The 71,102-nt window shown below is 40.4% G+C and overlaps 4 protein-coding genes across 10 annotated transcripts in view; 3 read left to right on the forward strand and 1 right to left on the reverse strand.

Annotated features, from left to right (window-relative positions):
- Positions 1-4,025: 4,025 nt before the first annotated feature.
- LOC146636286 (protein mono-ADP-ribosyltransferase PARP14-like) lies at positions 4,026-21,190 on the forward strand. 3 transcript variants are annotated; one of them, XM_085350772.1, is made up of 14 exons: positions 4,026-4,197; positions 4,288-4,417; positions 7,572-9,084; positions 9,169-9,405; positions 9,655-9,879; positions 9,967-10,021; positions 10,189-10,335; positions 13,944-14,006; positions 14,091-14,267; positions 14,352-14,528; positions 14,641-15,270; positions 17,090-17,226; positions 18,136-18,316; positions 20,904-21,190. In XM_085350772.1, the coding sequence occupies exons 1-14, from the start codon at positions 4,026-4,028 to the stop codon at positions 21,188-21,190; spliced, it is 4,131 nt and encodes a 1,376-aa protein (XP_085206898.1). The 3 variants fall into 3 exon arrangements, with proteins under 3 accessions (XP_085206898.1, XP_085206899.1, XP_085206900.1); XM_085350773.1 differs by having other exon boundaries at positions 4,288-4,412; positions 7,570-9,084; XM_085350774.1 differs by having other exon boundaries at positions 4,288-4,412; positions 7,570-9,084; positions 14,650-15,270.
- A 2,847-nt stretch (positions 21,191-24,037) lies between these two features.
- LOC146636287 (protein mono-ADP-ribosyltransferase PARP14-like) lies at positions 24,038-39,513 on the forward strand. Of its 4 annotated transcripts, none has more exons than XM_085350776.1 (13): positions 24,038-24,209; positions 24,302-24,431; positions 28,666-30,178; positions 30,263-30,499; positions 30,870-31,094; positions 31,181-31,235; positions 31,397-31,543; positions 32,810-33,034; positions 33,119-33,295; positions 33,409-34,035; positions 34,900-35,036; positions 36,092-36,272; positions 39,227-39,513. In XM_085350776.1, exons 1-13 carry the CDS (start codon positions 24,038-24,040, stop codon positions 39,511-39,513), a joined length of 4,113 nt encoding a protein of 1,370 aa, XP_085206902.1. The 4 variants fall into 4 exon arrangements, with proteins under 4 accessions (XP_085206902.1, XP_085206903.1, XP_085206905.1 ...); XM_085350777.1 differs by having other exon boundaries at positions 24,302-24,426; positions 28,664-30,178; XM_085350779.1 differs by having other exon boundaries at positions 24,302-24,426; positions 28,664-30,178; positions 33,418-34,035.
- A 1,710-nt stretch (positions 39,514-41,223) lies between these two features.
- Positions 41,224-53,184, reverse strand: f13a1b (coagulation factor XIII, A1 polypeptide b). Its single transcript, XM_085350780.1, has 15 exons — positions 53,125-53,184; positions 49,099-49,323; positions 47,888-48,076; positions 46,017-46,265; positions 45,787-45,905; positions 45,601-45,708; positions 45,340-45,514; positions 44,659-44,797; positions 44,254-44,357; positions 43,992-44,080; positions 43,674-43,827; positions 42,765-43,040; positions 42,401-42,561; positions 41,577-41,713; positions 41,224-41,383 (listed from the first exon to the last, which is right to left on the reverse strand). The coding sequence occupies exons 2-15, from the start codon at positions 49,283-49,285 to the stop codon at positions 41,242-41,244; spliced, it is 2,229 nt and encodes a 742-aa protein (XP_085206906.1). The 5' UTR covers positions 49,286-49,323; positions 53,125-53,184; the 3' UTR covers positions 41,224-41,241.
- Positions 53,185-62,787: 9,603 nt separating this feature from the next.
- The window catches only part of LOC146636289 (uncharacterized), an 8,326-nt gene continuing 11 nt past the window's right edge, over positions 62,788-71,102 (forward strand). Inside the window, exons 1-3 of one of the 2 annotated variants that reach the window (XM_085350781.1) lie at positions 62,788-62,836; positions 63,144-63,965; positions 65,628-71,102. The exon at positions 65,628-71,102 is cut by the window's right edge and continues 11 nt beyond it. In XM_085350781.1, coding sequence (XP_085206907.1) covers positions 62,788-62,836; positions 63,144-63,965; positions 65,628-71,102 — 6,346 coding nt within the window. The remainder of the gene's footprint in view (positions 62,837-63,143; positions 63,966-65,627) is intronic. The other variant, XM_085350782.1, reaches the window with a different exon arrangement.

The following is a 71,102-nucleotide window of genomic DNA, read 5'->3' on the forward strand; positions in this document are numbered from 1 at the left end:
TAAACACAACACCATCGCATTAATCTAGCTAAGTGTAAACAGCAGTAAATACTAAATATTCAATGTTGTTGTGCAGCACGCAGGACAGATGTGCTTCGAAGTAGCAGCCAAGAAAGGTGTAATTTGGGTCTACGAGCAGTGAACACCCGTGTGCATACCTGTGTGGATCAGCGTGCTTGTATTCCAAAGGTTTCTCCATGTAACGATCTGCTAGGGAGTGTGGGGGGGCCACAGCCCCGTCCTCCAGGGTGTGAAGCAGGTATGGAGGAGATCAAAACTCCAGACATCCAGAGGCCCCCAGAACACAAGAGACCAAGGAAGACCAACAGAGGGGCAGCCGCGCCACTGTCCCAGTAAGAGCTGAGGAGAGTCCCAGATGAGGGGTCACTCAGCAGCCGCGGAGCAGAAGCCAGGGGGAGTTGCAGTGACGCGCCCGTGAGCTCCGCCGGCCGTCAGCTGCGCCTGAGTGACCGAGCCCCAGGCCGAGAGGCCGGGGGCACCCCATCCCCGAAGGGGCCCGAGCGAGCCCCAGGCTCCAGGCCCCGATAAGCGGCCGCCAAGGAGTGAGCCGGTGTGTACCTGGACGCCCATCCCCAGACACAAAGAACCACCAACACACCGACACCTGAGGGAGTCCGCCACCGGCAGGGGAAGTGGTGGTAAGTGGAGATAGGCCTCCAAACCTTGGAGGGCCTGAGGTGTCCCCAGAGAGGTGGCGTCTGATACCCAACCTGACATATAGACACAGACATACAGGCACACACATATACAAACATCCATTCCCCCCCTCATGCTCTCATATGCACTCACTCCACACTCAACCAACATGGAGACAGACATAAAGAGACGCTGTACACACGATCACACTCCCCAAGCGTACTCTACAAACCAGGTCTAGGTACCCTTGCCCCTGGAGGGGGGAACTGCACCCAGACCCAGGTGGTGTTACCCTTTTCCCTGCGGTGGGGAGAGGCAGACCACCCCGACTCCGTAGCAGCAGGGAGGCCCCACACTCCAGACCGCAGTCGGACGGCCAACTCCACCTAGCCCTCCCGCTCCAGCAGGTCGCAGAGAATGGGGGTGGGAGAAGACTCCAAACCTCCCTCAACCCGCTCATTGTAGTGTTGATGCATGTGTGTTCTAAGGTGCAGCTTTACTTTAATTCACCATAAAGTAGCTTTGAAGGTGCTTATTGTAAAGCCCTTGGTCTAAAAATATCTAAAAATCTTCCAAACTTAACTGAGATTATTAACAGATTGCAATAATGAGGTAGAACCAGAAACATGTTGAATTTTTTATGTAATACCACTTTGTACCCCTAGATGGTGCAGCGAATCAGTGAAAGCTTCATTTAAGAACACATTCTTACATTTTTATTTCTCACAGTGGCCTGGAAGAAATTTAAAGCCTGACAAGGAGACAAACAGATCAGGCTGGTTAAAAGGAAATATTAATATTTAAAGAGAAACACAGATTTGAAAATTTTGACACACAAATGCCGAAAATTCCAGGTAACAAAATCCAAAGAAGTGGATCTGATCTGGATCTGAATCAATTTTCTGAGATTGCAACAAATCCACATAGTAAAAGTCTGTCCCCTGCAGTAAAGTTTGTATTTAAATACTTTAAAGGGTAATTACATAAAGTACCTTTATGACCTGAGCTTTCTACTTTAAATACAAGAAGAAAGTGCTGGGAGAGAAAACTGAAAATTTATATTCATTTTCCAGCGAGCTGCTACTCTGTAGAGATCTTTGTACATCTACAGCACCTCCGTGGATTGAGAATACAAAGTCTACACGGCTACAGGAGTTTCTTTCTTTAGTTCAAACTTGTAACATACACCTGTTAGTTGGGGTTGGATCACGTCCACAGCATAAACAAACCGCTGTGGGGTTTTGGAACTGTACCGAGACCATCTGCCAGAGCCTGGCCATGCCAATCAAAGTAAGACCAAATAGGCATTGTTTTGGTCCACACCAAGTACAATTACTGTTCACACCTGGACAATTGAACCATACCAATGAGGAAAACTAACCCATGTTTGATTTAAATAGATTAAACGGCGCAGGTGTGAAAACACCCCAAGTCACAATTGGAGCAATGCAACCATGCAAGCAGATGAAGGTAGAAGTTTAACATTATGATTGAGCAGTGATTTCACAGTACTACCTCTGGTGCAAAAGGGTACTTGAGTATGTTGTATCCTGTGTAAATCTGGCTTTGGGGGTGGTTATAAAATGATTAATATTTGTATCGGTTCTGTTCAGGTTTATTGTATGGCTTCACTGTTGTATTTTAAGAGATATTGTAGTTTGTTTTTCTTTTCAAATTACTGTCACACTGTTAAAATATTTTCTATAAACTGATGTATTTTTCTTAGCTGCAGGGAGGCAGATGGCTGCCCCTCCCTGAGTCTGGTTCTGCTAAAAGGTTTCATCCTGTTAAAGGGAGTTTTTCCTTCCCACTCTCAGTCAACGCTGTCACTGTTTGCTGATCTAACTTACTATCAACTGAGCAGCCATAAAAATAATCACTCTGAAGGAAAAACTGCTGAAGCACCTTTGAATGGGAAGGACATATTTAAAGAAGCACAGATCACTGTTGATGTTGAGACAGTGCAACATATATACGTGGTCACTTCTGGTCTTTCTGACAATTTACACCAAAAATATGAGCATTTCAACAATGCTATTCAAACCATATTTTGAAAAACCATGTCATTATTTGTTAATGCATAATAAACAAAGCTTACTTCAATTGGACTCTAAAGATTGGGTTCTTAAATATTTGCAATTTCCTCAGAAGTGAATAATATGTGATTTTGAGTTTGTTTAGTAGCATTATGAAAAACAAAGTGTTTTTAAAATGTCTTACATCAACAATGATTTTTTTTTTCCCTCTGAATTTTTAGATATACTTTTTTAGCTCTTAAAATAAATTCTTTGAGAAAGAAAAATAAAGGATATAGGTACAAAAACTGTGACTGATTTCCAGATTTTAGGATTCATTCCCCTGACACTCACTGAGTCAGGGCCGTGTGTGTCTGAACATCCAAATTAAATTTGTTGTCTTTCTTAGCTAGATCATTCATTGCCTAACATCAATTTAAACTGTTTCATTAATGAATGAATGGATTAATTAATTAATGAACACACAGTGTAACACCTGCATAAATGTATTTTATCAGTACATCAATAATTGTGCTTTACTTCTTAAAACTGCTTCATAGTTTCTATAAACATTTTAAATAACATCTTTTCATTCATTGTATTAACGAATTAACATTTTAGAAATGACTCCATTGCTATTACATATGTTTTCTTTCACTCTGGAGGCCACATCATGAATTAAACCGAAATGTCACATGAAGCAAAACATGAATAAAAACAACTTGAATATCAAATTTCCCTGGATTACTATTACATCTCACTGCACCGACACAGTTTTGGGTCTATAATGACACCTAGTGGGTTGGTGTGGTAATACTGCAGGATATAAGGAAGGTTTTACACGAAGGGATTCCTGTATGTTCAGGGTGTGCCCCGCCTCTACAGACCTATGGTAGCTGGGATACGCTCCAGCTCCACTGCGTCCAGATAGGGATAAGCGCAAGAGGACGAATGGATGGATAGATGGGTTTATGTGAAATATATTTGTTGTTGTTTCAGATTTTCTCAAATGTTTCTATCGGATCAGATAAAACATAAAGTTCAAACCCTTATTTGCTGTCAGCATAATTACTGGTAAAATGTCTTTCTCAAAACCATATTAAGACATAAATATAATTTAGAGTTATACTCTGACAGCTGAAACACCTTTAAAGTACCTGCAGAACAGGTGAGCCGAGAAAAGCCCCTGAGAATTAAATGCGGACTTTTTCAATTGCTGTGTGTGGGAGTGTAAACACGAAGAGGCGATACCTAAAACAGTGAAAGTGAAACAAAAACGGGCACTCACAGAGTGGCTCAAACAAATGTTTGACGGGATTAAAGTTCTCATGTTAGTGTAGAATTGCAGATAAAATGGATGAATATCAGTATCCACTGTTTTTTGAAGCCACTGACTTTACAGACAGAGAGAAGGAGAAAGTGAGGAGATACTTTCAGAAAAGGCGAGACTCCGGGGGTGGCGACTGCGGAAATCTTGAAAAACTCGGAGGAAGAGTTTATAAAATCTGTTTCAAGTTAAAAGAGGGTAGGACAGTCGGTCATTTGTAAAATATTTTTTTAGCTTTCTGTTTAAATTCAGGCTGTTTCAGTGACTCTGTTTATGGATGTTTTCCAGATCAAGACAGAGTTTTGCAGAGGAAGTTTCACACCATCACTCTTCCGAGTGGAGAAGTGCGGCTGACCGTGAGCCGGACAAGTTCACCACAGACCTCTGACCAGCCATCGACAAGCCAATCACTGGTACAGTTTACTGCTCTTTCAAACACGACTTTTGGTCACAGTAAAAACTGAGCGCCAGAATAATGTGGCCAAACCAGTTTAAGAGGAGTGAGTTAGCCTCCAGGAAAAGTTGGACAGCTGAGGACAATATTGACAAAAACAATTTCTTTGTTATAGTTTTCATTTCATTGTGACTCAGTGTTTTCAGTGACTGACAGTTCTCAGGCTTCCTTCACTTCTGAGTCTCGCTGTTAATACAGAGTGTAAAATACATGTTCAGCATTGTTTAAATAAGAACACATTACCTGAAAAATACATCATGGCACACTGTGCAGATACAGATATAATATTTAGTATTAAAGCCTTTGTAGACAAGCAAGTAACCAATGCCATGTATGATACTCCACTTCCATATCATCAAAGATACTGTTTTAAAAAAAAACCAAAAAAACCAAAACACATAGGTCATAAAAGGCCAGATGGTAACACTCTCACTGGACACTTTATTAGGTACACCTTGAGAGTAACAGTGCTGCTTTAAATCTTTGCTGTTAAAATTTTATTATAATGTTGTGGTGTTATTTGAGTTACTGTTTCCTTCCTATCAAGTCAAAGCAGTCTGACCATCCTCTGACCCCTGACATCAAGAAGACGTTTTCATGCAGAGAATTGGATATTTTCTCTTTTTCATTCCATTCTCTGTAATCCCTGGAGATGGTTGTGTAGGAAAATCCCAGTAGATATATATATCTGAAATACAACAAAATATTAAATTCTTTGTGGAATCCATTGACACTGCATCCCGTTGGCACACAAATGAAATAATATTGTGTTCTAAATTATCACCAGTCATTGCATTCTACTTTCAGTTACATTGTGCACAATATCCTGTCCGTTTTAGAAACAGGGTTGTAGTATATTTCTGTTCTAACACAGTGTCAGAGTCAGATATAACAATCAAAAACAAAAACATATAAACAGATATTAATTTAATGTGTTTTTATCAACATAGGACTGTATGAATCTGTCCCGAATTCGACAAGTGGCACAAAAACAAACCAATGGAGGCCCCAGTAGAGTGCAATCAGATGAAGAGTTTATTAAGAACACACATAGTTTTGCAGGGATAGCTCAGTAGGTAGAGTGGTGGCCCCATGATCGGAAGGTCGGGGGTTCAACTCCACTGAACGGCTACCCTGAGGTACCGCTGAGCAAGGTACCGTCCCTACACACTGCTCCCCGGGCGCTGCACTGGCGGCTGCCCACTGCTTCACTGGGTGAATGGGTTAAATGCAGAGGAACTATTTCCCTATGGGGACTAACACGCACACTTTACACTTTACATGCGGGAAGAAGTACACAGCATCACATCAGCATATGTCTTCTGCCCAAAAATACACAGAGAATGGTTTATATATCATCAGGGTTTGACACCCCCTCTTGCATTGTATAACATATTTTTGTATTTCTAAGAACATCATTTGTATCTTGTCAGACAATGAGATGATTTTTAGAGCTACGGTCAGACACAGAAGTTCTTTTCCAAAATATGGCGATGATTTCAGGCCCTGGAGGTCCCCGTGGACTTGTCCTCCTGTTGACCCATCTTCTGTCACCTGTTACTAAGTAAACTCAAATGCCACAGGTTGTAACAAGAAGCTGAATACATTCAGGCCTTCACTCAAGCCTGTTTCTAGATTATATGTACTATATGTGTTTTGTAAGTGTGTATGCAGTTTTAACCTTCTGTTGCTCTTAAGTCACCTACACAATAGATTGCCTGGACATTTGTGCCAAACAAAGCTTGAGACCTTTAATTGACTGAGCTTTAACTCTTTACTGAGCACAAAATGCAATGTGTATAAAATGGTCTTAGCTGTACCTGTAATAAAAAGGTTAATATAAAGTCAGCAGGTTTTAATAAACATCTTAATGCAGTATCAATACTATAGATTATATCATTAATGATGCAGAATATATTGTAGCCACAAAATAATTTCTTTAATTCCACAGTGGCAACTGCTCAACAACTTTTTTTAGAACTGGTTTATTTAACCCTTTAAGACCTACCATAGAACCAAGTCCGCCAGAGCTTATATTATATTTTTACATGCTGTAGTGCCATTTCTGGGAGCATTTCAAGTTTCTATACATCAATACAACCCAAATTTTAATAATATGTATGCATTAAGTGCATAGTAATTACATAAATTGCAAAAAAGTGCAATAAACTACAAATTTTTTTTTTGTTTTTTTAACATATATTTCTAGTTAGAAAAATTTAAGAGGCTTATCCCTCAAAACTGTAAATACAAAAAAGTTGCACAAAATAGTTTCCCACCACAGGAAATTTATTTTAAGTGTCTTCATAGTTTTGTTTTTGAAATACACCAAATTTTATATACTGCAGGAAAAACGAAAATAAATCAACTTGCTGCAAGTGCTTTTTATGCAGTTTTTGCAAAGCTATATGTGGAAGGAAACTGTGACCTAGGACAAGCTGATGGCATAAGATGTAAGTACAACTCCTCCGGCTTCATATACAAAAAAATTATTGCGCTAGCTTACTTGGTTGCAGCGCTACCGGGATTTAAAAATAGCTATGCAAAACAGAGTGTGCCCACTCCGACCAGCTTTAAAGGGTTAAGAAACAAATACTAAGACATGTCTTTTTTCTCTTAAGAGTTGCTGATTAAAATGGTGTTTGAGTGTTGGACGTTGTGGAGCTAGGGCTGGACGGTTGGACGTTAAATCAAAATTGTGATTAATTAAACATTTTCCTCAGGTTCGAATAATGAATGATTATGATTGTAAAGTAAGCACACAAAAACTAGGTTTGTGCTGTAAATATACTGAACCACTAAAACTGAGATAGTTTTGGTATTTTCCCATAGTTGTCTTCTTTTTGTTTGATGTTGTCTTTACTATAGCCACATATATGTCCAAGCAATGGAAATGGTAATTATATTTGGCAGTGTTTTATGTTTCCTCCATGAAGGGGGTCATGCATGCCACAGACTGGACATATACTGGACATAGCAGAGATAGTACATAATGGATGAAGAATATGATTCATTTTTGACTTACTGCCCAACCCTATGTGGTAAATTGTTTACAATAAGTAGTTCATCTTTAAGCATCAACTGACAAATTTGTTTGATTTCTTTCCTTCTTTCAGAGCTCTAGAAACCCAAACATAAAAGGTCTTGAGAAGACTTTCAGGATAGATGTTTTCCTGCTGTTTTTCCTGAGAGACAACTGTAAAGCATACAAATTTTTGAAAAAACAACTGTCGTCAATCGGCTGCACAGTGGAGCTAAATTTTGATGAAGAGGAGGTTTTGGTTAGAGGGGAGGTTGACAAGGGTCCAGGAGGAGGATTTGGTGGTGCTGCAGAGAAATGGGAGTATCAGGTGGATCAGGTCTTCGTCCAGCTCACCGAAACCTACCTCTGCTATCATGTGCTTGAGCCAAAACAGATGAAAATGGTACTGCAGGACTCGGCCTTTAAGACAGATGATATCAAAGTTTACACAGAGAGTGGCTATGCTGTGGTTGTGGGAGAGGTTGATGCCATGAAGGAGAAGATTGCAATTCTGGAAAAAAGCCTACCCACCAAAAAGGAAGTGCCGATTGTGGAGAAGAACTTCAAGCTCATAGAAGAAGAGTTCAATCGAGAAATGCGTGCTAATTGTCCAGAGGTTACAATCATCAGAGGTAGTGCCATGATCACTTTGGAGGGCCCTGACAAAGAGGTGCAGTCAGGAGCTGCAAAACTGGTTGAACTGATTAAGAACATAAAGGAGAAGAGCGTTAAGTTCCCTACAGCTCTGCTAACCTTCATGAAGACCAGTGATGCCATCCCAAAATACCAAACTCGCTTCCAGCAGAGCCTCAGAAACCCTGTTTTCTTTGAGGTGGGTGCAGATCTGGTTCTGTCCAGTTTGTCCTCTGATGCTTTAAATATGGCCGAGGCAGCAGTAATGAGAGACTTTAAAGTGACCACTGTACAGCTGCAGGGTGCAATAGATCTCAACGGGTTGAAAGAAATTCTGACAAAAGCCAAGAACGAGGCAAACAGTAGAGAGTTCAGAGTGGACATCAGCTACATGCCAGGCGCCAGGGGAACCTCAACAACCAACGTCCAACTGGTGGGCTTCAGTGAAAATGTGGCCAAGCTCAATGAAGTTCTTCATGACTTCCAGTTGAATCAAGTTTCAACTCAAGAAACCATCAATCTGCTTCATCCTGAAATGGTCGACTGTTTTAATAAAATCTTAGACTTGATTGGCATGAAGCAGACCAAGGTGACCTTACAAGCCTCACATTTTCCAAATCCTTGTGTGTTTGTGTCTGGTCCTCGATGTCATGTTCAGGAGGCCAAGGAGGCCCTAACATCAACTCTAGACAGTGTTGTAGTAGACACTTTGACTCTAGATGGACCAGGGGCTCAGCAGTACTTCCAGGAAGAGGGTAAAGTGACTAAAGAGCTGATAGAGGGTTCCTGTCACGTCATTATCCGAGATAAACAAACTGCAGCCACCCCAAATGTGCAAAGACCACGAAACATCAGCAGACTCAGTGATACACCTAGATCTCTCAGCTACAGCAGCAGCATGTACAGCACAGTTGGAAACTCTGCAATCAACAGAACAAACCTGAAGATCAAACTCAGCAGTTTAGAAAATGAACAGGTTTGATTATTTCCATTCAATTCTATTTCCCATAATCCCAAAATAAAATATCAACATTCATGTTATTCAATATTATTTCTGCAGGCGGATGTTCTGGTGGTCCCCATGCTCAACAAGCAGCTGACTTCTACAAATATTGGCAACAGTTTGTTGGCCAAAGTTGGGAATGTATTAAAGTTAAAGTTTGATTCAGTCTTAGCCAGTTGTGCCCTCGCCCCTGGTGATGTTCAGATGGTTGATGCACCTCCATCTCTGGGCTGCTCCAAGATTTTCTTCATTGAGTGCTTGCCTTGGGACGGAGTAAGAGGAAAGAGCGTTCAGGTAAAATTAAGGACTTTCATTAACACTTCTGGTGATGGAAAACACAAAAGAAAAGATAATTAAAGATAATAAAATACTAAATTAATGCGAAAATATCAATGCACAAACCAGATAACTGCAAAGGAACATTTATGCAACCAAACTGAACTTTTTTGTGGATCCCACAGTTTTCCGTGCTCTGTTGCAGTGTGCAATACAAGAGTTAAGTTTGAAAGCATTGTTTAAAAATATGTAAATTTTGATTTGCAGGCTCTTGGTAACGGTCTAAAAAAGTGTCTGGAGCTTTGTGTACAGCAGAATTTGGGTTCAGTGGCCGTTCCAATCATTGGGCCAGGTGTTATTTTAAAATACCCGCTGAGAGAAGCCATTCAAGTGTTGACTGACATCATTCACCAGTTTGGATTATCTGCATCTTCTGGATCTCTTACAAACATCCACATTGTCATTAAACCTGGTTACCCTGATTCTGAGGAGGTCAGTGTCAGTTGATATGTCCTGTATGTGATCTGTAACATGCAGGAATCAATTATCTATCATGTTATTCTGTGTTTTTATCTGCAGTGCTATCATGATGTCTACAAACAGCTCAGCTTAAATATGAACCAGGGAGGCCAAGGTAAACTTGCACTACTCAGACTGTCTTCATTATGTGATATTAATGCATAGTGAGGAGATAAAAACATTCAATAAGCCAGTCCCATATTTTACCATCTTCATTAGTACCCTCAGTCATCAGATTAAATATATCAAACAATAGCTAATGTGTGGTCTTCTTCGTCTCAGCAATCTTCAGGTCCCTCACCAGCGACCTAGATGACATCATCATGACAGTGGGAAGTGGGGTTAAACTACATGTGGTGTTTGGTGACATCACTAATGAGACTACAGATGCTGTGGTGAACACAACCAACTTCAAAAGTTTTGACCTTGGTAGGTGAAACTGGGGAATACATGAAGGTGTAGTGAGCAGGACAACCCAGTTGCATCTGTAAAATATTTTTTTATCCACAATGGTAGCATAGCTCTTTACAGCTGTTCATTAATATCTGCACAGAAATGGGGATGCCCATATGAATATAATCTTTGAAGATCAAAGTTTTCATCTAGCATTATCAGTAGGTCACGTATATTAGCTAAAAACCATATAATTATATATACTCAGCAAAAATACAATAGATAGTCATGGTCCAGCAGCATAAGTAATTATGCCACTACTTTCTAATGCACACGGGCCAGCAAAACTAGATAACTTTTTGTATTTGAGATCTAGTACTGATCATGGTTATAGTTTCACATATTATATAATTCCCTCGAAGCACAGACCAACGCAATTGGTTTTCTGTCACTGGTTTATTTGAAGACTGCTCTCCAAAGCCACCGTGAAAACTACACAGCATTAACAACATAAAGGCTCAACATAAGACACAGCGCCTAAAATAACACTGTACAACAAAACAAAATAGACCAATAAATACCTCGTTGGCTGCAGAAAAGGAATTAGTCACCATTCTTCAGAGGTTTCCTTTTAAGCGTGTAGTTAAAGTTCATTGTACTTAACGTGACTTTCAATAAAGATCATTACGGGCTCATTCTTGCTCCACACTTACAGGTGTTTCCCCGACTTCCAGAAAGGAAAAAGCGAGACTTGTAAACAAGCTTGACTTTCACAATAAAAGCACCATAACTTTAACTACATAAAATAACATAACATAAATAATCTACATCTTAAACAATTTACAACAATGACACAGACCCTGACAAGATAAAAAAAAATGATCCAAATTATATAAAAAATGTCATCATCCCAGCAGCTACATATTATATGTGTGAAACTATATATGTGAAATCATAGTGCATTTTTTTTTTTTGTCAAAGATTTATTTTTTATTTATTGCTTTTCCAACAACATTTTAACCAACAGGAAGAGAGAATTTACATAAAATAGAGGAGGAAATTAATAAAAAAAAAATTTGAGTGTATAATAGTAATGTATGTACATCGTGTATGAACAGTGTTGGGGAAACACATAGATATAGTTATACATACTCTCCCATGTAGATCATTCAGATATTATTACAGAAAAAAAAATATATAGATAAGTAAAACAAAGCAAAACAAAACAACCCCCCCCCCCCCAAAAAAAACCAAAAAAACCAAAAAAACAAAAACAAAACACCCCCCCCCCCCAAAAAAAAATCAAGGGTTAACAGACAGTGCTCCAGAAAAAAACAGGTATAGCACAGTGAGACATTAGGTTTAAGTGCATTATTCCAGGGCTTCGGGCTGAAGTTTAGTCCAAGGGTGTCAAGTTAGTTAGAGAGGCATCCGACCTAACGGTTGCAATGATAAGCTGTGTCCTCTTCAGTTCCAGTCCATTTAATTTCACATCTCTTCTCCTGTCCTTCTATTGAACAGGCCCAGCACTCGCAGGCCCCCCAGGTTCTCTTTAACAGCTGCAACACTACTTCTCCCATACAGGTTAAATGGATATAGTCATTTCTGTTCACTATCGATCATCTCCTCACTTTCCAAAAATAACAAAAACTTTCCCCACATTTTTTTAAAGGAAGCATGTTTACCCTTTATCATAGACGTAAGTTTCTCCAAAGCAAGGGATTTTGACAGTGTCGACAACCAAGTTCTCAAGTGTGGTCTACTAATGGATCTCCATGATGTGGCTATACTATATTTAGCCTGTAACAGGCAGAAGATTGTGGTTAAAAAAACCCACAATCCCCGAATTTCAGCGGGGAAAATTCCTAGGATTCATATGGTAAATGGCCTGTATTTATATAGCGCTTTACACATTCAGTCATCCACACACTCGTGATGGCAAGCTACATTGTAGCCACAGCCACCCTGGGGCGCACTGACAGAGGCGAGGCTGCCGGACACTGGCGCCACCGGGCCCTCTGACCACCACCAGTAGGCAACGGGTGAAGTGTCTTGCCCAAGGACACAACGACCGAGACTGTCCAAGCCGGGGCTCGAACCGGCAACCTTCTGATTACAAGGCGAACTCCCAACTCTTGAGCCACGATCGCCCATAGTTTAGGACATAGATTCAGCTTGACACTTGTAATATGAGCAATTACATCTAAAACTTCTTTCCAAAACTTTTGGATTTCTGAGCATTCCCACAGGCAATGCATCAGTGTGCCTTTTTTCCCACATTTAACACATATGTCCAGAGTTTTGGGGTCAAATTTGTTTAATAATGTTGGGGTGATATATGTTCTCATTAGCCATTTATACCGGATTAGTTTAAATTGGGTGTTTATAGATTGTGTTTGGGCTTTCAAGCAGGCTTTTTGCCATTCCTCTGTAGTTATTCTATACTCTAAGTCTTGACACCATGCGAGTCTTTCTTTTTCTGAGGATGTTTGAGAGCCATCTCTGAGGTTGCTGTAAAAACGGGATATTAAACCTTTCTTCAGCTGATGGTTTATTGCTATGTCCTCTAATGAGTTTAGAGTGGGCAATGTTAGGGATTTTTGAGTTTTTGATATGAAGCTTCTGATTTGAAGAAATGTTTGGTTGGAATGCCAAATTTCTGTGTCAAGCCATTAAAACATAGTAGGGTGTCCTTGTCAAATAGGTCTCCAACTTTGGCCACAGGCCTCTGACGGCCCACATTTTAAAGCCCATAGTGCATATTAGGCATATTCAGCAGGAACAGGCTTAGTGGATGACAAAATGCAAAACTCTGAGGCACAGGTGCTGGAAAGCAATCAGGACTGAGATTATCAAACAGTAAAAAAAATAAGTGACTCAGTGACAGTCCGGCAGGGAACAAAGGTGAACAGGTATGCTGCCTGTAGTGTGTACTCGGCGTGAGTATCGTTTGATTTCTAGCCAAGCATGTTTGGCAAGGATTAACCTTTTACATACCTTAGAATACCAATTCTCATAAATGTATGTGGATTGATTTGGGGAAATTGGGTTGATGAGTAACTGTAAGCAGGAAGCAAGACTAAGAAATTAAATGGGTAGAATGTCTGATACTACACTGCAAGTATTCAACTGTGCCACAAAAGGGAACATAAAATAATACTGTGGCATCAAGTGTCTTATTGTTGTTGCTGTCTACTGTTGATCCAAAGTTGTGCTTACTAATTAAATACAATTATTAAATATATAAATATATCAGTATTTAACCAATAGGCACTACATATTCATTTTAATAAGATTATCTTAGACTTTTTGGAGTCCTAACTTTTCCTTTCCTGCTACTAAAAGGTTGGCTTTTGTGATTTTTATTATATGCTAACAAATCGAAATCTATTTGTTAACCAACTGTGCAACTTGCCCTAAACTTTACAGTAGCAAAAGTCGGCATGTTACTAAAAAAATGGATGGCAATAGTTATGTAAAGGTCAATAGCCACCATCATCACCAGTCAGTCCTGGTGCTGATTAGCTGTGTTAGCATGCTAAAATTAGAACAAGATTAGCATATAGCACAGCTTCACAAACTTGCCTTTATTGACAGATTGTAAGACCTTTAATATATATTTTCTGATTTTTCGTCATCTACAGATGGAGTATGCAAAGACATCTTAACTGTAGCTGGACCAGAGGTGGAAGCTAAACTGAAAGCAGGTGAGAAAAAGAGAAGCTGCTACTTACCTTCTCATCTTACTTATCTGACTCTCACTCATCCATCCTCTGTCACTTTCTGTGCAGCAAAAGTGAATCGAGGACAAATTTTCGAGACCCAGTCTGGAAACTTCCCATGTAAAACTATTTTACACGTGCATGGGAAACAGGATGAGGTCCTCATTGAACAACTTGTGTGTGGTATCATGCGTTATTGTGAAATTCATAAATACAACTCAGTGGCAATTCCTGCCATGTGTGCTGGTAAGTATCTTGTTCAGCATTTCTATTTATTCTGTTTGTTGTGAAACACACACATACACCTAAATGCAAGTGGTGTTTTAACAGGAGCTGGAGGGTTAAATCCTGCGATTGTAGCAGGAGCCATTCTTCGAGGGATCAAGTCATCTGCATCAATCATGACCAGCCTCACCAACATCCGTCTCGTCCTGATTAAGATTGATGTCTTCTTGACTTTTAAAGAGGAAGCGATGCAGATGTATTCCCCAGCTGTCATCAACAGAGGTGACAGAAATATTCACAAACTGACATTTTGTGTAGTTATTTAGTGTAATGAATTTTAAAATAAAAACTGATTCAAAATATTTTACTGAAAACTTTTCCTGATTTGTTCTAGTACTTCCAGTACTTCCAGTACTTCCAGTTCAAGTACAGCAACAACAGCCTCCTCTTTCTGTGAGTGCATACCTCAGCAGTCTCCATATCAGCTCTACAAGTCAGCAGTCTGTCTTCACGTTCCTGGGTCTTTCCAAAAAAGACGTTGACGATGCCATGGAAAAGCTGAAGCATCAATATCACACACAGTGCTCCAGTAACACCTTCTCAAAGGAGGAACTGGAACCCCTCGACCAGGACGACATGATGGAGCTGAAGGAGCTGGTGGAGTCTGAGGGTTTATTCATGCAAACAGATCAGTCTGGCGCCCTAACAGTGAGCGGGCTAAAAGGCGGGGTCACCCGGGTGATGCAGAAAATGAATCAGTGTCAATTAATGGGTCTTGCTAATGAGGTGAGAGTCAGGGAGGAGGAGGAATTGTACCATCGAGTTGTTTGGTGCATCCTGGCACATAACGGAAACTGGGAAAGACTTCCCAGAACAGCCAATCACCAACTGGAAAACAACGAATTAACAGAAGGAATAACAGACGCACAGGGACTCGTATGGGAGGTTAATCTACAGATGATGGTGGCCACACAGCAACTGAACAGACAGGCGATGAAGCTAAAGCGACTTGAGAATCTGACAGGTGAGAAGATCTCAGTGTTGTGTAAAGAGCCTGACTGATACTAGAGTTTGATGCTTGAGAGCAATATAAAGTTAAAACAAACAATTGTTAAGATTTTGATTTAATGATTTATTAAAGAGATTTCAATGAAATGAAATCCAGATTTAATGAAAGGACAGTGTAGAAATAGAAATGAATAATGTATAGCAAACTACTGTACCTGTAAGAAAAACAAACATACAACAGCTGGTACACAGAAATTTGCAAATGCACAGGTACATAAATGCAGTGCTCTAGATTAACTTTTTGCCTCAGTTGCACTGGTGCGCCTAACTTTTTTTCTTAGGTCCACCAGCACAAAAGTTAAGCGCACCCAAATTTTTCAACCACATCATTTAACCCCACAGTTAGGGGCGATTGTGGCTCAAGAGTTGGGAGTTCGCCTTGTAATCGGAAGGTTGCTGGTTCGAGCCCTGGCTTGGACAGTCTCGGTCGTTGTGTCCTTCGGCAAGACACTTCACCCGTTGCCTGCTGGTGGTGGTCAGAGGGCCCGGTGGCGCCAGTGTCCGGCAGCCTCGCCTCTGTCAGTGCGCCCCAGGGTGGCTGTGGCTACAATGTAGCTTGCCATCACGAGTGTGTGAATGGGTGGATGACTGGATATGTAAAGCGCTTTGGGGTCCTTAGGGACTAGTAAAGCGCTATATAAATACAGGCCATTTTACATGTTCACTTTTTTTTTACTTGCTGTCCATACAGACAGTATTGATTTGTAAATAATCTTGTCAACACAAAGTTCTTTATTTGGTGCACATTTCTACAAGAAAGATAAGTTACTGAAAAAGTGCTTGTGCTTAAAGTGCTTTGGCATAATCTAAGGGTTTCACAATTTGGCATAATTTTAAAAAGTTAAAATTTCTTCACTATTAAACAGCAGAAATGAGGCTTTCTTGTCGGAAGTCATTTTATCCCTTCAAGCTACTCACCTCTATTCACCTGCACTTTCAAACGCATACACGTAAAGGACTACAGGAATATCTGGACCACGGCCAATCACAGAGGTCCCGCCCCGATTATCTCTGATTGATTTAGACCACAATATGGGCATAATGTGTGTCTGTTGTTGACCACACGGAGACTTTCGGAATTGCGGACACTTTTTATTTTTTTTGTACTGAACGGCTGGTCACACCGGTGCGACCTAGGATTTTTTTTAGTCACACCATGGAAAAACTAAGGTGCATATGCAACCAAACTGGTCACACTCTAGAGCCCTGAGAGTCCCAGAGTACTATAGGCAATAGGTAACCGACCCTGCTAGAGGCCAGCCACTGTGGTGCGAGCAAAAAAGCTCAAGTTCCTGAGCTCCAGGCGCCCAAGAATTGTCCAGTACCCGGCAGATGTATGTGGGGGTATGAAACAGGGGTGTGTGAAACGCAACCCACAACCCTCCGTCAAGACACTACGTGTATGAGTGATAAAAAACAGTTTGAAGTAGAGAAGGTTGCAAAAGTCATTATGAAAGTAAGCATAAACAGTTCATTTTTAAACAAGAAATATAAAAATCCCACACCAGCAGATAACTGAGGATCATATTGCCCTGTTATTTCATGTTTAAATGTCTAACTTAGAAGCAGTGTTATGTTATTGTCAGACAGGCCCTATTACATGTTTCATTTTGGTTTTATTCACAGACCATCCCATGAAAATATAGATTTTTTGATTTGTTGTTTGTTGATTGGTATTTACTGCAAGATTTGTAGTAAATAGCAAAAAATAAATCTCAGCATAGGCTCTTTCTGTGTCTTCTCGTGTGTATGCTATATATGCTTGTCTCTTTTAGACTTTACTTTCCCTCTGTACTGGGACAGCATGGCTGCCAGTGAAAGTATGAAGGTCATTCCCCTGGAGTCTTCTTCTCCAGAGTACCAGACAGTGAAGGAGGCCTTCAAACGAACTGTCACCAAAACTGTGATGAAGGTGTGTTGCTCTCCCTGCATCAGTTTCTACTTATATTACCTGTCTTATTATACGCATGCTGCTTCATCACTACTTTATTCTTCTTAAATGTTATTAATGAAATATTATGCAACTGTGAAGTGGAACACAGATATTTCTGTTTTAACTTGCTTTAATATTTATGTATATTATTCACAGTAATTCCCCATTATTTATTTATTATTGCTTCATGTTTATGACGTATCCTATCATAAATTCTTCCTCACAGTTTGTTGAGATATACATATTTACAGATATATGTACATATAAACAGATACTGACACAAATATACATGAACATACATGCGCACACCCGTACATGTATATACACACTGTCTGTGTAAATAGTGGGTGAGAACGACCGGTCAGAGTGGTCATGCTGGGACTTTGTTTCAGTTCCTCACTCAGCCTGTTCCAGTGCTTCACTTCCACATACAGAGATGCTAAAACTTCATTTATTAATAAATAAATTATATTTAAATAATTAATGTACATATAAAATGGAAGAGTAAAACATCATAATATAATTTCAAGTTACAAGAAATCAGTCAATGTCACATTTTATAAACAAACTAATTTCCCCATTTAAAAGATATGATTTATTTAATTCAATTGTATTTATTTATTCATTCATTTGGGATTTTAGGAGGATTTTAGTTTCAGTCCACCATATCGCTGAAGTCCACTGAATTGATGACGACATAATTTGCAGTATTAAAGTAATTAATTGAATGCTGTTCATAACACAGACGCTTCTCATACCTGAGATGCACGCCTCATTTTATGTCCCAGAGAATATATAAGCATAAAACGACCCCTCAGATGTAATTAATATCCTTGATTACCTTGTTTGGCAGCTTGTTGATCCTTTGTCCTTCTTCTCTGTCGTCAGATTGAGCGTTTGCAGAACGTTCACCTGCGTCGCGCCTATGAAGCACAGAAGAAGCTCATTTCTGATAAGAATGCACAGGAGGGAGGAGCAGGGGAGAAACTTCTGTACCACGGGACGACCCAGGACAATTGCGACTCCATAATGAAAACTGGATTCAACAGGCGCTTTGCTGGGCAAAATGGTGATGGTCTTTTTATAATCCACAACTACAGAACATGCCAGCATTTATCTCTTAAGCTTTTGGAAAGTACCACATGCAATCTTTCAGTGCCAAAACCATGTTCTAACCAAAGTCAACACCGGAGTCTTCTTACAATTGCACAAATATTTGCAAAACACTAAATATCACTCCCTCCAGGTAATACACAACTCCATGGTTCTTCATTCACAGATGGATTTATTCTTCCGTCACACTTCTCCTCCAAACCACCATAAAATCCACAGTCAAACTGTCATTACATAACCGTAAAGAATGACCAGGCATAAATATTACAAATAAACATTTAAATCAAAGTTAACAAATATGCGATAAACAAAACACAGTTACTGTACCTCGCTGGCTGCATGTAACCATGGGGGAATTAAACAATGCTTAACAAAAAAACACTCCCCAACTTCTTTCACCTCTTCTTTCAACACTTCGCTTCACTTTGAAACAGATTATTTAATCTTTTTTGTGACTTATTTAGCTTACAACTTAGCTTCTTTGCACATGCTTTCTTAACTTCCCTTTGCGTCTCTTAAAGGAGCCTATGCGCAACACAGAAAGTAACATAGTACCTACCCCAAAAGAAACAACAATAAATAAAGGAAATAGAAAACATACATAAACACAATAAATTAAACACATTGAAATAATTTACATTTATGGCAGTTAAAGTAAACAAGTAGAGTTACAATTAAATGTTGAAAGAAAAAACATTGTCTTTACATTAAAAGGTTTTAGTTATCAGAGCATAATAAAAGTAACCTTGTCATTAGCAGTCTTGAAATTAAGTAAATAAAAACCTCAGATGACAGGAAGATATATAAGGTATATTAAGTTTCATTATTCATTTAACAAAAATTAAGCCAAAAGGAGGAAGCAGTGTATGAAAGCCAAAGTGACCCCTTTATAAAGTATTTTTATAAAAACAGAAGTTTTGGCAATCGTTTTTATCGTTAATTTTTTATCTTTTTTATCATTAACTTGGTTTCCCTGGGTCTTTTCCCTTGTGTTATGAATAAATCTTCTTTTTTGGGGGGGTACCAGTACTGGTTTTATTTTGTTGTATTTCACGGACCGACACACAAAATATTGTCGGTTATAAACCAGTCCATGACACAAAAAAGGTTGGGGACCGCTGTTCTAGAGTATTCAGGTGTGTGTCAACTGTTGCAACCACAAGACCTGGGCACATTGCAGTCATTGAGTAAACCATGAGCGCCTCTGTTCTAAAGAGTCTAATGTGACATTATCTGTCTGACAGCTAAAGCATATCCAATATAGATCATGCAGTAAGACAGTGATCCCAAGCACAGCAGAAAATCTACAACAGAATGGCTGCAAATGCTGCAATGGCCCAGTGTCCTTGCTTAAATGATGTGGTGGGACCTTAAGAGAGCTGTGCATGAATGAATTCCTGCAAACCTCGATGAAGTGAAGCAAGAGTAAAGAAGAGCGGGACGAAATTTCTCCATAACAATGTTAGAGCTAGATAAAGTGACACAGGGAATGACTACTTAAAGTCATTGCTGCTTATGATGGTTTAATTATTAAGGTATTGAGTCATAGCTTGTACTTAGTTTTGTTATTCACTGCTTCTGCATTTTGGTTTAGTTTTTGTTAAATAAATAATAACATCCTGTATGAGACTTAGCTTGATCAGTTTTTTTACCTTATGAAGTGGCACATGAAAAAAAACCCACTTTGTATTAATAGTTTTTTTTTTACTGTATTTGCCCACCGGGCAAGCGTTGTTTGACATGAGCAACCGACTTCGTGAACACCATAACACAAAACAAGGCGACATAGGATTGTCAAATAGATACCATAGGTGTCTCTATTAAAAATCTTGTTGTCTGATGTTCCACGCTTCACAAAACTGACTCTAATGGTGAATAGATTTATTTGTTTATTACAGTATTTGTTATTAATTACAAATGATGAGAGTCAATGTGTTTAAATAGACCTTTGACAAGTAACAGCCCATCAAGTATTACACTATTTGGTCCTGTATACTGTCAGGACAATGCAGGTAAGAATACACTGTGAGTATGAGAGCATTCATATATTAAGGCTGAATAAATTATTTTCACTTCTGGTGACACTGATGTTTCAAGGATGGCATGGAAGGCAGGGATTTTTTTTTGGGGGGGGGGGGGGGGGGGGGGGGGTTGTGTTTGTTTAAACATTAGTAAGCATTTGTGGCTTTGGGACACATAAAAACTGGTGTTTTATGTGACTGTGAAGGTGTTTTCAGGCCTAGTACAATAACAGCATTTGATTCCTTATCGGGTTGAACAGATATTTTATGTTCCTGCATGCACTAATAAAACATGTCAGTTACAGTCAACAATGTGGTCTAAACACCTGGTGAAAGATATGAAATTAACAGTATAGTGAACTAGTAATTCTGTGTTCTACAGCTTGTACTTCCAGGGTATTTGTGACACCTAAAGATCTACTGCCAGGAGGCTGAGCGGTATCATGTGATTGATGCTGCAAGTCACTACAGTTTAAAGAGGATCACCTATTGTTAACTTTCTTTTTTTCTTCCTACCCTCAGCAACTTCATACGGTCGTGGGACCTACTTTGCTGTAAAAGCCAGCTACTCAGCCCACCCCACCTACTCCAAGCCAGCTGCTGATGGTTCTCAGTTAATGTTCGTCGCCCGAGTCCTCACAGGCGTCTACACTCTGGGCCAAAGTGATATGATGGTGCCTCCACCTCGAGACCCCCAGCAGCCTCACGACCGCTATGACAGTGTGGTAGACAGAATAGATAACCCCAGCATGTATGTTGTGTTTCATGACAACCAAGCGTACCCTGACTACCTCATCACGTTCAAGTGAGAGTAAAGGAAAAGTGTTTTCCACTGTTGACAAATGATGGTGTCTGAAAAATACAAAAAGAAAATTATAAAACTTATATATGTACATTTCACATTACAAACAATTATATTTAATGAAATTACGAGTTTATTTCTTAAGTATTGAATTCTGTCTGATTTTATGCTTAATTATTGACCTGCTACTGAAGTAGAAATATATGTACATAAACACTGGAAACATATTACGCAATCATGCCGTTTAAAATGTTTTATTTGGCAAAAATTTGCACCTTACATCTTCACTTTGCCAAGTGTAAAGCACTTTGAATCACACCTAATTAATCTGAGAACATGGCACATAACCCTAATAAAGATTTACTGTATGACTGTGTGGTCCATTCTTGAAAAAGGAAAAATTAGAGGACGTGGGTGATCAACATTTAAAAAGAAACTGTGATATTTAATTAAATTGTGATCAAATTAAGCAAACACATATGCAAACTTGTTCAGTTCATAATCAGGTAACTGCTGAACATAGCAAACCATCTGGTATAGTAGTTTAAAATGTTAACTGTGGTAAAATGAGCGTTAAACACATGAGTGATGAGATAATAGCTCCAAAGGATGATAATCTTTCTTGTCTGTGTCTTGAGATGTTTCTTTTCTTCTTCGTCAAAAATATTAAAGCAAAAAGTGGGTTTTTTTCCTTTTGCTACTATTTAGAGGCTATAAAATTCACTTGTATTTTTATTTTTTATTCCTATTTATTCTATTTATCCCCTTTGTATATTTTATTTATATTTGTCTCTGTATTTATATATATGTGTGTGTGTGTGTGTATATATATATATATATATAACAATTCTGTAACTGTAACTTCGGTCGTTGCTGTGCTTTTTTTGGAAGTCGAATTTCCCAGAGGAACCCACCCGAGGGATTAATAAAGTTCTATCTTATCTTATCTTATCTTATCTTATCTTAAAATCGTTAATCTGGAAAGATCCAAAGGAATAAGATGAAACTGAAACCAGTTTTTGGTTTTATGTGGAAATATTTTATACAAACAGTTGTTCATGATCACTCACCTGTAATACCTGGACTTTGGCTCCATCATCCCAGGTCCTTCCATGCGAATGTAGACGTTCTCCAGGTTGAAGCTGAAGGGGTTTGTGAACTCCACAGTTGCTATCATCTCTTCACTCACTTTGCCTCTACCAGACACCTGAAGTACACACAGGACATGTAAAAATCCACCCCTAAAATCCAACTTTGATAAACAGGACATCAAACATGTAATGAAAGCAAAGCAAACCGTTTGCTCATAGGGGGCTGTCTGTTTTGTGTTGAACAACATTTTTGCTCTAATGATCTTATTATTATTATTATTATTATTATTATTATTATTATTATTATTGTTGTTGTTGTTGTTGTTGTTGTTGTTATTATCTTCTTATATAACTTACTATTAACTGAGCAGCCAATCAAATAGTCACTCTGTCAACTACACAACATTAACGGCACATAAATCCATCTTCAAACATCTCTGTGTTTAAATTCCTGAACTTAAATTTAAAGAAAACTGGCTGCTCATGACAGCACAAGTTTTACTTTGTGTAACTGCTTCTGCCACAGTGCAGTCTGGGTCCTTACTTAGCAGAGTGAGATGGAAATAGAAGAGGCGGATTTTCCCAGCCCTTGTAGGCGGGGCTGCTGAAGCACCTTTGAATGGGAAGGACATATTTAAAGAGGCACAGATCATTGCTGATGTTGAGACATACAATTTATGTGTGGTCACTTCTGGTCTTTCTGACAATTTACACCTAAAATATGAGCATTTCAACAATGTTATTCAAACCATATGTTGAAAAATTTGTTTATTTGTTCATGCATAATAAACTAAGCTTACTTCAATTGGACTCTAAAGTTTGGGTTCTGAGCTTTAGATATTTTTAGATTACTACTTGAAACTACATGTGAGAATGTGGAAGAACACTGTGGAAGATCAAGACAAAATCTGTAACTGATGACTTATGAGAGCACAAAAGTAACTGTAGTGTTTCACACTAAAGTGAAAGATGTTTAATTTCCTGAGCAGTGAATAATAAAGGATGTTGAGTTTGTTTAGTAGCTTCATGAAAATTTTAAACTGTTTCAAAATTTATTAAATCAATAACGCTTTTTTGCCCTGTGAATTTTTAGATACACTGTGTTTGCTCTTAAAATAAACTCTTTGAGACAGAAAAATGAAAGATACAGGTACAAAACCTGGGACTGATGTCCAGATTTTAAGATTCATTCCTCTGACACTCGTTGAGTCGGGGTTGGTGTGGTAAGGGTTATAAGGAAGGTTTTACACGGAGGGATTCCTGTATGTTCAGGGTGTGCCCCGCCTCTACAGACCTATGGTAGCTGGGATAGGCTCCAGCTCCACTGCGTCCAGATAGGGATAAGCGCAAGAGGACGAATGGATGGATGGATGGGTTTATGTGAAATATATTTGTTGTTGTTTCAGTTGTTGTTTTACTAAAATATTTCTATCGGATCAGATAAAACATAAAGTTCAAACCCTTATTTGCTGTCAGCATAATTACTGGTAAAATGTCTTTCTCAAAACCATATTAAGACATGAATATAATTTAGAGTTATACTCTGACAGCTGAAACACCTTTAAAGTACCTGCAGAACAGGTGAGCCGAGAAAAGCCCCTGAGAATTAAATGTGCACTTTTCCTACTGCTGTGTGGGAGTGTAAACACGAGGATGCGATTCTTGAAAACTGAAACTGAAACAAAAACGGGCCGTGACAGAGCGGCACAAACGAGTGTTTGACGGGTTGAAAGTTCTCATGTTAGTGTAGAATTGCAGATAAAATGGATCAATATCCGTATCCACTGTTTTTTGAAGCCACTGACTTTACAGACAGAGAGAAGGAGAAAGTGAGGAGATACTTTCAGAAAAGGCGAGACTCCGGGGGTGGCGACTGCGGAAATCTTGAAAAACTCGGAGGAAGCGTTTATAAAATCTGTTTCAAGTTAAAAGAGGGTAGGACAGTCGGTCATTTGTAAAATATTTTTTTTTAGATTTGTGTTTAAATTCAGGCTGTTTCAGTGACTCTGTTTATGGATGTTTTCCAGATCAAGACAGAGTTTTGCAGAGGAAGTTTCACACCATCACTCTTCCGAGTGGAGAAGTGCGGCTGACCGTGAGCCGGACAAGTTCACCACAGACCTCTGACCAGCCATCGACAAGCCAATCACTGGTACAGTTTACTGCACTTTCAAACATGACTTTTGGTTACAGTAAAAACTGAGTGTCAGAATAATGTGGCCAAATCAGTTTAAGAGGAATGAGTTAGCCTCCAGGGGAAGTTGGACAGCTGAGGACAATATTGACAAAAAACAGATGATTATAAAATATTTCAAAGACACTGTAAGTACTGCAAAGAATACATTTTAAATAGTAAAACAGTGCTTTTTTAAAAAAAAGATACACGATCATTAAATTTGACGTCAGGGACAAATATAGAGAACTATGTGTTTGCTCCACTTTTGCTGGGCCCTCTTTTTTATAGCTTTCATTTCATTGTGCCTCAGTGTTTTCAGTGGCTGACAGTTCTCAGGTTTCTTTCACTTCTGAGTCTTGCTGTTAATACAGAGTGTAAATATACAGTCTAGTTCAGCATTTTTTAAATAAGAAAGCCTTCCCTGAAAATACATCATGTGGATGGCACAGTGTGCAGATACAGATGCAAATACTTCACATACTATTTTGCATTAATGCCTTTGTAGACAAGGAAGCAATGCCATGTACAGGGAGTGCAGAATTATTAGGCAAGTTGTATTTTTGAGGAATAATTTTATTATTGAACAACAACCATGTTCTCAATGAACCCAAAAAACTCATTAATATCAAAGCTGAATGTTTCTGGAAGTAGTTTTTAGTTTGTTTTTAGTTTGAGCTATTTTAGGGGGATATCTGTGTGTGCAGGTGACTATTACTGTGCATAATTATTAGGCAACTTAACAAAAAACAAATATATACCCATTTCAATTATTTATTTTTACCAGTGAAACCAATATAACACCTCCACATTCACAAATATACATTTCTGACATTCAAAAACAAAACAAAAACAAATCAGCGACCAATATAGCCACCTTTCTTTGCAAGGACACTCAAAAGCCTGCCATCCATGGATTCTGTCAGTGTTTTGATCTGTTCACCATCAACATTGCGTGCAGCAGCAACCACAGCCTCCCAGACACTGTTCAGAGAGGTGTACTGTTTTCCCTCCTTGTAAATCTCACATTTGATGATGGACCACAGGTTCTCAATGGGGTTCAGATCAGGTGAACAAGGCGGCCATGTCATTAGTTTTTCTTCTTTTATACCCTTTCTTGCCAGCCACGCTGTGGAGTACTTGGACGCGTGTGATGGAGCATTGTCCTGCATGAAAATCATGTTTTTCTTGAAGGATGCAGACTTCTTCCTGTACCACTGCTTGAAGAAGGTGTCTTCCAGAAACTGGCAGTAGGACTGGGAGTTGAGCTTGACTCCATCCTCAACCCGAAAAGGCCCCACAAGCTCATCTTTGATGATACCAGCCCAAACCAGTACTCCACCTCCACCTTGCTGGCGTCTGAGTCGGACTGGAGCTCTCTGCCCTTTACCAATCCAGCCACGGGCCCATCCATCTGGCCCATCAAGACTCACTCTCATTTCATCAGTCCATAAAACCTTAGATAAACCAGTCTTGAGATATTTCTTGGCCCAGTCTTGACGTTTCAGCTTGTGTGTCTTGTTCAGTGGTGGTCGTCTTTCAGCCTTTCTTACCTTGGCCATGTGTCTGAGTATTGCACACCTTGTGCTTTTGGGCACTCCAGTGATGTTGCAGCTCTGAAATATGGCCAAACTGGTGGCAAGTGGCATCTTGGCAGCTGCACGCTTGACTTTTCTCAGTTCATGGGCAGTTATTTTGCGCCTTGGTTTTTCCACACGCTTCTTGCGACCCTGTTCAAAGTCAAAGTCAAAGTCAACTTTATTTGTCAATTCTGCCACATGTACAGGACATACGGAGAATAGAAATTCCGTTACTCTCAAACCCTAGATGAAATAGCAAATGAACATTTAAATAAAGAGAGTGATTAAAAAATGCAAATAAAATAATTAAAAAGTAAAAATTTAAATAAATAAATACAATACAAATTAGCAAGAAAGCTATGCAATATACAATATACAATATTCAGGTAAGGGTAAATGACATTGAGTGTAAACCAGGCAGAGTAGTGCAAATAGGCAAATAGTGCAAATGGAGATTTAGTAATGTTGACTATTTTGAATGAAACGCTTGATTGTTCGATGATCACGCTTCAGAAGCTTTGCAATTTTGAGACTGCTGCATCCCTCTGCAAGATATCTCACTATTTTTGACTTTTCTGAGCCTGTCAAGTCCTTCTTTTGACCCATTTTGCCAAAGGAAAGGACGTTGCCTAATAATTATGCACACCTGATATAGGGTGTTGATGTCATTAGACCACACCCCTTCTCATTACAGAGATGCACATCACCTAATATGCTTAATTGGTAGTAGGCTTTCGAGCCTATACAGCTTGGAGTAAGACAACATGCATGAAGAGGATGATGTGGACAAAATACTCATTTGCCTAATAATTCTGCACTCCCTGTATGTTACTCCACCTCCATACCATCAAAGATACTGTGTCATGGTCCTGGGTCCTTTTGACAAAGTGTTTTGAGTTCGCTTGTATTTTTGTCACTTGGTGTTATTATTTGTGTTTTACGTCCACTGTGTTTATTCTATAATTGGTTTTTCTGCTTTGCTTTTGATTATTAGATTCCCCTCGTGTCTTTACCCCCTGTGTCTCCCTCTGTGTTTGTTTCTTTGTGTGAGTCCTTGTGCCTTGTGTTCCATCATGTTTCCCCAGGCCGTCTGCCTGTGCTCTCCCTTGTGTTCCCTCGTTCCCACCTGCCTCTCCTCCACTCCCACCCATATCATGTTTCCTGTTTTACTGTGAAGGTCCCGTGTTTTTTCTGTTCAGTCTAGCTTCCCCTGTCTCGTTATGGTTATTCGTATCAGCTGTACTCCTCGTGTGTTCTCACTTCCTTGTCATCCCTCTGTGGATTTAGGTAAGTGTCCTCCCTCATAGCTGTGTGACTCTCCCTGTGTCTCCCCATGAGTTTATAGGTTGTCGCAGTTTAGTTTATTTCTATTTGTATCACCTCTACACCTGCAATAAAGCAGTTCACATTTTTCATCTCTGTGAGTTTCCGTTTGGGTCCTTTTCCTTCCCTCACACAGCCGTTTTGTGACATACTGTTTTTAAAAACATAGGTCATAAAAAGCCAGATGGTAACACTCTCACTGGACACTTTATTAGGTACACCTTGAGAGTAACAGAGAAGACTTCAGTGCTGCTTTAAATCTTTGCTGTTAATTTTTTATTATAATGTTGTGATGTTATTTGAGTTACTGTTTCCTTCCTATCAACTCGAAGCAGTCTGGCCATCCTCTGACCTCTGACATCAAGAAGACGTTTTCATGCAGAGAATTGGATATTTTCTCTTTTTCAGTCCATTCTCTGTAATCCCTAGAGATGGTTGTGTGGGAAAATAAATAAATTAAAGCAGCTCAAATTTATTTTTCATTCTGATGCTCAGTTTGAACTTCAGAAGATCCTCTTGACCATGTCTAAATGGTTAGTGGCATGTGATTGGTTGATTATCCATATGTATTAATAAGCTTAAACAGGTGTACCTAATATAGTGGCCAGAGATTGTTTGTCTGTGTGGTTCGGTCACACAAAATTTTAAATTCCTTGTGGAATCCATGGACACTGCGTCTCGTTTGCACACAGATTAAAAAAAAAACCTCAACATCATGTTTTAGATTATTCACCAGTCATTGCATTCTGCTTTCATTTACATTGTACACAAATACCCAGACTGGTTTAGAAACAGGCCTGTAGCATATTTCTTTTATAACACAGTGTCATAGTCAGACATAGCAATCAAAAAGAAAAACATATAAACAAAAATATTAATTTAATGTGGTTTTACCTATAACAGAAAGGACTGTATGAATTGGGGCAACTGCCATAAAATCAATGTTGTTGTTTTTTGTTTGTTTTTTTGTAGAACTAGTTTATGATGATTGAATGATTGATGTGTCCAAACAACAAACACTGAATTTTAATTTAGCAGTGGGCTCAGTGTTTCATGTTTACTCCATGATGGATCTCGTGTATGCTGTAGACTGGACATAGCTAACATAGTACATAATGGATGAATTATTAACAGATTTAAAGAGAAAAGAAATAAAATACATGACATGGCGAAGATTACGTTGATTAGAGGTTTTGAATAAGGGTTATGTATTACTTAATGTCCAACCCTATGTGGTACACTCCCACTGTTTACAATAAGTAGCCTATCGTATATCATAAATTGACAGATTTTTTTTTCTTTCCCTCTTTCAGAGCTCTAGAAACTCAAACATAAAAGGTCTTGAGAAGACTTTCAGGATAGATGTTTTCCTGCTGTTTTTCCTGAGAGACAACTGTAAAGCATACACAATTTTTGAAAAACAACTGTCATCAATCGGCTGCACAGTGGAGCTAAATTTCGATGAAGAGGAGGTTTTGGTTAGAGGAGAGGTTGACAAGGGGCCAGGAGGTGGTTTTGGTGGCGCTGCAGAGAAATGGGAGTGCCAAGTGGATCGGGTCTTTATTCGGCTTACCGAGACCTACCTCTGCTATCATGTGCTTGAGCCAAAACTGGTGAAAATGATACTGCAGGACTCGGCCTTTAAGACAGATGATATCAAAGTTTACACAGAGAGTGGCTATGCTGTGGTTGTGGGAGAGGTTGATGCCGTGAACGAAAAGATTGCAATTCTGGAAAAACGCCTACCCACCAAAAAGGTAATGCCAATTGTGGAGAGGAACTTCAAGCTCATAGAAGAAGAGTTCAATCGAGAAATGCGTGCTAATTGTCCAGAGGTTACAATCATCAGAGGTAGTGCCATGATCACTTTGGAGGGCCCTGACAAAGAGGTGCAGTCAGGAGCTACAAAACTGGTTGAACTGATTAAGAACATAAAGGAGAAGAGCGTTAAGTTCCCTACAGCTCTGCTAACCTTCATGAAGACCAGTGATGCCATCCCAAAATACCAAACTCGCTTCCAGCAAAGGCTCAGAAACCCTGTTTTCTTTGAGGTGGGTGCAGATCTGGTTCTGTCCAGTTTGTCCTCTGATGCTTTAAATATGGCCGAGGCAGCAGTAATGAGAGACTTTAAAGTGACCACTGTACAGCTGCAGGGTGCAATAGATCTCAACAGGTTGAAAGAAATTCTGATGAAAGCCAAGAACGAGGCAAACAGTAGAGAGTTCAGAGTGGACATCAGCTACATGCCAGGCGCCAGGGGAACCTCAACAACCAACGTCCAACTGGTGGGCTTCAGTGAAAATGTGGCCAAGCTCAATGAAGTTCTTCATGACTTCCAGTTGAATCAAGTTTCAACTCAAGAAACCATCAATCTGCTTCATCCTGAAATGGTCGACTGTTTTAATAAAATCTTAGACTTGATTGGCATGAAGCAGACCAAGGTGACCTTACAAGCCTCACATTTTCCAAATCCTTGTGTGTTTGTGTCTGGTCCTCGATGTCATGTTCAGGAGGCCAAGGAGGCCCTAACATCAACTCTAGACAGTGTTGTAGTAGACACTTTGACTCTAGATGGACCAGGGGCTCAGCAGTACTTCCAGGAAGAGGGTAAAGTGACTAAAGAGCTGATAGAGAGCTCCTGTTACGTCATTATCCGAGATAAGCAAACTGCAGCCATCCCAAACGTGCAAAGACCACGAAACACCAGCAGACTCAGTGATACACCTAGATCTCTCAGCTACAGCAGCAGCATGTACAGCACAGTTGGAAACTCTGCAATCAACAGAACAAACCTGAAGATCAAACTCAGCAGTTTAGAAAATGAACAGGTTTGATTATTTCCATTCAATTCTATTTCCCATAGTCTCAAAATAAAATATCAACATTCATGTTATTCAAAATGATTTCTGCAGGTGGATGTTCTGGTGGTCCCCATGCTCAACAAACAGCTGACTTCTACAAATATTGGCAAAAGTTTGTTGGCCAAAGCTGGGAATATATTAAAGTTAAAGTTTGATTCAGTCTTAGCCAGTTGTGCCCTCGCCCCTGGTGATGTTCAGCTGGTTGATGCACCTCCATCTCTGGGCTGCTCCAAGATTTTCTTCATTGAGTGCTTGCCTTGGGATGGAGTAAGAGGACAGAGTGTTCAGGTAAAATTAAGGACTTTCATTAACACTTCTGGTGATGGAAAAGTGCTAATTCATATTTAATTTACCTTCAGAAAACCATTGAAATGCACTTTATAGCTGTAAATAGATGAAAGTATTAATTTGAATAATCAGATGATATCTAAGCATGTATACTCAAAACTAGAGGAACAGACAAAAGAAAAGATAATAAAATATTTAACTGAAAAGTAAAAGCATTAACACACAAACTAGTCAATTAACTGTACCTATAACTGCAAGGGAGGATTTATCCTCCAAAGCCTCACTGTTTTCCATGTGTGCTCTGTTAGTTGCAGTGTGCAATCCAAGAGTTTGAAAACATAGTTTAAAATATGTAACTTTTGATTTGCAGGCTCTTGGTAACGGTCTGAAGAGGTGTCTGGAGCTTTGTGCACAGCTGAATTTGGGTTCAGTGGCCATTCCAATCATTGGGCCAGGAATTGTTTTACAATACCCGCTGAGAGAAGCTATTCAAGTGTTGACCGACATCATTCACCAGTTTGGATTATCTGCATCCTCTGGATCTCTTACAAACATCCACATTGTGATTAAACCTGGTTACCCTGATTCTGAGGCGGTCAGTGTCAATCGATATGTCCTGATCTGATATGTAACATGAAGGCATCCATCTTTCATCATGTTATTCTGTGTTTTTATCTACAGTGCTACCACGATGTCTACAAACAGCTCGGCTTAAATATGAACCAGGGAGGCCAAGGTAAACTAGCACTACTCAGACTGTCTTCATTATGTGAGATTAATGAATAGTGAGCAGATAAAAAGCCTTCAGCCAGTGTCATATTTTACCATCTTCATTATCACCCTCAGCCATCAGACTAAATATCAGACAAAATCAATGTGTGGTGTTCTTCGTCTCAGCAATCTTCAGGTCCCTCACCAGCGACCTAGATGACATCGTCATAACAGTGGGAAGTGGAGTTAAACTACATGTGGTGTTTGGTGACATCACTAATGAGACTACAGATGCTGTGGTGAACATAACAGACTCCCAAAGTTTTAACTTTGGTAAGTAACCTTGGTGAGCAGGAGGATCACTATGGCAAAGTCAAACAGCTGTTCATGAATATCTGCTCAAAAATGGGGATGCCCATATGAATATAATCTTTGAGGATCAAAGTTTTCATCTAGCATTATCAGCAGGTCACTTACATTAGCTAAAAACCTCAGCATATAATTACGAAGAGCTTAACAGATAGTCATGGTTGAACATCATAAGTATTAGAAAGCCACTAATTTCTAATGTATATGGAGCTGTAAAACTAGATAATTTCTTATATTTTGGATCTCATACCTATCATGGTTATAGTTTCACATAATGAAATCTAGTGCAAATTAGGCACATTCAGCAGGAACAGGCTTAGTGGATGGCAAAATGTAAAACTCTCAGGCGTAGGTGATGGAAAGCAATCAAACTGTAACACAGACAAGTGACTCAGTGACAGTCTGGCAGGGAACAGAGATGAACAGGTGAACTGGTACGCTGCCTGTGGTGTCAACTCAGCATGAGAAATGTTTGATCTTCAGCCAAGAAGGTTTGGCAGGGATTAGCCTTTGACTTACCTTTGAGTACCATTTCCCATAAATGCATGTGGATTGATTTGGGAATATAGGGTTGATGAGTAACTATTCAGGAAACGTATCCAACTGTGACACAAATTGGAACTTAAGATGAAACTGTGGCATTATTATTATTGTTGCTATTTCCAAAGCTGTACTTACTAATTAAATACATTTATTAAATATATTTTACCAATAGGCATTAGACATTCATTTTACTAAGATTATCTTACTCTTTTTGAAACCCCAGTTTTTCTTTTAATGTTACCATAAGATTGGTATTTGTGATTTTTATTACATGCTAACAAATCAAAATGTATTTGTTACTCAACTGTGCAACTGACCCTAAACATTACAGTAGCAAAATTTGGCATGTTACTAACAAAATCAGTGCGCTCCAGGGTAGCTGTGGCTACAGTGTAGCTTGCCATCACCAGTGTGTGAATGGGTGGATGACTGAATGTAGTGTAAAGCGCTTTGAGGTCCATAGGGACTAAGTAAAGCGCTATACAAATACAGGCCATTTACCATTTTTTACCATTTACCAAAATAGATGGCAATAGTTATGTAAAGGTTGGTAACCTCCATCATCAGAATCATCAGTCCTGGTGCTGATTAGCTTTTTTAGCATGCTAAAACTAGCACAAGATTAGCATGTAGCACAAACTTGCCTTCACTGACATCCTTTAAAATATATTTTTTCTTTCTCTATATATGGCTTATGCAAAGACATCTCAACTTTAGCTGAACCACAGGCGGCAGCAACAGTGAATCGAGGAGAAATTTTCGTGACCCAGTCTGGAAACTTCCTCAGTAAAGCTATTTTACATGTGCATGGAGAACAGGATGAAGTCCTCATTGAACAACTTGTGTGTGATATCATTTGTTACTGTGAATCACATAAATATAATTCAGTGGCAATTCCTGCCATGTGTGCTGGTAAGTATTTTGTTCAGCATTTCTATTTATTCTGTTTGTTGTGCTACACACACACACACCTAAGAGGCAGGGGTGTTTTTGCAGGAGCTGGAGGTTTGGATCCTGCGATTGTGGCAGGAGCCATTTTTCGAGGGATCAAGTCATCTGCATCAATCATGACCAGCCTCACTGACATCCGTCTCATCCTGATTAAGATCGATGTCTTCTTGACTTTTAAAGAGGAAGCGATGCAGATGTATTCCCCAGCTGTCATCAACAGAGGTGACAGAAATATTCACAAACTGACATTTTGTGTAGTTATTTAGTGTAATGAATTTTAAAATAAAAACTGATTCAAAATTATTTTACTGAAATTTTTTACTGATTTGTTCTAGTACTTCCAGTACTTCCAGTACTTCCAGTTCAAGTACAGCAACAACAGCCTCCTCATTCTGTGAGTGCATACCTCAGCAGTCTCCAAATCAGCTCTACAAGTCAGCAGTCTGTCTTCACGTTCCTGGGTCTTTCCAAAAAGGACGTTGACGATGCCATGGAAAAGCTGAAGCATCAATATCAGACGCAGTGCTCCAGTAACACCTTCTCAAAGGAGGAACTGGAACCCCTCGACCAGGATGACATGATGGAGCTGAAGGAGCTGGTGGAGTCTGAGGGTTTATTCATGCAAACAGATCAGGCTGGCACCCTAACAGTGAGCGGGCTAAAAGACGGGGTCACCCGGGTGATGCAGAAAATGAATCAGTGTCAGTTAATGGCTCTTGCTAGAGAGGTAAGAGTCAGGGAGGAGGAGGATTTGTACCTTCGAGTTGTTTGGTGCATCCTGGCACATAACGGTAACTGGGAAAGACTTCCCAGAACAGCCAATCACCAACTGGAAAGCGACGAATTAACAGAAGGAATAACAGATGCACAGGGACTCACATGGGAGGTTAATCTACAGAGAATGGTGGCCACACAATCACTGAGACAGACAACGAAGCTGAAACGACTTGAGAATCTCACAGGTGAGAAGATAGTTCTCAATGATTTACAAAATGAGCCCGACTGATACTGGAGTTTGATGCTTGAGAGTAATACAAACTCAAAAGAAACAAATGTTAAAGTGTATAAGATGTAATGAAAGGATGGAGTACAAATAGAAATGCATAATATATTGCAACCTGCCGCACCTGTAAGAAAAACAATCATACAACACCTCGAACACAAAACTTTAAAAATGCACAGCTACATAAATATCTGTGTGTGCATGTGTGTGTGACAGACAGAGAGAGAGAGAGTGAGAGAGAAGAGTATGTGTATGCGTCTTTGTCACGAAATATACATGAAAATGAGTGTGGGAAGCTGCAATAACACCTCTCAGGAGCCAGAGCATGATAGAGATGGATCCAGGAGAACCATTTGAAGCCCCCAAGAGTACCAAAGACCTGAGGCCACACATCTCAGTGATATCTGTGCCTCCATGCCAGCAGGAGAAGAAAGGAGGCCCTTAAATGGGCAGCTCAGAGCCAAGGGGTGGGAGTCCCAGAGGGCTAGAGGCAACAGGCAACCGACCCTCCTAGACTTTGGCCACCCTAGTGTGAGCCAAGCTCAAATTCCCGGGCTCAAGGTGCCAAAGAATTGCCCAGTAGCTGGCAGACGTGTGTGGGTTTGTGAAACAGGGGTCTAGGAAGATGGCTCTACCCACTGTGACCTACACTACCCACAACCCTCCATCAAGACACTACATCTATGGTTGATGCATTGTATGAGGGAATGAGAATTTACTACAAGAATTTGTAGTAAATGGCAAATAATAAAGCTTAGCATAAGCTCTTTCTGTGTCTTCTTGTTTGTATGCTGTATAAGCTATATATGCTTGTCTCTTTCAGACTTTACTTTCCCTCTGTACTGGGACAGCATGGCTGCCAGTGAAAATATGATGGTCATTCCCCTGGAGTCTTCTTCTGCAGAGTACCGAACAGTGAAGGAGGCCTTCAAACGAACCGTCGCCAAAACTGTGATGAAGGTGGGTGGCTCTCCTTGCGTAAAGGAACGTTTCAGTTTCTAATTGTATTACCTGTTTTATTATATGCATGCTGCATCACTACTTTATTCTTTTGTAGTCAGTACAACCAATGATATTAAATGTTATTAATGAAGTGTAAAGTGTAAAAAATATTTCTGTTTTTATTTGCTTTAATATTTATGTATATTTAGGTATATTATTTACAGTAATTCCCATTATTTATTTATTTATTTATTCATTTATTTATTTATTATTGCTTCCTTTTTATGACATATCCTATCATAAATTCTACCTCGAAGTTTGTTCCGTGTATTTGGTTTTGTAACCCCAGTAGCATGCCCAGAGATATATACATACATATACACACATACTGATGCAAATATACATGTGCACACACATACACATATATAAACACAGTGTTTGTGTAAAAAGCGAGTGCAAACCGTATCTTTGTAGTGGTCATGCTGGGACATTGTTTCAGTTCCTCACTCAGTCTGTTCCAGTGCTTCACTCCCAACATAGATGCAAAAACTTCATTTATCAGTAAATAAAGGATATTTAACTAATAAATTTATAGATAAAATGGAAGAGTAAAAAAGATCACAATGTAATTCCAAGTTACAAGAAATCAGTCAATGTCACATTATATAAACAAACTAAATTCACCATTTGAAAGATATGATTTATTTAATTAAATTGTATTTATTTATTTTTTAATTGTATTCATTCATTCTGGATTTTAGTTTTAGTTTCATATATCTGAAGTCCACTGAATTGATGATGACATAATTTTCTCATTCACAATACAAAGAAAGTTTCAATACAGTTGTAAAACCTGCCTGCAAATCATCATGTTTTCAGTTTTTCAGATTTGCAGATTTAAGGTAATTAATTGATCGATGTTTACAACACAGAATCTTCTCATACCTGAGATGCACACCTCAATTTATGGCCCTCAGAATATGAGCATAAAACTACCCCTCAGATGTAATTAATATCCTTGATTACCTTGTTTGGCAGCTTGTTGATCCTTTGTCCATCTTCTCTCTTGTCAGATTGACCGTTTGCAGAACGTTCACCTGCGTCGCGCCTATGAAGCACAGAAGAAGCACATTTCTGATAAGAATGCACAGGAGGGAGGAGCAGGGGAGAAACTTCTGTACCACGGGACGACCCAGGAAAATTGCAACTCCATAATGAAAACTGGATTCAACAGGCGCTTTGCTGGACAAAATGGTGATAATCTTTTTATAATCCACAAGTGCAAACTGTCAGTGCCAATAATTTGCATAACATGTTCTAACCAAAGTCAACACCAGAGTCTTCTTAGAGTTGCAGGTTTTCTGTTGCAGGGCAAAATAAAAGTAACCTTGTCATTAGCAGTCTAGTCTAAAATTAAGTAAATAAAACCTCAGATGATAGGAAAACGTGGTATATTAAGTTTCATTATTCATTTAACAAAAATTAAGCTAAAAGGAGGAAGCAGTGTATGAAAGCCAAAGTGACCCCTTAATGCTTACATGTGTGTGAGCATCTTTATAAAAACAGAAGTTTTGGCACTACTACTGGTCGAGAGCATTCAGGTGTGTGTCAACACAATACCACAATCTTCCTAGGAGTGGACGTCCCAGCAAACTTGCCCCAAGATCAAGATCTTGCAATGCTCAGAGAAATTGCAAAACACCCAAGAGCTACATCTCAGACTCTGCAGGTGTCGTTAGCATGTTAAATGTTAAAGTTTATGACTGTACAACTAAAAACAGACTGTCTGTTGACTGTGTGTTGTTTGTAAGGGTTGCTTCTTTTTTTTGCAACCACAAGTCAACATGAGCACCTCTGTTCTAGAGAGTCTAATGTGAGGCTGACAGCTAAAAAAAATCCAATACTGGATTACGTAAAAGCACAATGATTTCAAGCATAGCAGCAAATCTACAACACAATAGCTGCAAATGCTGCAATGGCCCAGTGTCCTTGCTCAAATGATGTGGTGGGACCTTAAGAGAGCTGTGCATAAATGAATGCCTGCAAACCTTAATGAACTGAAGCAACGCGCTAAAGAAGAGTGGGCTGAAATGTCACCAGAACAATGTGTGAGACTGATAAAGCCACACAGGAAATGATTACCGTATTTCCCGGACTACAAAGCGCACCTGAATATTAGCCGCACAAGCTAAAATCAGGGGAAAATCCTGTTTTGTACATACATTAGCCGCACCTGACTAAAAGCCGCAGGTGTTTCAATGTTGACTTATCATATGTAAGAGAATATGCACAAAGGGAATTGTCAGGAAAGAGATGGCTGTTTGGAGACATCACTTTTATTAATATTTTGAAAAACAAGTTATGGGTACATATTTGCACATGTAGTACATAACAGTAGCCTACAGCACACCAGAAAAATAGATTCGGCCTACCTTTTAGGCTCAGGTGCAGTGACACGGCTTTAACAAGAAGAAAAGTCAGTCATTCACTACCATCTTTCTCTTCTTCCTGCGCACTAAAACCACCAAAGTCCTCTCCTCCAGTGTCGGATACAAATAGGCTCAGGATGGCTTCGTCATCCACTCTTAGCTCCTTTCCTTCGTTGTCACTTTCAAAACCAAAGAAATCCTCGTTGTCAGTGTCAGAGTCGAACACCCTCTGAAGGGCCGTGGCGGTGTCCTCCTCTCCATCATGCAGCAGTCCAGCCCTTCAAAATCCGTTGGTGATCGTGGATGCTTTCACACTTTTCCACGCTGTCAGAATCCACCGGTGGAGTTGAGCATAACTTGCTTTTCGCAAGTTTATCGCCGCTCATCATCCACGACTCCCGCTGAACGCGTAGTGCTACTTTGAAGTTTGTTTTTCGCGCTACTTCGTACGGCACTACGTTGCCTGGCGGACGGACATGTGACTAACATACCACTCTTGAACCCCGATCCTTCCGCCAGGCAACGTAGTGCCGTACAACAGCGGAACACACAAAACAAATCGTCTTACGATATGACAAAAATCATGGAAAATCCATAGAAAAGCCGCACCTGACTAAAAGCCGCTGGGTTCAAAGCTTGTGCAAAAAGTAGCGGCTTATAGCCCGACAATTACGGTACTTAAAGTTATTGCTGCTAAAGATGATTTAATTATTAAGGTATTGAGTTTCGGGTTTTTGGGGGGATTTTTTTACCCCATCAGTCCATCGAGCGGGCATTGGTTGGCATAAGTGACCAACTTTGCAAACAAAATAACACAAAACAAGGCAACATAGGATTTTCAAATCGATACCATAGGTGTCTCTAATAAAGATCTTGTTTGAGTTCAAATCTCATTAGCCTTGACCTCAAGGTCAGCACCCCTGCTTCAATCTTTTTTAGGGTGACATTCAGTTTTTTCACAGTTTGCATTCAGTGAATTTTCATAATGGTAATAAGTATTTTCCTGTTATATGAGTGTAAGTATAACTGTATGGATTTTCAGGCCAGGGCACAACTTGATACGAGAATGGTTAAAAGATGATCCCCGCTTCAGAGAATTGACTCTAATGGTGCATCGATTTAAGTTTTTACTATAGTATTTGTTACTAATTACAAAGGAGGAGAGCTAATGTGTTTAAATAGACCTTTGACAAGTAACAGGCAATCCAGTATAACCACTGCTTGTTCCTGTATAATGTCAGGACAATGCAGGTAAAAATACACTGTGATTATGAGAGCATTCATATATTAAGGCTGAATAAATTATTTTCTCTTCTGGTGACTTTGGTGTTTCAAGGGTGATATGAAAGGCAAGGCTTTGTTGTTGTTGTTTTTAATCTTGTTAAGCATTTGTGGCTTTCGTGACACATAAAACCTTGGGTTTAAGTGATTGTGGAGGTGTTTTCAGGTCTAGTACAATAACAGCGCTTGATTCCTTATTGGGATGAAAGGAAAGATTTTCATGTTCCTGCATGCACTAATAAAACATGTCAATTACAATCAACAGTGTAGTTAAAACACCTGGTGGAAGATATTAAAGTAGCAGTACATGTAACAAAGGAGGGTTTAGTGAACTAGTAATTCTGTGTTCTACAGCTTGTACTTCCAGGGTATTTGTGACACCTAAAGAATCTACTGCTAGAAGACTGAGGGGTATCATGTGATTTATATTTCAAGACACTACAGTGTAAATGTGATCAGCTATTGTTAATTTTCTTTTTCTTTTCTTCCTACCCTCAGCAACTGCATATGGTCGTGGGACCTACTTTGCTGTAAATGCCAACTACTCGGCTCAGCCCACCTACTCCAAGCCAGCTGCTGATGGTTCTCAGTTAATGTTCGTCGCCCGAGTCCTCACAGGCGTCTGCACTCATGGCCAACATGATATGAAGGTGCCTCCACCTAGAAACCACCAGCAGCCTCACGACCGCTATGACAGTGTGGTAGACAGAATAGATAACCCCAGCATGTATGTTGTGTTTCATGACAACCAAGCGTACCCTGACTACCTCATCACATTCAAGTGAGAGTAAAGGAAAAGTTTTTTCCACTGTTTACAAACAAAGGTGTCTGAAAAATCCAAAAAGAAAAATAATAAAACTAATATGCACATTTCACACTACAGTTATATACAGTGAGATTTCGAGTTTGAATTATAGAATTATGTCTGATTTTAAGCTTAATTATTGACCTGTCACTGAATTAGAAAAGTTACATATGTGTACATAAACACTGGAAACATGTTACACAATCATGCAGTTTTTAATCTTTGATTTGGTTGACATTTGCATCTTACATCTTCACTTTGTAAAGTGTAAAGCACTTTGAATCACATCTAATTAGTCCAAGAACATGTCACAATACTCTAATAAAGATTTACTGTATGATTGCCTGGTCCATTCGTAAACTGTGACATTTCATTTGAATTGTGGTGACATTATGCAAACAACATCTAAAAAATATTTGAATTCATAATCAAGTAACTGTTAAACATAGTAAACCATCTGGTAGAAGAGTTAAAAAAGTTAACTTTGTTAAAATGAGAGTTAAAAACATGAGTGAAGAGAGAAAAGCTCCAGTGGGATGATAATCTTTCTTGTCTGTGGCATTTTTGTCCACAGCTAAATGTGTTTTACAAGAAAAGGGCTCTATATGTTTCCTTTGGAGTTCATTTACTACAAAACTGAATCTGTTATATATATCCGTTCGTTAAGTCTGACGTCACTAGCCGTGTCTGGGCCTAAACTCTGCTGCAGGTCCATATATCAAACGATCACTATGGCATTACTGAGAGTTGAAAAACTGTCTAAACTCTTTCATCTTTAATAAAATGATCAGCGTTCTGCTCTACCAGGTGTAACAATTGAGTTTAACATCCAGGCATCCATGAAAACGGAATTTATGACATTTAACGGAGTTAGAAGTTAGCAGGAAGTTAGCTCGCTAGCTTCTATCTAAATACAATATAGCATGTCCTGACTGTGGGGTTTTGGAAACAAATTAAAACGTACAGCTCTGTTATCACTTCCAGCATAAATGAAGACAGAAAACTAAACAGCAGTGACGTTTGTAGGGTTACTGAAGTTTGGCTAGCTGGTATATAATGATGTGCTACGTGACCGCTAGCGACACAGCTATGTTAGCATAATGTAAACAAGCTAACTTTTTTTCCACTCGATAAAAGTTAACGTGAGTGTTCTCGGTGGTCAGGAACAAATGTAATCGCATGGCAGGATGCTGTAAAAGGACCAAACTTCAGCCAGGACAACAACTGAGATAATCCATCCACAATACGAGGTTAGTCATTCATATACTGCTGCATGGGCTGGGCTGTAGTTACATCCTAAGGTTTTAAAAACTGAGCTTAAATAAATGATTAGCGGTAATAAAAGCCGAGGGAGGTCAACAGTGATCACTGACTGTTTTAGGAGCTTTTTGAGATTAAATAGAAGAAAATACAAAACATTAAACATGTTAACAACACAAAAGCCATATTAAACGCAGACTACTTTAGGCACGGAAGTAGGATTTGTCACGTCATCACTTAACAACCGGATTATATTATATAAAATATAAGCCATTTAGCAGCTAGCTATTAATTTGACTACTATCTGTGCAGCATTTGAAAACAATATCAGCAATGCTGAAGCTATGTAGCTGAAAAACTGTAGTTGCATAACAATGATATAGGCCTATATGTGGTAAAAGAATAACTGAGGCTAAATAATGCTGGGCGTTTGTGAACGTAGCAATTCTCAGGGGTTGATGGTGACAGACGCCTGGCCTTGGACCTGCCGGAGAGCAGGACAGTCCAGAGTGGCGATCACCCTGCTTGTCCCGGCCCTCTGCGGAGTGAAATACTCAGTCCAGGTCAGAGAAGAGCCTCCTATGACCAACCTGAGAAAAGACAAACACGTCAAAAATATTAAAGCAAGACGCAGAATCCTTTGAAATAGGTGTTTTGTTTTTTTTCCTTTTGCTACTATTTGGAGGTTATAAAATCTCATCCAAAGGAATAAGATGAAACTGAAACCAGTTTTTGGTTTTATGTGGAAATATTTTATACAAACAGTTGTTCATGATCACTCACCTGTAATACCTGGACTTTGGCTCCATCATCCCAGGTCCTTCCATGCGAATGTAGACGTTCTCCAGGTTGAAGCTGAAGGGGTTTGTGAACTCCACAGTTGCTATCATCTCTTCACTCACTTTGCCTCTACCAGACACCTGAAGTACACACAGGAAATGTAAAAAATCTACCCCCAAAATCCAACTTTGTATATGATAAACAGTTGCTGGATAGGACATCAAACATGTAATAAAAGCAAAGTAAACTGCCCAAGTGGAACCAGGTTTGTCTTTAATGTGAGGATGCACACTGCAACTGAAGAAACACCAGCAAAGAGAAAAATGCTGCAAAAGCACACAAAACACATCAGAAATAGAAAAAAAAACTCTAAGGACAAAAAATAAATAAATTGTGAAACAAAGTGTTTCTAGGGACAAGATAAAATGACGGACGAACTGCAGCAGTGAAGAAACGTGCAGTGTTACACTGAGGCTCACTTAAAAGAAGCAGAGGGTTCATCATTGTCGAGAGGAAAGAAAGGATACAGGTATCGTGTGTTTTAACCACACGAGTCATATGTTTGCTATTAGCCGTTTACTGTTAGCTTGTCACTTTCACAGCTGTTCCATCACATAATGGTGAAACACTTCATTTTGTTTTGTGATTTTATTTATTTATTTATTTATTTTTGGATTTTGTGGTATTTCCTTGTTTTGCTTCTGTTGTTTTTTATTCAATTTCCATTGTGTTTGTGTGCTTTTCCAGCATTTTTCTATTTGCTAGCGTTTCCTTAAGACGCAATGTGTTTGATCTCTCGGGGGCCACCACAAGGAATCATTTCAGACCTCGATGATGAGTTTGGGGTTGCGCAGGGTGACGACTTTCATTGCGGTGATGATTAGACCGGTCTCTCTGATCTTCCCCGTAACAATGAAGTGGAGGTTAGCTTGTTCCACCAGACGCTTCATATATTTCTTCGACTCCACAATTGCCACCTCCTTCTTATCTGTTAAATATAAAAATATTTCTACTTTGATGTGTGTATATTTCCTTAAATCAAAGTTAGAGATAAGATAAAAGATTAAATACTCATCGAGGCAGACATTTGTCCATAACTCAGGATTACACTGAAACAGTTGTCTACATTTGGTAATCATCTGTGGTTTCATGACTATGCCTCTTCATTTCCATGCCGTACACCTGACTCACTCATTTTGGGTTCAATCACCACCCTGGGGGTCAGGAACAGGAATTCGGTGCTGGCAACTCCAGTATAATACACCACACTCCCGCTGATGTAGGCGTCCACAGTGCGGCGCTCATCGCTCTTGTTTTCGAACTCCACGTTCAGCTCAAAGTTGTCACCCACGCTGATCTCCAGGTTGGGCAGGACCACGTCCACATCAGCCGCGGGAGGGCTGGACTTCTCTCGTTTGCAGCCGTACTCCTCTGCTTTTTCCAGGACTGTCCGCTCCTCTGTGCTGCCTGTGTTGGGCATTTGAAAAACATTAGTGTGTTTGTATATTAACAGAATAAATTCTGACGTCCTTTTTTATTTGCTTTGCATTTTTAAAATGGTCTTGTCTCAGAATCGTCTAATCTTTGCCCAGTTTGTGATAAATGAAGCACCAGGAGTCTTTTAGTCCAGAGTACCAACTGTGGATAAAAACAATACAGCACGATGCCAAATGGAGCTGATTTCCAAATGAAAATAACTCAAATTCACAGTGTTTTCCTAAAAACACTGCCTAATCTGGCAACCGTATTGGAGTTCATGATGCCCGACAGCATTCAAGAGTGCCAACAATGAGCTGTTCTCCCGTTTGAACTTGCCACCTGGCATTTCAGCTCCAAGGATTTAAACACTGACTTAGAGACTGGCGGAGCAGGGTAATCCATCACTGTAAAAATGAAGCCTAACAGTGTGTTTCTGCTCAAGTGTTTCCATTTTCTTTTCTTTTTTTCATTATTTCATGATGTCAAGGTGACTGCATTCATTTTGCACATTTTAAAGCTGCTCCTTCATTTACTGTGGCATTCTGAGCTCAGGCTCCAGCACAGAAAACAGATCTGCTGCTTCCTGAAACACTGACATTTGTGTTCGATGTAGTCCCTGACCTTCAGCAAATTTGTATTGATCTGTAATGTCGCGGCGGGTCACATCTCCTGGAGATTTGGTCAGAACCAGGCGGCCTACGTGAGTTCGGTTCACTCTGACTGGCTCCATGGTCCCATCTTTCCTCCGGGAATGAAACACCACATCACTGTTAATCTGTAGAAGGAAAGAAATAGGCACTGTAAAAACAAATACTGTGTGCCTTCTGTCATCAAACTGCCTGGTTATTGGTCATAAAACACAACAACCAGCGAGCGACGTCATTAAATACAAACACATTCTCAGTAATTCTAGAAAGAGAGTAATTCAAAGGCATTCACCTCGGCAAACACGAACGCAGCGTCAAATGGGAAGCAAATCTGTCCGTGCTTGATGGCCTGGACTGACGCAGGTCCACATCTGTACATGCCTTTATGGATTACAAAGGAAAAATCAAAAAATCAGTGTGACTCAAAGCACAGAAAACATTTGCCTCTCCTTTTACATTGCTTTGACCTAACCCTACAGCATTGGGAAAACCAAGGGAGGAGATTATAGAATTCCCTAACCTTATTACTAAATTTTTGCTAAATTTTTGCTCACCATCACTGGTCTCCTGTGGTGTTGCATCCACAACCTGCCAGCCCCCAAAGCCAGGAGGGAGGTCAGGTCTGGACATGTAGCACTCGTTCCAGCAGTGATAGTTCCTGACAAAAAAAAGAAACAGTGGTAAATATATAATCCAGTTTAGTTTGTATCTAATAATTTAATTTAGGTATATTTTCAGAATCAATTACTTAATCTTGATTATCTGGTGCTCCTACGAGAATACTGTAAATTTATTTCTCAGTAAATTTTGTTGCAATTCTCTGGAGAACAAAAAAGTCTGATTCTGAGTACTACCATTTGAAGTGTGTTAACAGACACCTACCAACAGGAGTGCAAAACATGTAGACCAAGGCAAGTAAAGAAATCTCAGGATATCTGTTAAATGGAAAGTTTCAGTACCAGATGGAGTCCCTGGTTCTGTTTCGATCAATCTTGCCGTTTTCATCCATGATTATGTCAGTCTTCAAGTTTCCATCGTTGTCGTGAGCTGAGTAGTAGTTGGTGACGACCCGAGATGGGATGCCCAGACAGCGTAAGACTGAAATGCAGAGGCAGAACTTACAGTCAAATCAAAAACAAGGGCGGGAGTCAAGAGCTTAAGAAATGTGGTTCTAAACTGAGTGAGCTGGTGCAGAGTCAAAGGAGACTGTATGTAAAAGGCACCCACTGTGACATCAACCAATGATGAGCAGACATCATGTTTAAACCCCCAAACTGAGGATTTTGGCAGTTATCTTAGTCTATATTTTTGTATTTTAATAAAATCAGACATACCAAGACAGGGTTGGACCTGACTGAGAATCTAAAGGAACTAGAGACCATAAACTCATTATGGACATTTTTCGTGAGGTCAAAGATGAAGGGAGCCAAAGGGCTTTCCCTTTTCTTTTTCCAACCAGAGCAGTCACTGAGTAGTGGCCATTATGCTGTATATATATATATATATATATATATATATATATATCTTATGCTGAACCTTCCTTAACAGATTTGTTTTTCCCCACAGAGTTCTTATAAATAAATAAATAGTTTGAAATGGAGAGTCATTTTTGAGCTACTTAGATCCAGTAAAGCTCTCACAGGTGTTGAAAACAGCAGCGTACACCCAGCACTGAGCGTAGCAGACAGGCATCTTGCTGCTGTTGTAGGTGAGCAGGATGTCCGTGCTGCCGGTCCAGGAAGTGGGTGCCACTCCATAGGTGTAGTCACCACTCCAGTTCCCCACCAAAACGCCTTCATCATCCCGAGAGTTCAGCTGCAAGGAAAAAGACAAGGCTTTAGATATTCACTGATTAAACACAGGGTACGGGAAAGCAGCACTCATATTAGCATTGCTCTCACCATGGCAGAGGCTACTCTGACGATCTTGATGGGGTCTCCTCTGTTGGTGATGGGCATTTCAGCCCGGTCCATGATGTACAAACAGGAATCCAGGATTCCATAGTTGAACTAGGCATAAAAACCCTCAGGTCAGTCACAAGACTTAACTGATAAGCCCTGAAGTGCCTCAGTCTTGTTTTCTCCTACCTGTCCATAGTTCCAGTCCCTCTCAGCAATGTCATCATAGGAGCCGTGATAGATGATCCCCATCTCGGTCATCACACACTCCTGCCTCTCCGTCTCATCATCCAGGAACACAGCATCCTCTGAGGGAAGACAACATGTGGGGTGCTTGAGTAGGACGAAAGCCAAACTGGGATGTTACAGTTCAGACTTTCAAAGACATACACATAAAAAAAGAAAACAACACAGCACACCTGCCACCCAGGGATTGAAGAGGATGTACATGTCCCTGGTGCTTTCCTTCCTGGTCCTGCGGATGCCATAAGGTGTCACCACGGCAACGTACATCTGGTACTTCCCCACAATGCAGTTTGCTGCTGGGGTGATGGCCATGGTGACCACGTTGTCAGAGGTGTTTGTGATGCGGCCTTCCCAAGTGGTCTGACGCTGCTTTGTGGGGAAGACAGGGACGTAGGTGCCCTTGCTGAACTGAGGGCTGGAGCCTGAGGGAGCAGCAAACATCAGCACATTTACATCATCACCTTTAAGTAAATATATTCTGGTGATTTATGTTTATGCAGGTCTGCTCTGATTGTTCCTAAAGCAATAATAATAATAAGAAACTGTACTCTTTTTTTTAGATATCCCCCCTGGGTCAACCCACCTGAATCAAATGATTAGTTCATTACCAGGCCTCGGGAGAACTTCAAGACATGTTGAGGAGGTAATGTAGCCATTTAAATCAGCTGTGTTGGGTCAAAGACACATAAAGCCTTTTGTCTAAAACTATTTAGAAATACTCCAAACTTAACTAACATTATTAACAGGATGCAAAACTGAGGTAGCACCAAGAATAGAAATAGAACAATCCTTTAATTGTCCCACAAGGGGAAATTTGGTTGTAACAGCAGCAAGAAAGACACATATACAAACAAACAGGACACAGAATAGAAACATACACAATTTTTTATATATTTACATCAAGGACTATAGTTACCAAAAAACAGAGTATTGTACCGTTATTAAAATTAAATAAAATTAAATACAGATAAGAGGCAAACCCAGGTTGTAGTGTGAATCGGTTGATAAAATTACAGCGCTGATGTAAACATCTGTGTTTGGTGGGAGCAGTTTTGATTGTACAGTCTGACAGCTGCAGGGAGAAAGAACGTGTGGAAACGCTCCTTCATGAGTCTAGGATGCAGCAGTCTGTCACTGAAGGAGCTCGGTTGATCTGATATCCTCGTGTTGTTGTTTTTCCCAGATCATCATACTAAATGTTGTTCCAGGATCAACATTGCAAGTGACCAATCAGAATGTTGTGACGTCATACCTTTGCGACTTCGGGAAAAACCGGCGTAAAACAAAAAACTGTACTTAAGCTGCGTGAAACCGCCTCTGTCCGCCGATCAACGGACCCTGACCCTAACCCTAACCGTAACCCTTTAATAAACAGTAAGCAGAATTAATATTGTCCTTGCAACATTGGAATTTCATAAATGCACGAATGGCTTGGCGCGCAAAGGAATAACGTCACAACAATGTGATTGGTCACTTGCAATGTTGAACCTGGAACAACATTTTCATGATGGTCTGGGAACAACACCAACACGAGGATATCAGATCATCCGAAGGGGGGGCTCTGCAGTTCGGCGACAGAGACGTGTTGACTTTTGCATGTAATACCACTTTGTACCACTAGATAGTGGAGCGAATCAGTGAAATCTTCATTTAAGAACACCTTGAATTTTTATTTGTCACAGTGGCCTGGAAGAAATTTAAGGCCTCACTAGGAGAGAAACAGATCAGGCTGGTTGAAAAGAAAAATTAAAACTTGAAGAGAAGCACAGATGTGAAAATGTCGACACCCCGGCTTGATGCATGCCAAATAATCCAGGTAAGGAAATCCTAAAAAGTGAATCTGATCTGCATCTGAATCAAGTTTCTTGCATTGCAACACATCTATCTGGTAAAATTTTGTCCCCTGGTAGTGTTTTTAGTTAAATACTGTAAAGGGTAATTACAAAAAGTACCTTTAAGCCCTTAGTTGTTTACTTTAAAACTACGTTACCACCTGCTCCATGGGGACCACAGATAAGAGTAGTACTTAGTGGATTTAACTCACCGATGACAAACTCCAAAGCGAACTTATCTTCAGCAGGTTTGTAGGGACGACTGAAGGTGATCTTGACCTGGAACTCTTGTCCTCTGCGCACGATTAGATAGTCAGAGTGGTACAGCGCGGTGTGATGAGCTATCTTGTTGCTCTCATCGGGCCTTTTCATCATGTCCACCTCACTGATGTCCAGATATTCTGAACAGACAGGGAGAAACAAAGAGAGAAGACACAGGATGCATAAATTCTCAATGTTTCTTTTTTTTGTCTCCTACCACAAGAGGACAGTGATCGCCCCACTTTGGAGGAAATCAGATGAGTGACAGAAAATGAAGAGAAGCATCTGTAGAGAAAGTGGATATCAGATGCTGCTGATCATGCTTCCAGAAAAAAACTGTATTTTCTAGAAAAACGTATTTTTTTTTTTTTATTATTTCTGACCTACATGATATTCAGAACCCAGTATGTTCTTCAAAAGTTCAAAACTTTATCAAGCTTATTCACTTGCAGTGGGGACGGCTGAGCTGAAAGTCCTCAAATGACCTTATCTGAAAACTTTAACTTGGTTATTTCTCTGGCTTAATATTACACTTCAGTGGTTCCCCAGTCCTGCTCTCGGCATTGAAAAGGTCACTCTTATTTTGTGCTTTGCCTCCCACAGAAAGCCTTTGGATGGTCGTAGTCAACAGTTTATGTGATGAAAAGCTATCTTTTGGGAACACAGTCTGAACTGTTCTCTCCTTATTAAAAACATAAGTGTTGCGCCAATAGGGAAATTCAATCGACTGTTCATTTGCGGTTGTTTACTGATGTAATTCCAGTCATTGCTTTCATAAATTCCTGTTACATCTGGATATCTCTGTGTGTGCAGCTCTTTGACGGTAATTCAGACTGCAGTGCAGTGACATGCAGCAGGAAGTGAGCAGAATTTATCCCCTTTGGACGTCATTCATGTGTCAGTCATGCGTAAAATGTACTGGAAACTGACAGGAAAGGGGCTTTATCTTCTCCACAGAAGACCCACTGTGTCATCAAATAACTTTTTTTTTTAAATTTTCTATAAATAACAGCTTACTGTCGAGAAGAACAGACTCGTCCAGTTCTTTACATGATCTGACAAGCGTCTTCCCCTTTGGGTTTACTGAACTTTTTTCTCACTTCAATGCATGCATATTTTCAAGAAACGTATCACATACATAAACATGAAATTCCTCCTTCACCTGTCAGAGGAGGGTATCCCCTGGGGCCTGGTTGAATAAAGTACTCATACTCGGGGATGTCGCTTGTCTCAGAGTTGGCGCTGGCAGCAGGAGCTGCGGCGCGGCCACGGTTTGTCACTTTGGGAGGAGGTCCAGTGGGAGCGGGAGGAGCAGGAGAAGGAGCCGCGATGGTAGCTTCATCAGACATGATAGTGATTGCTCAGGGTGGGTGATTTCAGACAGGAACTAGGAGGGAAGAGAGGATGTGTGAATACTAAATTATTAGCAATGCTGGGTGAAATAGTAGAGTCAGTGTCATGCAACTTTAAACAAGTCCAAATCTGGGCACATGCCACAGACTGAAGCAGAATCTGTAAGAACATAAAGAAAGTGAAGAAGAATGTGCTCACCTCCATAACAGAATTAAAGACCGACACCATTACCATCAACAACAACAACCATCTTGTTTTATTTACTGTTGGTAAAATTATTTTCTTTCCAATTCATCTGTCAAGCTCCTAAAGGCCTGTTTTCAAATTGATCTGCCTTCCACCTCTGGAAAATTGGGGAAAGATTTTCATACATATATAGATAGATTAAAGTCCAAAAAGATCACACGCTAAGATGAAGTTGGGGTGTAACCAAACCTTCCACATGCCTCGATAAATACTTTTCGGGTTATATCTTTTATGTCACACATGGCTTGCATGTGTGTTTGTGGCTTGGATAGAGACTTGGTTTATAGTCACTCCCATTCCTGCAAGCTCCTGGTCATGAAAGACAATTTTAGTGTTTTATGATTTATTTTCACTCCACAAATAATGTTTGTTTTTGTGGTTACAGAACGTGGAAAAAATGACATAAGCTTCAGCACAGAGCATTTATCATGTCTAAAAGAAAAGGACTTATTCCAGTCATGAATGGAAACCACAAAGAATCTTACTTCAGTGTGTTTACTGAAGTAAGATTACTTAGTTTGGCAATAATATCAATAGACTTTATTCACATGTCAGTTTGCAAAGTGTTTTGAAAGACAGACAACACATTGTAGGTGATAAAGGTACATGAAGCTGAGCTGTGGCAGAAAACAAAAGCAAAGCTCCTGAAATCATTACGAGGAGATTTAAAAATGGGGGTATGTGTTATTACTACTAGTAGTACCAGTGATTGTATGTTATACAGTGGCAGTAGTTTTTTCCCCAAATGTTTGAAATGTAACTGCATGCTTTTATTACTGTGATATTTATATATTTTTTTACTTTTAAATCTGAATCTTTAGGTGGTTTGGGGCATTTTATATCCATATCTTACATATTCTAACTTACTGAGCCAGTCATATCTGTCACTGGTGGTCAAAAGGTTGAGTCTGTTTGAGTTTATAGAAAAGGGAACAGTCTGTATTTGTTCAAAGTTGTTTTTTGCTAACATCGGGTCAGATTACATAAAGGTTGTGACATAAAGCACAATGCCACTGGTGAAAATCGATAACTTTTTGCTTTTAATTCATGGTTAATCCACGTATAGAGGTGTCTTCGTGGTGCTAATAGTGAGCCACACTGTGACCTCAGTGTTTTCAAACTGCGGTTGTTTCTTTGGTAATAGGTCAGCACATTCGGCTGCTACCTTTGTGGTTTGAGCCCACTCATGAGAGTTTCCTGCTTTAGCAGTGTAGTCACTCTTAGTTCAGATATCAAAACCTTCATACAAAAACTCAGGAAATAAAGCTGTGGATTAACAGAGCCTGGCTGTTTAATCAATAATGAGAGAAAAGATGTAAAGATACAGCTTCTATAACTTAAGAGCAAATAGAGGCCCATTAGACAGGAAGACACAGCACACTCTGCAGCCCCGTAGTTCAGCCTGTTTCTGTTTCAACCAAAGAGCTGGTGGGTTGAGCCCCCCTGGGACGCCCATTGTTTTTGACAATGTAAGCTCTCTGATTATGGTGGTAAGCTTGCTACTCTTTGCATTCACATACATAATCTAAGGACAAAGGAGAAGCTTTTCATTACTGGAAATGTGTGGTTTCTCTCAGCAGCCACTTGTGGTCTGTGTTTTATTAGCCAATCACATCAGAGCAGGCTTTTTTGCATGCTGGTAAACAGTGAGTAAAATGAGGATTGCATTTGCTGAACTCCAATCTCAAATGCAGTGGTTGTTGTCTGATGATAATGTGCCTTTTGTTAGCTTTTTAAAATGACCTGCATTCATAAACAATAGATGGTGGCCAGGATAGGAATTATTTGATTGGATATCCACCGGCTCACCTGGAAGTTCCCAGTAAATTACTCTTTGCTTGGAGAGGTTAAGTCATCAGAGTAAGAACTGTGATGAGGATGAATTGGAATATCAGGTTGTGCTTTATGCTTTATGATGCATAAAGAGATAACTTGCATGTTTGACCTTTTGAATCCATTTAATGTCAAAGTCACACCCCTCACGCCCTCGAGGCTTCGGGTTGTTTTTGGCTTAATCATGCAACTACTGTTGCTAAGAGCCTTGCTTTTAGACTTGAGACTTGAGTAAAGGCAAAAAAACAAACAGAGGTATAACTTAGCAGAGCTGTTTGACATGTATTTCCTCTTACTGGGGATGAAAGGTTCAACCAGCATGCCCACTCCAAGAGGTCCTCCCACATTACGTTTTGTGCCATAATGCATGGGATATTTCAAATTGTGTAGGCTATATTGGGCTTAATGATACTTTGCATCACTCTGTCTTTCCAAGGCATCCCAATGAGGCAATCTGTGCCACTGGTGGTTCAGGTGAAAACAGAGCGCTCACTGTGCTGTATGATGAGTCATCCAGCACACACCCCCACATTATACAACAGTGGGTTTTACTCTGAGCCAGGTGTTTTTACCACAGACTCCACATAGTGTGCACCCTGCAAGCATCTTATGAAAGCAGCACTTGTGTATATAATGCTTAAATCAGCCTTTCCTATACTTATGTAATCTTTATGGCACTAGCTGCACGCCTTCCTGCACGGCAGTGGCAGCCCACTCTGCCTGTTGCAAGCAGGGTTTTGGTAACCCCCATCTGGGCTGAAGGGTTGATGTCATTTTTGTCCTGTTTCTTGTTTTGTGGATTTAATGAGTCACTGAGTACACCAACTGTGTCTGTTTGCATCCTTTTGGTTTATTCACACCTAGGGCCAAGTTTGAATCCAGCAGTTTGATTAGTCACCACAGTGGTCATTACCTTTTCTCTTTTTGCAGCTGAGCTATTATACGGTCATATTTAGTAAAATATTAACTTGGGAGAGTAATAATACCCACCAAATGAATATATTAAAGCAAAAAGGACACAATTAACCTAACTCAAAAAGTTAGTGGATTGGATAAAGTATGACACTGTGAATGCTGAAGTGAATCTGCAAAACTGTCATAAACTGAATAGCTGTAATCATAATTAAACCTGTTTTGTTACTTTACAACACTACTTCTCTGTTTTCGAATAACACTGGAGTGCTTAATGTGTTTGTTTTTTTCAGTGTTTTTGGGGCAACTGCTGACACAGAAAAAAAAAACCCTGCAGGTAAAACAATAAAACCCTGAAAAGAGCCAAAGACTCTCGTTAAAGCCTTTATTTAAGCAGACTAAGTCTGGGATGCATTAAAGGGTTTGTAGACGCAGCATGTGCATAGTTAGTGATTAACCTCTGGTTATAGTTTTTTCATTTGCACATATATTAATAACTCTGGTCATTTTCTCACAGTTACTGCCCACTGATAATGTTCAGGTTATAACCACTTGGTTATTACATTTAGTTAATTTGGTGGAAAATGTGAAAATGTGACCCACTAAACATAACTAAATTAAAATGCAACAAAGTGTATCAGTAAGAGTGATGATAGGGCATATAGTGATGTGCTAGAAGCTTCGTTAGACACACTCAGAGTTGTTGTGATTGCACAACAACAGTTCTTAAATGACTCTCAGATGGAAATACATTTCTTCACATCTGGAAGTTATAAACAAACATTTGCCAAATTGCAAAGGAATTTTAGTGTAGTAAAATAGTTTCACCAAAGCTGTTACTTACCAGTCAATCTTCGTATATGGAAAGAGCTCAAAATGTGGAGCGGACACAGACACACCTCAGCTGAAGTTGTAGAGGAAAGCTGTTGTTTGTTGGAGTCGGTCTGCTGCTGCCCCATGCAGGAGTCTTCTGCTTCTCCTTATATACCCCACTGAAGGAAGGAAAAGCGTGTGTGTGTGTGTGTGTGTGTGTGTGTGTGTGTGTGTGTGTGTGTGTGTGTGTGTGTGTGTGTGTGAGACATCTGCAGAGAAAGACGTGTAACTGTGCTGTCCAGCTTAGAAACAGGATGTGGAATGTACCATCTTCATACAACCCACAGATGGATGCGGCTCAGGCACATAAAGTCACTGACTAAGTTTCTGGTTTGAGATATTTGAGGACTCACATGAATAAACCTGCACTTAACTCTTTCTACCTTGAACACTGCGGAAACTGTTATTAAACACAACACTTCTTAAATGTTGCTGTTTACAGTCATAAAAGTAGATGCAGTACGTGGCAGAGTAGCAATTCAGAATGTTTTTATTTTATTTTGTTTTCAGAAATGCTTCAAATAAAACCACCTTTTTCTAGCTCATTTTACATCACACATCATGCAGTTTAAAACATATAACAATAGTATCAAAAAGGTATTATTACAGTTTCTGTTAGGCAGTGTGATCTTTAAAAAATGAGGAAAATTTATACATTTTTGTCTGATTGACAAGCTTCCTTTTTCATCATGGCAATGATCCCAAACATACTGTCAAAGCAGTAAGAACATACCTGGATGGAAAAACACACAGAATGAGACACTTTGTGTGCTATCCCTAAATCATTGCACCTTTTTCCCACTTTCAAAGCTAAATATAAAGAAATGAGAATGGCTCAAGACTTTTGCACAGTACTGCACACCTAGAAGGTTCACTCTAGACTTAAACATAAGTGCTTCTGAAATTAATAGTAAATTTAACTCACAAAAAGTAGCTGTCGACCTTGTGTTATGTTTGTTATGTATTAATTTAGCATTGTAAATTATTTATAGTTTCCTCCCACTTATGTCGGTTCATTGTTGGTTCAAAAGCATTTTGATGGAGGATGTCTATTTCAGTGTGTTTATAAATTAAATGTGATTTGTTTTAGCTTTCTTTTTTAAATATAACCCTTTTACTCAGTATAAGATGTGGTCTTTGTGCTGCATGTTCATTCACTTTTAATAGCGGTGACTCTGTTTGTTGTTGCTATTTGCTCATGTGCTAGTTTTATTGAAAGTGTTGGCTTTGGTTTTTTATTATTTCAAGGTTATGATAACTCTGCTGCGCCACTAAAAAGTATTTGCCATCTCAGTCTGTTTGTGCTGTGTTTAAAGTATATTTGTATGTATATAATAAATAGCTTCACAAATCAAGCTTCTTGGTTTGTCAAATGACTCCAAGAAAAAAGCATAACATTTTCTCTGCTGGCAGGAATACAAAGTTTATGTAGAAACCATATCAGATGTGAAAGAAAAATCCTGATGTGAAAAACTGGGGTTAAAGCCTGGTCAGCTTGGGGGAAGAAAAACATACCTGGTTATGTTTGTAAGCGCGTGGTCTGGGGTTTTTAAAAAAGGCTAAGGTTAGACGGTATGGCAAAGCTATTTATTCTATCATTTCTAAAACTGGCTCATGGGAACATTTTAACTCTTGAAAGCCCAATGATCCACTGGAATCACTGGGTGAAAATTCCTATTTTAACACTAAGGCAACTAAGGAAGTACTTGCTTTACTTGTTGGGACATTTCTACACTGCTTCAGCCTCACACTTGTTGAATCTCAAGTTGCATACATTGTTTTTGTTACAGTCTGGCTGAGTAGCTGACTGTGTGAAGTATGAACAGTAGACCCGAGTGCAGACAGAACGTAGAACGTAATTGAGTCAACAAGAAAAAAGAGCCGTTTAATATGGCTGATGGAAAAATACAAAGTAATGCATATGTCAAACAAAGACGAGAACAAACAATGACCTAAACTGGGGAAACTAAAAATAAAACATGAAAAACTCTAAACATGAAACTTGGCGTGGATACAAAGATACCTGATATGACATAGACATGGCGCAAAAGACAACAGACGCCCTGACATTAAACAAAGGAGGACAGAGGACTTAAATACACAGAAAGATAAAGAGAGGATTGGGAACAGGTGGGCCCTCAGCTGGGACAAATCAGACCTAACGAGACAAGGGGAAGCAAAACAAGACACACTGCACACAGGAAAGTGCTCTAGCACTATATGAGTGCTTGTGTATTTATACACAAGCACTCATATATATTCAAATAATTAAAAAAAACTTTCATTTACCTGTTACTACCACACACCAAATCCGGTCGTTGGTACTTGCTGGCTTGTGTAGCCTCTGGGTAACAAAAGCTCAGCACTGCGCCCAGCATCCTGGAGTACTTCTGTTGTGTTTTGGAGTTTTTACGTGTTTTTGAGTTTGTAGGTGCTTCGGAGTTGTTATGTGCTTCTAAGTTTTTACGTGTTTTGTCTGTTGGGGCCACCGTAAATATACTTTTATTTATTCACTCCACATAAAATGTAATAAATAAATCATATAATACAAAAACCAACTGGTCACAGTTCAACTTTTAACTAAACCTGCAAACCACAACACAATTAAATATAAATTAAAATATGAAAACAAAAAGAAGATGCACATTCTCTGTCATACGGGCCTGCATGAATAAACTTTCTGAATCCTTTATCATCCGCAACTGAAAATAGTTGTGGATGATTACTATACCTTTCCAATGTGACTGTCACAATCCTGGGTCTTATGACCCAGTGTTTTGAGTTTTAGTTCATTTTGATGTTTTAGTTTATGTAAGCCCTTCAGGTTCCTAAGTTCATTTGTTATCATGCTTAAGTGTTCTAGTTATTATTTCCCCCTCGTGTTTCCAACTATGGTAAATCTCCCCTGCTCTTCATGTGTTTCATGTCTGCGTCTTTCATTGTGAAGTTTGTCTACGTCTCATTATGTTTCCTGTTTTATTGTGAAGAGGTCTGGTGTTTCTGTGTTCATCGTGTTCAGTTTTACTCTTCCCCTGTGGCGTTGTTATGTTCATGTTGATCTACTGTGCCTTTCTGTTCCATGTTTCAGATCCCTATGTTCTGTCTCCCCCAGTCTGTTAAGTCCACATGTCTTGAGTTCCGTCAGTGTGTTTCCTGTTTTACGTTCACAGTCTGTTCTATGTTAATGTTTCTAGTTTTGCTTCCCTTGCCTCGTCCTGCTTAATTACTCTCAGCTGTGCTCTCCTCCTGTGGCTCATTCCCCCTTGTTATCCCTCAGTGTATTTAAGCCCCAAGTTTCTCTTTGTCAGTGTTGCGTCCTCCCTCATAGCTGTGTGATTTTTCCCTGTGGCACCTTGTGCTTTAGTTTTCCCAGGTTAGTTTACTTTGTATTGTTTTTCGTGTCCCACTTCACGCCAGCAATAAAGCTGTGTTTTTTGAGTTTACCTTTTGACTCTGTGAGTTTGCGTTTGGGTCCTACTCTTGCCTGCACACAGCCGTACTGTGACAGTGACGTTGTTATCCCTGGCTCTCTTTCTCTCTTTCCCTCCCGCTCTCTTCCTGTGCTACTGCGAGTGTAACTACCGCCTCTGATGGGTTTAGATTTTATTATTGTCATTTGTATTAAGAAATATTTAACCATATATGCTTAGAGGTGTATAATCGATTGTTTAGTGATTGGATGTGTAGGGTTAGGGGTTAGGGGTAGTTAGACTACTTTAGTAGTCTGCAACTTTGTGTGCATTCCAGAGTGTTCTGGCATTCACACCCACATCCTAGGAGCATGGGAGAGGTCGTACCTTCTCTTATTGTTTTGTGGTAGGATAAACGTATCTATATCTGTTTTAGTCTAAGTGCCTTTTGTTTAGATGAACTGCTGGACTTCCAGACCAGCAGGTTTAGGGAAGTCTTTATGTGGTCACACACTGACCCCACACACACACACACACACACACACACACACACACACACACACACTTACACAACGCACAGGTAAGGTACTCTTTGTGTGTATGTAGACGTCGTATGTCAATGAACCTATGCATATTCATGTAACCTCAATAAAAGAGCAGTGTTACAGGGGAGCGGATGAGAGCGACTGGGGTCAAGCGAAGGGACGGCGTTTTTCCAGTTCTCTCCTGTGCACGAGAAAGATAAAGAACTTTGCCTACTCGTGTCTTGCTTTGCTGTGTAATTAAATTGTCCTTAACGTTCCAGTGAATAGGTTTATGCTACAAACCTATCAGCTGCTCCCCCCTCTTCCCAGTGCAAAGCACAAGGCTCGCGTGTGGAGTAAAGCAGAAAAAAAGTGCAAGAGAGAGGGTGAGAGAAGGAAAAAAAAACCCACGGCTCGCGATAAGGAGCCGGCTCGCGTCGTTCATGTCAAAGATCCGGCTCTAAGAGCCGTTTCGTTCGCAACCGACACATCACTATGTTCCAGTTTGTATTCTGCTAATGTTACCACTGCTATTTTTGCTAATATGGTATTACCACCTTTGCAAACACTGCTACATCTGTGGCTGCTCGCAGTCACAGTTAGCCTGCTCTAGCATTAACATGTTGCTGTGGAGTCACTAGATATAAACAGTTTTCCATACTGGCACTGATATTGTGTCAAAGGTTAATAAAGAGCAACAAATGAGTCCAAAAACAATAGAAGTCAAAACTTCCGAGGAGTGGATGGTTAGTACATGAACAAAATATCTCTTTCATTAATACGTGAGAAAGACTTTCCATCAGTGGTACTCAAACCATAAAATATGGTTTAATTTTCAGAGCTGGAAAGACGTGCACTCTTAAATCAGCCATAAAAAGAAACTTTATTGGCCGCAGTTCTTTTACTTTAAAAATGAAACCCCACAAGCCTCACGGTTCAACTAAAATTACAGAGGGAACACGGCACTGTACATTTCTGTGTTTCCCATTTCCACCACTAGCACTTATCTTCTCCATTGACCAGTTAATTTCAGGGGCAAACTAATCAGCAAATGCCGATGGAAATTTACATGATACATTAAAGAGAGCTCCAGCACAGATGGTGGAATTTTTCGGGCTGATTTTTTATTCATGATATGGACTCTTTTAGATGCTGGACAGCCTCACATTTGGATGGGATTGCTGCCGCTGCTGCAGGGAGTCCAATAAAAGTAATTCATTTGACATTTACAAAAAGCAGCGCGCGTGTCAAAAGGCATCCATCATGGTAATACTCGCAGAACACTTAACAGACCTCAAAACAGCTCCGCTTGGGTTAATGGTGCCAAATCAATATGGCTGATTCAGTCCTTTCCATAAACAGGGTTTGTTTTTATTAACCCTGAGCAGTGCTGGAGGAAAGGTTGAATCATAAAGAACATGATCTAATATTTGTGTGTGTTTTCATGGTGCTCACTGGACAGGACAGGAGAACATGGTGTACCATGTGTGTATACCCAGAGAGGCCACACAGCCAAGGTGCAGGGACACAATACAACAACTGTTAGGAAATAAATGCATCCCGTATTTCAGATTGACCTGGGGTAAAGCTAAATTGTTATTTTCCTCTGTGCTAATCTAGCTTCTTTCTCATACTATATTTAAGTAAAAATAAAATATATACAGCATGTATAATATGTCTGCCTATGAACAAACTGAAGAAATGGGAAAAATTCTGTTCAGTCCATTATTTCAATATTTCATCTCAGAATCTCAGTTCTTTTCTCCTGCTTTTTGTGTAACTGGGAACATAATCTCTCTGTGAGGCCCATTTAATAGCTGTTCTAGCTTTTCTATCATATCGCCTAAGTTTGTTGTCAGTTAGCCCGAAAGACCCACAAAATCGTTGTCCATCACTTGAAGGTGGTTGGATGCTACTGGATATTTCAGGACACGGTTGCTTAGGTAATCCTTCAATGTCTTTTACTACCAGGTCTTTATCCTACACTCATTGGCAATCGCTTCACTCACTCATCTGGAAGTTATAGGAATACAGTGGCTTGCAAAACCCTAAAAGACTGGCAGCTGTAATTGCAGCAAAAGGTGGTTCTACAAAGTATTGACTCAGGGGGCTGAATAATTACGCACACCCCACTTTGCAGTTATTTATTTGTAAAAAATGTTTGGAATCATGTATGATTTTCGTTCCACTTCTCACATGTACACCACTTTGTATTGGTCTTTCACGTGGAATTCAAGGGGGCCGAATACTTTTGCAAGCCACTGTATTTGACCTGCGCGGTCACCATGCCACCATTTTTCTTTGTAGTTTCTGGTGTTCATATCATTATGAATCCCTCCTAGTATGGCTGTAGCTTTGATTTGTTGGTCAAACATCACTTTGAAGCTGATGGACAGTCACTTGTAGACATTACGAGTTCAGTTGCCTAGAGGAGGCTCTTAAGCTTCACTGGAAGCAACATGGAAACCAGAAACCACAGAACGTGAATAAGATTCTGCAAGTAAGGAAGAAATAAGTGTTGGTAATGGGAAGTGGGTGAGAGCCAAGATAAACTTCTCAACTTCCAGGTGAGCGACTGGAGAGTCTGGAATGTGTGACCAGATGTCAATTTGTCAGCAAATTGGTATTTACAACAAGGTCATATATCAGAGCCATTCTTCACTGTAATTGGTAGTGAAGTGAATTACTGTCAGTGCGCCCCAGGGCAGCTGTGGCTACAATGTAGCTTGCCATCGCCAGTGTGTGAATGTGTGTGTGAATGGGTGAATGACTGAATGTAGTGTGAAGCGCTTTGGGGTCCTTAGGGACTAGAAAAGTGCTATACAAATGCAGGCCATTTACCATTTACCATTTTTACTTCAGTCGCTCACATGGATTTTGATTGTAATTTATCTCAGTTCTTCAACATTAGCGGTTCATTTTCCCATAGTTGCTCGATGCTGTGAATGTCATTCAGTTTCTGTGCACCATGTCACTTCTAGTTTGGACACAACTTAAGGTCAAGATGTTCAGATCCATAAAACCACAGAAAATAAATAACCAGGGATAAATGGACAAAGCAACACTGAGAACAGGAATACCAGAGGGTAAAGATGCACAGCTGTGCCAAATCTTGCCAGAAGAGGAAGTAAAACTAAAACATGGAAACAACTAAAACAACATAATGTAGAAAGATAAGTGAATCAATAGAGGAAGAAATATGGGAGAGCAGGGGGATTACTGTTACTATAAATACAAGAACCAAGCACCAGAAAATAAAAAAAAACCAAAGTCATCCCTAGAAAATTGTAAAAAAGAAACCAGAGACTACTTGCTAACAAAGTAAAAACAGGAAAATACCCAAGAGATGACCACTTAATACTGAGACAGACTACAGTGTACAAAAGGAGCCCCAGAGATACATAAATGAAGAAAAAACTTATGAACAGCAACTAGAAATCAAGTATAACAAAAGATAAAAATCAAAACCCCAAGCCACCAACAAAAAACAGACATAAAACTAAGAACATAGAATCACAGTGAAATCAAACAGAGGGGGAAGAATACTGAATGCTAAATACAAATGAACCACTACCAGAGAGCACAGAAAGACAAAGGGAAATGCTTTAACAACTAAATAAACACCATAAACACAAAAAGTCAGCAGAACTAAAATACAAGGACTAAAGGGTACAAATCCATCCATCCATTCGCTTCCGCTTATCCTTTTCAGGGTCGCGGGGGGCGCCGGAGCCTATCCCACCTGTCATAGGGCGAGAGGCGGGGTACACCCTGGACAGGTCGCCAGTCTGTCGCAGGGCCTAAAGGGTACAAATACTAAATACAAATACATTTAAAGTAATAAATGAAACCAAAACCACACAGAAGCATAATGAAACCAGAAAACAGCTAATAATAAACACTATTTCAAGACATGCGTTGTATGTGTAGTCCACAGTTGATTTTAAACAGTGATGGAAGTTATTCTTCATTAACTATAAATAAAGTTTACGACTCAGTGAGTTTGTGCCAGTGCTGAAAAAAGGAAAAAATAAATGGTTCCAAAAACAGTTTACTAAAGAAAACTGTAGTTGGAGCAGAGTCTTTCTCATGGCTCTGTATGTCAGTATCTAAATCAACAGCTTGTTCAGCTGTCATGACAATCATCATAGTTTTTCTCTATGCTGTTTGAAGACTAGTCATCGGAGCCCACCATGTCTAAATCAGGGATGTCACACTCATGGTACATTGAGGTCCACACACAGCGCACTTTGATCTGGAGTGGGATGAATGAAACTGCACTTTCTGTCAGTGTAAAGATGTTTAGACAGTGAAAAACAGAAACTGGTTTTCAGCTCTGTCATTTAATTACTTATTACTTAACTACTTTGGTGTAGCATAACTGGCTTTAGTCTATAAAACTTGATGATGTTAAAAGTCCAAAGATTTATGGCCTCCTTTTCCAAAGCTGTCCAGCAGGTTGAAGTCTTTGCTGGCCCTCATTTTTGACCCACCGGTCTAGATCTGTAAGGTTTGATCAATATTTGTTGGTTGTACCAACATCCAAAACTGTAGTTTTGAGGTTGTGGGCCCCAAATCATGGCACTTGTTTCCGTTGGACGTAAGACTCATTGAAGCTGTTCATGTTTCTAAAATAAAGAAAGAGGCTTGCCTTTATTTAGTTTTATCTGTTTATGCTATTTTAATTGTTGCATCTTATTCTGTATTGTAAAACACTTTGTGAATGTCGTTATTGAGAAGCGCTATTTAAATAAAACCTTACTCACTAACAGCGGAAACATTTGCTCTTTTTAGTTGTTGTTTTTTTTCCTCTCTCTCAGCTGCCGTTTCCGAGTTCACTCTGAATTTGCATGATGTAAATATGGGGAAGTGATTGTAGGATGGTTGGCGGCTTCAGTTAGTGTAGTGTAGCCGTCAGTAAAATGAGGAACATAGTGCATCGTGGTGCTCTGATAAACGTGATGAAACGTGCTCTTCCTTCTTCGACACAGTTAGTTTCAGTTAGCAACACGTTTCTGAAGTAGAAAACAAACATTAAAATTCTGCATCTTAAATAAATGCAAACCTGTCTTCATCCTTTGTGCTTTATAAAACGGGATCTTAAATTAAAGTTTGCATGTGCTTCCTCAGTATGAAAAACCTCTGTGGCGATGACAGTTATCTTATTTCGAGTCGTCTCTTGTCGCTCATGGGTAGAGGAAACCGAAGTTCCACACTCTTAACCACAGAGCACCATTTGACGGTAAGGAGCTCTGCAGTTCTCAAGATAACACATGCATCTGCTCATGTGTGCATGCAGAAGCATGTTCTGTGTATGTTCACCGTGTGCATACATGTGTGAACCGTTGCATCTGTGTGCGGCATGTAGGAGCAGAGACGTGTTGCCTGCGTTTACTTTGCAAACATGGACTGTCACAAAAGCTCACCGTGCCACCCGTCTGACTTCCTGTCGTGTTCAATGAGAGCAAGTTAAAAAACCACAGACAGGTCACGTGAGGCAGCGAGTCTGCCTCCCTCAGACAGTCTTTGTTCACTTTGTGTGACTGCAATCATCAGCTTGGGTCAGTTATTTAGCAAGCGGGGGAGGGTTTTTTTGTGTTTCCCTTCGTAATGATGGTGAAGAAATCGTTGCTGTAGAAAAAAACACAGGAACTAAAAAAGAGGAAGAGGAAGAAGAGGAGGAAAGTGCACGCAGGGGCGATGGACATGACTAATGAGAACTGCAGTCCGGCCGTAAGCACAAACGGTGGTGAGTTTCTTGTAGATCTTTTACTTTTTTATAAAACAGTAATTTTTATTTTAGCTTGCACTCTGGCCCCTTTGAGTGACGCTGAAGACAGACTGATAACAACAATGATAAACAGTCTCACTTGATGATGCAGATGTGCTTTAATGTGTTACAATGAGTATATAATTTGCAAGCATAGTATAATAGTCCTCTTACAGATGTTGGGTAACACTGGGTGTTGAAACTGAGGGCTTCAGGTGCAGTTTTAAGAGTAAAGTAGTGAGCAGATGTCTGACTATTATCGCATTTCTGTGTCTGTGTCATTCAGCTTATCCGGTGCGGTGCATTGAGGAAGTACTTCTCCCTTTCTTCACAGATGAGAGCCTGCAGGCCACCATGAAGCCACAACACCCCCCTGCCTCAGACAGTAGCCCCCCTGCTCTTCAGGAACTTAGGCTGGTCCTCCTTGGCCGGAAAGGAACCGGGAAGAGCGCCGCAGGCAACACGATACTGGGAGGAGTGGGGGGATTTGAAAGCGGGAAGCCCACAGAGGAGTGTGTGAAAAGGCGAGCTGATGTGGTGGGGCGAAAACTCACAGTGGTGGACACACCTGGGTGGGAGTGGTACTACCCGCTTAATAGCACTCCAAACTGGGTGAGGAGAGAAACTTTGAGAAGCGTGTCGCTTTGTCCTCCCGGGCCTCACGCTGTGCTGCTGGCCGTGCGGGCCTGTGCTTCTGTGACAGATGACTACATCATAGAGATTGAGGAACACCTGGAGCCGCTGGGGAAACACGTGTGGGAGCACACTATGGTGCTGTTCACCAGAGGAGACGAACTGGGCATGGGCACCATGGAGCAACGAATCGTGTCAAGCGGCCCGTCGCTCCAAAGACTCCTGCAGAAGTGTGGAAACAGATACCATGTTGTGAATAACCGGAGCAAAGGAGATGAGACACAGGTTAAAGAGCTGATAAGGAAGCTGGAGGAGATGGTAGATAAGAAGAGGGATGGAAGCAACCATTTAGAGATGGATACCGTCGTGTTGGGGCTGGAGGCCGATGGGAAGAGGAGAGCCAGGGAGAGGAGAAAGAAACAGCGACAGATGGAGGCGCAGATGCAGAGAGGGACCATCAAAGCCACTCTCATTAGTAAGTCTGTTTATTTTTATAACACTTCCCAAGTTTTCTTAAGTTCATGAAATCATTTCATATGATTAGAAGGCCCAGAAAAAAGGTTGATCGAGACCAGAACAAAGTTAATATCAGTCGTCACTGCATCACAAAGATGGAGGAATTATAAATGATGATATTCAACAAGCATCAGGTGCAAACACAAAGTTTAGTTTGTGCCAAAATTATCTTGAGATCCACACTGTCTGCACCAGCCACTTTATTAGGTACACCTTGCTAGCACCATGTTTGACCCCCACCTTGAATGGACCTAATGTGTTTGTAGGAAGAGCTTCAGTCAGGATTTAGAGTTTATCTTTACACAGAAACAGCACTGCTAAGTGACTTCTCATCACTTTAAAGGTTTTGCATTAGTTTCATTAGTTAGTGCTAGTATTAGGTTCGTTTTCCTTTTTGCCTTCAGCACGGCCTTAATTCTTTGTGACACAGATTTAACACGGTACTCGAAAAATTCTCAGGGATTTTGGTTCATATTGACATGATAAGCTCACACAGTTGCTGCTCATCTGCGATATTAACCTCATGTTCCACCACATCCCAAAGGTGCCCTATTAAATTGAGATCTGGTGACTGGGAGGTCATTTAAATACAGTGGACCCATCGTCATGTTCAAGAAACCAGTGACAATTGTTTGTTATCCTGCTAGAAGTAGCCATCACTGTCGTCACAGAGTGTATCCATCTTTACAGCTTGAAGTGAAAAAGTGATTGTCAAATGTTTTTTCAATGTGTTCAGTTCAGACATAGACATTGTGCATGATTTTGGCACAAATAAAACGTCACAGACCAGAAATACAACTCTAAATAACAGTGCTGATTTGTGTTTAGGTAGGTTGTATTTGCTAGGATGAAGCTCAGAAGCTGACAGAGACTGAAGTCACTAAAGTAATGTGATTATTAGATTTAAAGTGAAAAGAAACACAAGTGTGGCTCTATGTTTTCTAGTGTGTAAGTAGTGGTAACACTACTAACTATAACCAAAATTACAGGGAGTCACACAGATCTCCGCAGGCTTACAGAGCCTGTTTTTGTCTTACTATAGGATCTTACAATTACAGTTTTTATTGTAAGGCTGAGTTTTACCTGATTTTCCTCTTGAAAGCTCTGATGAACGTCTCTCTTGTTACCTGCACAGCAGAGAAAGTCAGTCCCAAGTTGTAAAGAAATAAAGCCTGTACTAACACGTAGAGTACTCAGGTAAATGTAGCTTTGTTTACTGTACAAAAAATAGAGATTTCATTCATTCAAGTGTTTCAGAAATGTCTTCATTTACACACAGACAAAGAAGACAGAGTTTTATATTGCAACATTCTGATTATTGTCTTTTGATTGGCCAGTATAGTCAGTGTTATATCCCCACCTCTTGCTTTGGGATGCTGTAGTTAGTGCTTGAGATCCATGGAGATGGAGATATTTTTCAATATGACTTTTAAATTATTTTAAGGTGGAAAAAAATACCCGTTTACGTGTGAATGTAGCCTGAGCGATTATTCTGGGCAATTTTTTTTACAAAAAAAATTAAAAATTAAATGAAAAACATGAAATATTTGGAGATTACAGCTGGGTTATGGCATTAAAATAGTTCTCTTTTACTGAAAATGTCCCCTTTTTTTCCTGTCAGGCGATGGGCCACAGGGTTCTGAGCTGGACGCCCACCAGTCTTTCTCCAAATCCCCTCGACGTCTTCCTGAGATCAGACTGGTTCTACTGGGCGAGCGTGAAACTGGAAAAAGTTCTGCTGGGAACACCATCCTTGGAAAACCAGGGTTCTTCCAGTCGGGAGCCGTAACAGAAGAGTGCATTCGTCAACAAGCGGAGGTGGCCATGCGGCTGGTGACTGTGGTGGACACGCCGGGCTGGGAGGCGGGTGTGGCAGGTGCAACTCCAGAGAGAGTGAAGAGAGAGATTGTCTGCAGCGTATCTTTGTGCCCTCCGGGTCCTCATGCACTCCTGCTGACTCTGAGGGTGGACACACTGGTGAAAGCGGGACATGTGAGAGAACATCTGGAACTTCTGGGAGAAGGTGTATGGAGACACACAATCTTGCTGTTCACCCATGGAGATCAGCTCAGAGAGGGAGTGGATATTGAGCAGCACATCCAGAGTGGAGGCAGGGACCTGCAGTTGCTTCTGGAGAAGTGCAGGCGGCGATACCACGTCATCAGCAGTGTAGATGGTGGAGGAAGAGGAGGTAGAGGTTCCAGTAAGGTGACAGAGCTGCTAGAGAAAGTGGAAAAGATGGCAACAATGAACAGATGCGAGGCTTTCTCCGGTCTGGTTCAAGAAGTCAGGGATTTGAGCCAACAAAGAAACGAAAAGTTCAACCAGCGTCTGAAGGAGATGGCAGATAAGATGCTTCGTCAGGAGGCAGAGCTGAAGAACATGAGGGACAGGGAGATGAAGAGCATCAGATGGTTCTTTGATAGAAGGAAGAAGGTGAAATCTCCAGGAAAAGCTGACATTCAAAAGGAAGAAGCGGAGGATGAAGACATGAGGGTCGGCGAGAGGAAGAACGATTTTGGTGAGCTGGAGGACAGGATGCGATGGCTGACAGAGGACAGAGAGAAAGAAATTCAGGATCTGAGCCTGGAAAAGGAGAGAATCTGCATAGCACTGAGCCAAGCTCAACAAGAAAGGGAAAAACTGCTTTACAAACTGGAGATAAAAGAGAGAGAGATTGAGGAACTGCAGGAAAGAACCGAGGAGCAGCAAATTAAGCTTCTCGACCTTGAGCGTGCCAGCGTAGAAAAGGAACATGAGACGAAACAAAGGGAGGATGCTTTTAGAGCAAAGACACAAGAATGGATGAAAGAATATGAGAAACTGAGGCAGACCATAGAGCTCCTCAACAAAGAGATATCTGACTGGACTGAAAAACACGAGTCTTTAATAGCAGAAATCAGCCGGACTAAAACCCACTATGAGAACACTCTAAAGAGAACAGTACAAGAAAAAAACAGGGAGACGGCAGAGATGGAACAAAAACTAAAGAGTGAGATGGAAGTAAAAGTGCTCGAAAAAGACAAACTGATGGAAGAACTGAGGAAGAAAGCCTCGGAGGAAAAACAGGTAACTCTCAATAACGTAAAACAACATGAGACAGATATGGAGAGGAAATTGGAAGAAATCAAATCACAGCATAAGAAAGAGATGGAGGTAAAAATACAGGAGAAGGAAGCAGAGATACAAGGCATAAGGAAGCAGCACGAGGAAGAGATGGCCACAAGGATTAATGAAATAGAAAAAATGATGGAGACAGCAAAAGTTCAACAACAGCAAGAATATGAAAAGAAGCTGAAAGAAAAAGCTGATGACTTGGAAAGGATGGCACAAGAGCACGGTGATGAAATAAAGAACATACAGCAAGAAAAACAAAGGCAGGCCGCAGAGCTGAAAGAGCTGTTTGCTAAAGAAAAGAAGGAATGTGTGGAGGCCAAAGAGAAAGCAATAGCAGATATAGAAGAAAAGTGCCGTGCACAAATGGAAGAAAAGATGCTGGAAAATGACAAAGACAAAGAGATGATTCATCAAAACCACAAAAGAGAACTGGAACAAAAGATGAGGGAGAAAGAAAAGGAGATAGAGGCCTTAAAACATCAGCATCAAGAGATGACGCTAAAAATCAGTGAGATGGTAAATCTGATGGAGACGAGAAGTGCCCAACACCAGGAGGAAGTTCATAAAAATGTGAAACAAAAGGAGGAGGATGTGGAGAGGATCCAACAACAGTACACTGAAAAACTAAGGAGCGTAGAGCAAGAAAGGCAAAAGGAGACCGAAGAGCTGAAACAACAGTTTGCAAAAGAAATAGATAAACAACTGCAGGAAAGACAGAGACAGATAAGAGACTTGGAAGAAACCTATGCTGCCCAAGTTGAAGAGATAAAGCTAAAGCATGCAAAAGAAAAGCAAATACTGAATCAGAACCATGAAAACTACGTTCTGGAAAAACTGCAAGAGAGAGATCGGCTAACAGAGGAGTTAAAGTGTCAGCTTAAAAACGAAATCGAAGAAAGTGAAAAGGACAAAGAGCAATACAAGAGAGAGATGGAGCAAACGCTGGAGGAGAAGGAAAAAGAGATCAAGGAGTTTAAAGCGTTTGTGGAAGAAATGAAAGAAAAAATGCAACAACAGCAGGAGAAAGAAAGGGATCACTTAAAAAACATGCAAGAGACTGAGCAACAGCTGCAAGAAAAGGAAAAGGAAACAGAGGAGATGAAATCCAAACTCATGGAAATGAAGGAGAAGCTTCGACAGATGGAGGAGAAAGAAAATGTTTATTTGAACTACAAAAAAGCTTTGGAGCAAAAGCTGGAGGAACAAGAGGCAGAATTAGAAAGGTTGAAAGAACGTTTAAAGGATCTCGAGCAACGGTTGCAGCAGACAGAAGAGGAAAGAGAAAGAGACAAGTTAAATCACGAGAAACAGATGGAGCAATCTGCGGAAGAAAACAGCCGAGTGATAGAAAAGTTAAAACAGCACATTAAAGATATTGATGAGATCCTGCAAAGAAAGGAAGAAGAAAGAGGGGAAATCATTCTCAGCCAAAAGAAAGAGGCAGAGCAACGGCTGCAAGACAGAGAACGAGAGATGGAGGAGATGAGACGGCAGCTTTTAAGTGACATGGAGAGAAAACTGAAAGAGAAGGAGGCTGACATTGAAGGCGCCAAACAGCTGGCCGACTCCAGGGAGACACGATGGAAGGAAGAGCAGAAGGTGAAGGATGAGAAAGCGGCGAACGAGGTGAACAAGCTGATAGAGATCATCGACAAGAAGACAAAGGAACTGACACAAGCCCAAAGTCTTCTTGCACAGAGAGACGGCGAGATTGATGAGGCAAAACAGACATGTGCGAGCTCCTTAAGAGAAATAGAAGAGCTGAAAGAAAGCAACGACCGCAAAACATCCGCTATCGACGAGATACAGCAGCGGCAAAAAGACCAAGAGAGGGAAAAGGATGCGGAAATGACAGAAAAACTGCAGGAGAAAGAGAAAGAGCTTGACCGCCTCAGGCAAAGAGACAGGGAAAATGAGAAGGAGACCTTCCAGCTGAGGCTAACAATCGAGCAGACAAAGTCAGAGCTGAAGGAACTCACTGAGAAAATGGAAAAGGAGATGACGGCTATGATTCAGGAATACGAAAAGGAGATCAAGATGAAAGATGAGGATATTGAGTCAATCACACAGGAAAAGGACGGCACCATAAGTCGGCTAGAGGAAGAAACGCTTAAGAGCATTCAAGTCATCACAGAGAAATACAAGTTAAGTCAGAAGAGAGTTGAGGAGCTGCAGGAGCAAAATGAGATGATGAGAAAAGAGACTGACAACCTCAGAGCTAAGTGTGAGGAAGTGAAGAAGGAGAGTGACGAAGAGGTCAGGAAATATCTCAGAGGATACGAGGAAATCCAAATCACGCTAAGAGAGAAAGATCTGGAGCTGGGGCCTTTAAAAGACGCCAGTGCCCAACTAAAAGTGGAGCTAGAAATGGTGAAGGAGAGAGAAGATGAGACTAAGGCGCAGATGAATGAGCTGAGAGAGCATTTTGAGAAGCAGATGATGGAGAAACAAAGCGAACAGAGAACGAGGGATGAGGAGCTCGAAGAGAAATTCCTAAGAAGGGAGAAAGAAGTGAGTGAAAGGGAGCAAGTTCTGCTACGAAGCAAAGAAGAGCTGAACAAAAGACGTCGCGACGTCGATGCACAACAGGAGGAGCTTGGCGAAAAACAGGCAAAGTTGGAAAGTAAAGAACAAGAACTTAGAGAACTGGAAATCAGTCTGCAAAGAAAAGAACAAAAGAAACGAGAGGAGAAGGATAAATACGAGCAAGAAGTGCAGCAGAAGGCGCAGAATGTTGAGAAAATGGAGAGGGAGCTGGAAAGCTTACTGAAAGTCCTGGAGGGCAGACAGAAGGAGCTAAGCTCTCACGGTCACGATCTACAGAAGAAGGTCAGAGGACTGAAAGACCAAGGGAAAGAGCTGAAAGACAGGGAGTACTACTTGAAGAACGAAGAACAGGAGTTGCTCAATTGGAAGTCGGAGCTGCAGATGCAGAACGAGCACGTGAACTACACAACACAGCAGTTGAATGAGATGGGCAGGGAAATGACTCTGCTGAAGGAAGAGCTTCGCAAGAAGGAGAGGAATCTAAAGGAGTCGCTGAAAAAACTGAGCACGTGGGAGCAGAACCTCAAAGAGCGAGAGGAAGAGTTGAACCGGAGACAGCACAGCGTTTTGGAGAACGGACAACACGGGACTGATGATAAGAGATCGGAAGACAGCTCGCCTTTAGAGTGCCGAGAGGTCAGCGAGAGGAGGGAAAGAGGAAGAGGAAAAGATTCAGATAATGAAGATCAGAGGATGAAAACAACTTTGTCAGCTGCAGAGAGCAATAACTGTCATCTTGAAACACTAAAAGTCGAAACGCTGACGGAGACAAAGAAGACAAAAGTGAGACAAGAAGCGGCCGAAAGTGCAAAGGTGATCGGCGACTTGAAGCTCCTGTCTCGACCTCGCACAAGAGCAAACAACAAAGGCTCTCCCGGGTCAGATTTGAGGGTGATGGTTTTGGGAGAGACCTGGTCTTCCTGCTCCCCTGCTGGTGTCACCATCTTGGGTGGAGAAGCGCCCAAATTCAGCGGCTCTAGTTTCAGGTCGTGGAAAGGCCAAATAGCCGGAAGGCGCCTCGCCGTCGCAGAGCCGCTCAGCCTGAGGTGGCGAGACGGACCCGACGAGGCAAACGCCTCTCAGCTGAAAGGCATTCTCGACAGCATCTCCTGGTGCCACCCGGGTCCCCACGTCGTCCTGCTGCTCATGCCGGCCTTCCTGACCTGCACGCAGAAGTACAGACGAGCCGTGGAGGAGCACATGAGCCTGCTCGGACAGGAGATCTGGCAGCGCGCCCTGGTGCTGTTCACATGGGGGGAGATTTTAGGGGAGAGCGCAGAGCAGCACATCCTCAGGAACGGAGAACTGATGGGGCTCGTAGAGCGCTGCGGGGGCAGGTACCATGTGCTGACCAGCAAAAAGAATAACGCCGCGATTGAAGGCTTATTCGACAAGATGGATGACATTGTTACCCTGCCCAGCAGAGAGCAGT

Source organism: Diplotaxodon limnothrissa, linkage group LG3 (assembly GCF_057381915.1).
Source record: "Diplotaxodon limnothrissa isolate DT_005_m linkage group LG3, D_limnothrissa_male_GT1.1, whole genome shotgun sequence".
NCBI lineage: Eukaryota > Metazoa > Chordata > Actinopteri > Cichliformes > Cichlidae > Diplotaxodon > Diplotaxodon limnothrissa.

Bases quoted from the DNA above. Each gene is read 5' to 3' on its own strand.
- LOC146636286 (XM_085350772.1), top strand. From the start codon at position 4,026: ATGGATGAATATCAGTATCCACTGTTTTTTGAAGCCACTGACTTTACA. The intron at 14,268-14,351 runs GTAAGTATCTTG...GTGTTTTAACAG, and splicing joins AATTCCTGCCATGTGTGCTG to GAGCTGGAGGGTTAAATCCT. The intron at 18,317-20,903 runs GTGATGGTCTTT...TCCTACCCTCAG, and splicing joins GCGCTTTGCTGGGCAAAATG to CAACTTCATACGGTCGTGGG.
- LOC146636287 (XM_085350776.1), top strand. From the start codon at position 24,038: ATGGATCAATATCCGTATCCACTGTTTTTTGAAGCCACTGACTTTACA. The intron at 31,236-31,396 runs GTAAACTAGCAC...TCTTCGTCTCAG, and splicing joins TATGAACCAGGGAGGCCAAG to CAATCTTCAGGTCCCTCACC. The intron at 34,036-34,899 runs GTGAGAAGATAG...TGTCTCTTTCAG, and splicing joins ACGACTTGAGAATCTCACAG to ACTTTACTTTCCCTCTGTAC.
- f13a1b (XM_085350780.1), bottom strand. From the start codon at position 49,285: ATGTCTGATGAAGCTACCATCGCGGCTCCTTCTCCTGCTCCTCCCGCT. The intron at 46,266-47,887 runs GTGAGTTAAATC...CTGCTCCCTCAG, and splicing joins CGCTTTGGAGTTTGTCATCG to GCTCCAGCCCTCAGTTCAGC. The intron at 45,709-45,786 runs GTAGGAGAAAAC...TTTTATGCCTAG, and splicing joins GGGACTGGAACTATGGACAG to TTCAACTATGGAATCCTGGA.